At 37.2% G+C, this 69930-nt stretch overlaps 10 protein-coding genes across 16 annotated transcripts in view; 4 read left to right on the top strand and 6 right to left on the bottom strand.

Annotated features, from left to right (window-relative positions):
• LOC113505797 overlaps positions 1-2649 on the bottom strand; it is a 3536-nt gene extending 887 nt beyond the window's left edge. Inside the window, exon 1 of the mRNA XM_026888623.1 lies at positions 1-2649. This exon is cut by the window's left edge and continues 887 nt beyond it. Within this exon, the coding sequence (XP_026744424.1) occupies positions 20-1417 (1398 nt within the window). The 5' untranslated portion in view covers positions 1418-2649 and the 3' untranslated portion in view covers positions 1-19.
• Positions 1-13692, top strand: part of LOC113505800 (calmodulin) — a 31080-nt gene extending 17388 nt beyond the window's left edge. For 3 of the 4 annotated variants that reach the window (XM_026888627.1, XM_026888628.1, XM_026888629.1), the window contains exons 3-4: positions 10554-10796; positions 12822-13037. In XM_026888627.1, coding sequence (XP_026744428.1) covers positions 10554-10796; positions 12822-12850 — 272 coding nt within the window. In that variant the 3' untranslated portion in view covers positions 12851-13037. Of the gene's footprint in view, positions 1-10553; positions 10797-12821 lie in introns of all 4 variants that reach the window. The other variant, XM_026888626.1, reaches the window with a different exon arrangement.
• A 2046-nt stretch (positions 13693-15738) lies between these two features.
• On the bottom strand, positions 15739-21322 carry LOC113505796 (cytosol aminopeptidase-like). Its single transcript, XM_026888622.1, has 12 exons — positions 21146-21322; positions 20815-20924; positions 20369-20504; positions 20023-20150; positions 19627-19801; positions 18916-19118; positions 18536-18641; positions 18219-18326; positions 17455-17560; positions 16769-16918; positions 16451-16524; positions 15739-16226 (listed from the first exon to the last, which is right to left on the bottom strand). The coding sequence occupies exons 1-12, from the start codon at positions 21287-21289 to the stop codon at positions 16035-16037; spliced, it is 1632 nt and encodes a 543-aa protein (XP_026744423.1). The 5' UTR covers positions 21290-21322; the 3' UTR covers positions 15739-16034.
• Positions 21323-21372: 50 nt separating this feature from the next.
• On the bottom strand, positions 21373-23023 carry LOC113505795 (alpha-ketoglutarate-dependent dioxygenase alkB homolog 6). Of its 2 annotated transcripts, XM_026888621.1 has the most exons (3): positions 22664-23023; positions 21753-22394; positions 21373-21385 (listed from the first exon to the last, which is right to left on the bottom strand). In XM_026888621.1, exons 1-2 carry the CDS (start codon positions 22706-22708, stop codon positions 21753-21755), a joined length of 687 nt encoding a protein of 228 aa, XP_026744422.1. In that variant the 5' UTR covers positions 22709-23023; the 3' UTR covers positions 21373-21385. The 2 variants fall into 2 exon arrangements, with proteins under 2 accessions (XP_026744422.1, XP_026744421.1); XM_026888620.1 differs by lacking the exon at positions 21373-21385 and having other exon boundaries at positions 21668-22394.
• Positions 23024-23111: 88 nt separating this feature from the next.
• Positions 23112-34815, top strand: LOC113505794 (ubiquitin domain-containing protein 2). Its single transcript, XM_026888618.1, has 4 exons — positions 23112-23485; positions 23553-23833; positions 25310-25507; positions 29277-34815. The coding sequence occupies exons 1-4, from the start codon at positions 23404-23406 to the stop codon at positions 29421-29423; spliced, it is 708 nt and encodes a 235-aa protein (XP_026744419.1). The 5' UTR covers positions 23112-23403; the 3' UTR covers positions 29424-34815.
• A 942-nt stretch (positions 34816-35757) lies between these two features.
• Positions 35758-42415, bottom strand: LOC113505791 (cytochrome c oxidase assembly protein COX15 homolog). 2 transcript variants are annotated; one of them, XM_026888615.1, is made up of 9 exons: positions 42217-42414; positions 41716-41879; positions 39124-39262; positions 37536-37668; positions 37026-37212; positions 36681-36942; positions 36418-36597; positions 36329-36371; positions 35846-35937 (listed from the first exon to the last, which is right to left on the bottom strand). In XM_026888615.1, exons 2-9 carry the CDS (start codon positions 41875-41877, stop codon positions 35934-35936), a joined length of 1110 nt encoding a protein of 369 aa, XP_026744416.1. In that variant the 5' UTR covers positions 41878-41879; positions 42217-42414; the 3' UTR covers positions 35846-35933. The 2 variants fall into 2 exon arrangements, with proteins under 2 accessions (XP_026744415.1, XP_026744416.1); XM_026888614.1 differs by having other exon boundaries at positions 35758-35937; positions 36329-36597; positions 42217-42415.
• A 166-nt stretch (positions 42416-42581) lies between these two features.
• On the bottom strand, positions 42582-44468 carry LOC113505790 (tubulin alpha chain-like). 2 transcript variants are annotated; one of them, XM_026888612.1, is made up of 5 exons: positions 44359-44468; positions 44030-44240; positions 43452-43924; positions 43026-43382; positions 42582-42933 (listed from the first exon to the last, which is right to left on the bottom strand). In XM_026888612.1, exons 1-5 carry the CDS (start codon positions 44365-44367, stop codon positions 42676-42678), a joined length of 1308 nt encoding a protein of 435 aa, XP_026744413.1. In that variant the 5' UTR covers positions 44368-44468; the 3' UTR covers positions 42582-42675. The 2 variants fall into 2 exon arrangements, with proteins under 2 accessions (XP_026744413.1, XP_026744414.1); XM_026888613.1 differs by having other exon boundaries at positions 44421-44458.
• Positions 44469-44681: 213 nt separating this feature from the next.
• Positions 44682-45896, top strand: LOC113505792 (3-oxoacyl-[acyl-carrier-protein] reductase FabG-like). The gene has a single exon (XM_026888616.1). The coding sequence runs from the start codon at positions 45018-45020 to the stop codon at positions 45780-45782; it is 765 nt and encodes a 254-aa protein (XP_026744417.1). The 5' UTR covers positions 44682-45017; the 3' UTR covers positions 45783-45896.
• A 368-nt stretch (positions 45897-46264) lies between these two features.
• Positions 46265-54696, bottom strand: LOC113505793 (protein takeout-like). Its single transcript, XM_026888617.1, has 7 exons — positions 54266-54696; positions 53198-53851; positions 49245-49473; positions 48873-49003; positions 48016-48153; positions 47459-47610; positions 46265-46912 (listed from the first exon to the last, which is right to left on the bottom strand). The coding sequence occupies exons 2-6, from the start codon at positions 53259-53261 to the stop codon at positions 47462-47464; spliced, it is 711 nt and encodes a 236-aa protein (XP_026744418.1). The 5' UTR covers positions 53262-53851; positions 54266-54696; the 3' UTR covers positions 46265-46912; positions 47459-47461.
• An 11359-nt stretch (positions 54697-66055) lies between these two features.
• The window catches only part of LOC113505930 (protein takeout-like), a 3990-nt gene continuing 115 nt past the window's right edge, over positions 66056-69930 (top strand). Inside the window, exons 1-5 of the mRNA XM_026888807.1 lie at positions 66056-66356; positions 67585-67804; positions 68843-68967; positions 69304-69456; positions 69861-69930. The exon at positions 69861-69930 is cut by the window's right edge and continues 115 nt beyond it. Coding sequence (XP_026744608.1) covers positions 66164-66356; positions 67585-67804; positions 68843-68967; positions 69304-69456; positions 69861-69930 — 761 coding nt within the window. The 5' untranslated portion in view covers positions 66056-66163. The remainder of the gene's footprint in view (positions 66357-67584; positions 67805-68842; positions 68968-69303; positions 69457-69860) is intronic.

Here is a 69930-nt window from a genome sequence, read left to right as displayed (position 1 = left end):
TGGTGCTTTTACGTTGCCCTCAGCAATACGCTATTGTGGAGCGAGCTAAGGCATCCCATTTTTTCCGAATCGGGCACGATGCGTCAAAGACGTTATGCTCTGCATTACTGAATTTCGCCCTCTCACAATTCTTACATTTTGGTGGCGTTCCAGCGAGGAAGTCGGCGCACTCGGTCCTGACGTGGGGTCCTCCGCAATGGCTACACAGATCCGCTGGATCAGTGCAAAATCGCTTGCCATGGCCATAACCAAGGCAGCGGGTGCACTGGACCAGCGGTGTCTGGTCTTCTACCTTCACGGGTTGCAGGTCGATCTGCACCAGCTTCCTCGCCAAGGCTTTTTGCCAAATGATGGGCGAGACACTGATGACGGCATGGCATGTATGTGGATTTCGGGTTCTCCTCCGGTAGCGAAACTCGACTCTATCCTCGCTTTTTTCAATCCCAGAGAAGAGGTCCCTATTTTGGTTCCTCAGGGCCTTCAATATATCCTCGTCTTTATGTATATTGAGCACTCCCCGAAGAACCAAGAGAGGGTCTCGATTTTTCACCTCTTCCACAGTTAGGTGTTCTTTTGCCGCCATCAGTTTGACCTTGAGCTTGTCTCTCTCCGCCTTTGAGCTCAATCCGATTATCACCTTCCTATCACGTGCTTTCCTGACGTTACGGACCTCGACCCAACCCTCTTTGGCGTCGACGGCGTCCCTTATTTTTTCAAGCACTCTCTCCCCGGAGTCTTGGTCATCTGTGGAGGAGACCACTACCGAATGGAGCGTTTCCCTGACGTACGGGACTTTATCAGTCTGGGCCGTAGTTTTCGCAGTTACGCTCGCATATGTTGTTGTGGTCACCTTCTCCAGGAGCTGCTTTTGGGCTTGCATTTCCTGCTTTAGCTCGGTTATCATCAGGTTGTTCTCCCGGAGCAGCCTCGCATGCTCCTCAATTTGGGCCGAATGCGGGGCTACCTCGGGGACCGTAGCCGATGAGTCCGAGATTGGAAGTACTGCGGTGTTTCCCTTCTCGCCGTTTTCTGCCGGCAGACCCTTGAGCTCGCTTTCAATCCCTTTTATAAGGGAGAAGAGCTTCGTGAGTGCTGACATTACCTCATCTTTAATTTCGGTCTTGAGGTTCCTAGCCTTGCCGAGATGGAGCTTTGCCCGAGCTATGCACTCTCTTGCCTCTATGGTCCTTGTCTTGGTCTGCCTCGGAGGTTCCACGCCGGTTGAAGCATGAGGCGGCGTTCTGGCGATCTGTGTACCAGGGTTCCTAGATGTGGGGCCTGCGTTTGCAACTGCTCTGGCGGCCTCCCAATCTTCAATCCGGTCCCCTATGCTTCGCCTTTCTGATGGCCCTACCTCGGGTTTTTTGGGTGAGGGTTTGGAAACCTTTTGGGGGGGGGTTCTGATTCCCGACATCATTGTGGGTTGGTGGTACGCGTTAGGTATGGGTAAAATAATATAATAAACTTAATCTAATGCAGCAACACTAAACAGTTGCTGCGTATATAGTCAAATATCTCTACTTTGTAGAGTATTGTCGTGTAGCACTGGGTCCACGTGATCACGCAGCAGTCTTATATATAAAAAACAAGCAATTTAAAACATAAAAATAAAATAAAACAACAATAAGAAAATAAAAAAAATTTAAAAAAATTTTTTGTTCGCGCGGGGCTTCACAGTAGTACCCTTTGATAGTCCTCGCCGAGACCTTTCCAAAGACCCCAAGCTCACCTCCGTACGCCTAGTGGTTCCAGAGATATTGATGTTAGAAAATCCAGACTTTTCGTGTGCGGTGTACCTAGAAAAGTTCTAGGTGTGATATCTCTGGGTCTATGGGACGGATTTTGGCGTGCTTGGGCTCGTTGTTCTGGTCGCGGACTGTGCTACAAGTTAGGCTAGGAAAAACGCCTGAAAATTTCAGGACTCTAAAAATCCAAAATTGCCAGTACAATAGGGGGAGACCAGTTAGTACTTATATCTAAAGAAAACCCCGTCTCTCTAGGACCTCCGGTTCAGGAGTTACGGGGTGTCGAAAATTAGTTTTGACAGTTCGGAAATGTCAAACGTCAACTTAAATCGTTCGTTTCTCCACTCCCAGAGGTCGTAGAAAGCCGAGCTTGGGCTTATTTTACTTGTATTGACCTATATTGCCTTATTCTATGTTTTCAGGAACCTGAAAATTTCTGACCCCGATTCGCCTGAAAAGATTTTCAGGCTAAAGAGGAAGCTTCCCCAAGGCCCCAGAAGGAAACCCCAACCCTCCACGACAACCGAGTCCGGAGATACAGACTGTTTAATTTCGCCAATATGGCCGCCGAGCTGTCAAAAGTCGGACAAAAACAGCTATAACTCCGCAACCGAGCACCGCAGAGAGACGCAGCTTCCACAGGAGCACTTGGCTCGACTTACTCTATGCTAATTGGCGGTTTTCAGGCCTAAAATTTTTCAGGCCCCGAAAAAGGCTGAAAATATGGAAATCTTAATTCTAATGGTCTCCTAACAATAATACAAAAAATCCTAAATCTCTAAGTCCAAGGGATGCTGAGATATTGAGCGTCAAAATTTCCAGACTGAAAATCTGGAAAAGTCTAGAAACCTATCTTCGCCGTTTCTCAAGCTATCTGAGCGCTCCTTAGGCTTGGTCCAGCTGAAAACCATATGACAAAACCTATCCAGGAGTAAAATTTTAATTATTTTAATTATTTAATGATTTATTTAGAAAAAATACAGAAAAATTAATAACTCAGTCAATTTTTTACCTAAAATTTTGAAAAAATATCTAAATTTAGAGAATTACAAGGCCTTTCAATCTAAATAAAAAACAATTAAAAAAATTTAATTTTGCTGAAGAAAATTTTCAGAAAACTGAAAATTTACTTATTTTAAAATAAAATCTAAAATTATAGTACTTAAAATTTATTTCTCCTTGCAGGTGTAGTCTTCACAGCAGCGCGCAGCAGGCAGCAGAAGAAAATTTGGGGGTCGCAGATCTTGTTTGGAAGATATAAGCTCCCAAAGTTACGGTTTTTAATATTTATTATTTAAGCCCCCCTTGGAGCTAAAAATCTGTTCTAAACAGATTTATGCTTCTTCTTAATGGGTCTTCTTAACTACAAAGTAACAGCGCCGTACCTTAAAAATTGAAGGACCTCGTGTGATTTTTGGAGGTTAGGAAAATCCCTATTTTCCTGATTTGTACTTCGGTGGGACATCCGATTTTCCTGTTCGAGGTGTCAAACGACGCGCCTTTTTGAGGCCCACAACACGGCGTAAAATTTTCAATTGGTCACCACTTAAAATAAAAAGTTATGACACAAAAACTGGTATGACACTTTGTTCAAAACACGTGTTTTTCACTTTTTTCTCAATAAAAATTTTTCCAAGCTTTTCCGGCTGATTTCAGAAAATGTTCTGGATGCGCGGCACTGAGACGCAACTTTTAAGGTATCACTTGTCGTTGTAGGATGAAATTTAACCACTTTTTTGAATTTTTTTAGTACGGAGCGACACTGTTTTTAGACTGTTCCGACCCGTGGTTGGGTTAGGTTAGGTTAGGTTAGGTTAGGTTAGGTTAGGTTAGGTTAGGTTAGGTTAGGTTAGGTTAGGTTAGGTTAGGTTAGGTTAGGTTAGGTTAGGTTAGGTTAGGTTAGGTTAGGTTAGGTTAGGTTAGGTTAGGTTAGGTTAGGTTAGGTTTTAGGTTAGGTTAGGTTAGGTTAGGTTAGGTTAGGTTTTTTTTTTTTTTATTGATCTTTGGTTTCAGTTACAGAAGTTTTGATTTCGCATTAGGATTTCAGTTGTGGCAGCTCGCGCGATTGGATACGCTCCCTGCCACCACCGATGAGATTTCGCATTCTTTAAGTCTTGAGTTTGTTCATGCGTAGATAGAAAATATATATATATAAATATTTTTTTTTTTTTTTTTTTTTTTTTTTTTTTTTTTTTTTTTTTTTTTTATTCTAGCGAATATGGTGTAAAATTTAGGATATAAAATGTAATCACGTGCCATTATAGGCTTTTAATTTTGAAAATATGCGGCTCACGAGGTCCGTGTAACTTGTCAGCGCTTCCATTCTCCTGAGCAGCTCCATTACGTTGTATGGATCGATGTCACAGTGTATGCAGAGTGACTCGTGCCGCATTCGATCAGCAGCGAACCTCGGACAGGCTGTCAACAGGTGTTCCACTGTCTGGGTTGTATTGCGATCGCAGGGACAGCGGTCGTCAGGTGTTATGTGAAATCGGTGTAAGTATGATTTGTGGAAGCCGTGGTTGGTAAGTACTTGTGTAGTGTAAAATTGTGTATCTGTATGCTTCCTGAAGTGTGTTATGTCGGTGAGTTTTGGAAAGATGCTCTTCGTGTGCTGTCCCTGTTCGCTTGACGTGTAGCGAGCCTGCCAAAGATCCAGACTGCGCATTCGGAGCTTGCGTTTCACATACGAGATAGGGAACGAACTGTAGTCAGGTGATTTGTGAAGTGCTGTCGCGAGTTTAGCCGCAGCATCGGCAGCCTCGTTTCCAACATCGCCTGCGTGTGCCTTGACCCATTTTAGTGTTATGTGCTTTGTTCCACGGTGTGTATGTATGATATTGTGTATCTGTGTGACGAGAGGATGTGTGTTGCTCCTGTCTGCTATCGCTAGTAGTGAGGCTTGTGAATCTGTGTAGATGATAGTGTTTGTATATTTGTAGGTCGCCCATTTGCAGGCCTCCAGAATGGCAAAAAGCTCAGCTTGAAAGACCGTGCAGGAATCGTGTAGCTTGAGTTTCTTGATCTTGGTCGGTTGCCCTGTGCCGCCTGGATCAAAGCACACAAAAGCAGCACCCACAGCGCCGCTTTCCTGTTTGCTGCCGTCAGTGTAAATTTTGTGTGTTCCGTTCTCTTCTTGGTGATGAAGGTCATTTTTAGTTATTCTCAGCGCAGGGTGAAGTAGTTCGCGGACAGGTGTGGGCTGTTCCAGCTCAACGTCCTCCGGCAGAAGGTGAGTGGTATTGGTGAGACGGGTCTGTTCCACGTGGTGTACCTCTAGAATTTTGAGGTCAAGCGGCATGAGCTGCGCAAGTGCCAGTGCTGCGTTGGTGGACACTGTCCTAAACGCTCGGATAGCCTTCAGCGCAAAGCCTCGCTGGAGGCTGGCCAGCTCTTTACGAGCGCTCTTTTTCTTAGCCACCTGACCCCATATTCCCGCGGCATAGGTAATGATGGGTTCTATTACGTGAAGGTAGATAGTGCGCGCATTTTCGGGGTGGGTGCCCCAGGTTGGCCTAGCGTAGACGCACAACTTGTTGAAGATGCGCGTGGCCTTACCTATCACGTACCTTAGGTGTCGTCGGAATAGCAGTTTTTCGTCTATGACGATCCCTAGTAATTTAATCGCGGGCACGAAATTCAAGACCGTGCCATCCATTCGGAGCTGCGCGGACCTGGCCCTCGGCGTGAAAGAAATGACCTGCGTTTTTTCCGGTCCGAAATTGAGTTTCACCTCAGATCCCCAATTGCTAATAGCCGCAAGGATGGAATTCGACACTGTTTGTAGTTCCTCTTGTTTATCAGCAGTGACTATGAGGAGAACGTCGTCCGCAAAGGCCTGCATGTGGCAACCCGCCGGCAGCTGCATGTCCAGGAGGTCGTCCAGGATCATGTTCCACAGGACGGGTCCACACGCAGACCCCTGTATGCATCCCTTTGTGAGGACTTTACACGCGCGCGCTCCGGCGTAATCCAGAGTCACCGATCGATTTCTAACGTAATCCCTGACAAGCCCATAGATGTTATTGGGTATGTCGAGATTGGTGAGACGCTGGAAGAGAGCAGGCCACCAGGCATTGTCAAACGCTGCCTTAATGTCCAGTGAGACTGCGATGGCTAACTTCTTGTTTACTTTGGCTTGACGAATGTGGTTCAATGCGGTGTTTACAGCGAGTGTTGTGTTTCTTTGTTGGCGGAACCCAAACTGGTTTGTATTTAATTTATTCTCTGATTCTGCTTTATGGACTATTCTTCTAAGGCTTCTCAACCGTCGCTCACATCAGTTACGGCTAATTTTTTCGTTCGTTCCGGCTCGTTGGATTTATTGGTCTTCCTAATTGTTATTTGTTTGACCGCGAACCACCAGCCTTTTCTTCAAAAATGACAATCAAAACCCACGGAAAAATCTCTTGTATTATCTTCGTCGTCATCAGATCAGATTGAACAGATAATATACATCTGTTGTCTATATAATCAAATAAAGCAGAATTACTCACAGGCTTATTCATTGGTATTAATTGGAGCCTGCAAATTGTCACATTAATGTGGGGACCATAAAGCAGTATTTATGTTGTTAGTAGAGACCAGTTGAAATAATACAATAGGCCGGTTGAGTTCATCAGCAGATATAGACGCAATAATGTAGTATTGGTGGGGGTGCGTGGGCAACGGGCGCGATGTGTTTATGGACTATGCGCCCAATCTCAAACGGCTTAATCGTACTTTCTCCGATTCAAGCGATGTTTACGCTCGGTTTTAGCTCGTCAGGCCCATGGCATAACCGCACTTGTTTCTTGGCGACCAATCCAAGTAAGCGATGACAACTTCACAACAAATTTGTTTGATGTTTACCGGAATGATTATGATCTCGCGGACAGTGACTGCTACGTTGATTAATGCGTGCAGATGGGACAGGCAGATATAATAAACACTTCATTAATACCATTCAGCTCAGATTTATTTATCCCTGCTTTGGGTGCAGTTTATGTAACTTTCGTCACCCAATCCACACTACAAACACACTAGAATTCCAGATAACTTCAGCTGTTATCATCATTTATGTACAAACACTCTTTTTAAGCATGAAGACAAAATATCTACTGAATGCTAAACAAATAATTTATGTATGTTGCTCATATATACTCATAGTTCCCATAAAATCGCATTACACATGTTTGGTCATGTCTAAATATTAGTACTATGGGAGGATATTACCATAATAAACATGGAACACGGCTGCTATGTAAATTGTGTCGTGCATGTTATTTTCATTCGTAACATTTCTGGTTTTGGTCGAATGCAAATGTCTGGGAAAGCATGCCAACTGTGCGCGTTCCGGGGGTGGATATTGATCGTGTTTGGTCGGCCGGTCGGCCAGGCACGACGGCAGCCCCGGCCCGCCGAACTCGCAGCGTGGATTTTTATTACAACTTGAACAACTCTTGTAGACAGGCTGACTTTACTCCTCTGGAAGTACGTTTAACTGTAAAAATGAAACATTACATTGCAAGTGCTTAACAAGCTAGAGAACAAAATTTTCCGGTCACAGCAAAAATAACCTAAATCAGCAACAGTGGAAAATTCTTCTATTCTCATCACATAAAATCAGCTCATGAATAAATCATTCCGCTACATAGTAAAGGATGATGTGATATCTGCCATCGGTGGACGTGAGGAGACAAGGTTTTTTGTCGAGATGATAAATACTGTATTTGGTTGTAAATAGGTAGGCTCGCTAGCTGACTCACGTGTGACTCGCTTCTCTTAATTGCTATGCGTGGAACAGAACACGGAACTACGCAGTTGGGCAAGCTCGGATTCTGCTGGTATGACATTTTTCGTCACTTATGCATCAGTAGCCAAGCTAAAACTGACCTCACAGGTCCCAGGTTGATCTGAAAACATCTATTCTAGTAAATTGAAGATATTAGAATTATCTTTTACTAATGAATTTTAAGCAGTAACTAACGTTCATTATCCGACAGCTGATTCCAATACTAAAGCGTACACAGACTGCAGATTTACAGCTGAAAAATAACAGGTGTGCGGCCACTTCGATGTACGAACATCACGTAAACTCTTCATAAAACCCATTGTAGCTCTACAACAATAAAAAAAATTCTCTAGCAGACAGAGGCAAAGATAAGAAACAGAAGTTGATCGTTTTTTTGAAGATTTATATTGTCACCATGGGAAAAAAAATTGAGCGAGTACATTATGTGGATTATGTCTCAAGAAGGCTTGCCGCGCTTTCTTTTGTTATCCGAGACTTCGCATTCTCGAAAGCTCGCCGTTTCTCTCGCACACTTATTTATAGTCCGCGAACCACCTCGGAAAGGTTAAACCCAGAATTAGATCGGCCAAACTTAACTCGAACTTATTTTTGCATCACCTCAGTCCGAGAGAGTACCTACGGCCGCGGAAGGAACTGATTAATAAGTGATTAACTAGCACAAGTATGGAGTTCGGATCGATGTTTTACATTCCATCAGATTAGGTTACTTATCTCGAACTGTAAAGAAATCTTTTAAAAACTGCTATGGCCCATTTTAAAATCAGTTGCTTACTATTACTAATATCATGTACATTTATTTTTAAGTTGAATTTGTGTTCCTATCTACGTTTTAATTCAAAAGTATTTGTTCGAGAAGACCTTGCGGCTACCACCTGTGCTCTCAAACAAGATCAATGAAGTGACTGTTTTATAAAACTAACACAAAATAAATACACAAATGTCTACGCAACAGCGTTACGTAGTATTTTAATGATCGTGCAGAAAATCCTTGGTGCGGCTATAAATTATTCAACTTTACGTATTCCCGTCCGTTTGTCGATCAAATCCCGGTGTTTGTTTCGTCTCTCATTTATAAAGCACCACGTGTGCATTCAAAATACAGTTTTTGGTATACATATAACATAGTATTTTTATTAGGTTTACTTACCATAGTAATAACACTGTGTTTTATAAATATAATTTGATTCACACGTTCATGAGATACTGACGAAATACTTGCTAAACATCATTTGATGTGCAAACAATGTAGCGTTTATTGAATCCACAAAAATGTTCTCAGAAAAATGAAAAAATATTTTATACTCCCTTCATTAGCAACACTTTGTAACACAAAGCCACGTACATACAAAATTATCTTTTATAAGAGTAAGATGTTAACCGTTACAATGTCTGAAAGAACGTTTTGATTTGTTTATCGTAAAAAAATGTTTCAAATAATTTCCGTAATAATTGTGTACACGTGTCGCTCGCGTGATAACTCACAATATTTTTATGAATCCGGTTCACTCTAGAGCGTGCAAGGTATTCAATAATTGACATCTTTTTGTAATACGACACTGGAGAAATCGTTATTCTTTAGAAAAAGTATGTAAAATTGTGCACCTAATTAATAACAACTTCGCCTATCTATTCTCACAATATTTTAGGAAAATTTTTAATAGGTAAAATATATCGTGATAGCCATAAGGGTAATGTTAGCACGAAAAGCGTTCGGCGCGCGTGCCCGATTCTATTGATTCATGCGCATTCATAACGAACTATAGTTGAATACAGCATGCAGGCGGCGATCAAATTGACGAACCGAAATTGTACGAATAACGTTACTACAGGATTGCAAGACGACGGTAGTTTGAATGATAACTATTATTTTTCACTAGACAAACCTAATACATTAATTGTTCAAAATAAATATTTATGTAGGTCAACTATTGACAGTCCCATGTTCAATAGATATGTCGGTCAGTAGTAAGCCTGATTTATACAAGATCTACTCTTATCGAACCCGGTTAAGTGACAAACCGGTTCGGACATACAATATATAAATCTGCATGTACTTAATATATTTGGAGTACTTCGATGTAGTTTCATGAGAAATGTTGAACATTAAGAACAGTTATATATTAGTTCATATCGCCGTGTTTGCATTAGATAAGGTAAAAGTAATACCCATGATGTTAATTTGGCGATCAAAATCACGTCCACCACGCTACACTGGGCTTTTGCGTTGTATACAATATCACGGGCGACCTCGCTGAATGCCAATGTTCATCAAATATATTTATATGTTACATTGTTATTTCTCTAACATAATGGCAATCGAAAAAGATATCCAGTTTGCCTGTTGACGTATCTTAAGTTTAAAAATAAGATAAAGGTGGTGATAAGATGAACACGCTTACCAAGTAATAACATACACTTTATCATCTTCGGGGCCGAAAATATTTTGCGAGTTGTAACGGTGTTTACGTTAAGAATTAATAACCAACAACTGTTGTTAATTTACGAACTCATTGGTTTTCGTCTACAACCAATAAACTTGGAAAACTAGTCAATACTATAAGAATTATATCAGTCATTATGTAATTTACGCTAGTATCGTAAATCTCTCATAGGCCCCTTGATCTTGATACGCAGTGAAAATTAACAATTAATTTTATTTTATTTATCCATAGGGCGCACCTGCGCGGTTTAAGAATGATTCTCTGTTTATACTGAATACAAATTGTTTACATTCTACGTTTTTTTTTATATCTGGGTTAGTTATCTATTCGCTTAATAGTTTTATTGTTTTAACGGTTTTATCCAGAACAAACTAAAATACCTCGCCTACTATTAGCCGTTGTTTCCGTGGAGATTGAGCTATTAGACAACAGCCGCATCTTAACCTGGTTAATGTTTGTAACAGATCAAAAACTTAGAGATTAATTATGAGGATATTATTATTTTATTTAATGTAATCTACATGCGGTTTTCTCGAAACAAAGATTAACGTGGACTTTTTTATTTAATTTCAGGCAACGGCACGATAGATTTCCCTGAATTCCTGACGATGATGGCCCGTAAAATGAAGGACACCGACAGTGAGGAGGAGATCCGCGAGGCGTTCCGCGTGTTCGACAAGGACGGCAACGGTTTCATATCGGCCGCCGAGCTGCGCCACGTCATGACCAACCTCGGCGAGAAGCTCACCGACGAGGAGGTCGACGAGATGATCCGTGAAGCCGATATCGACGGCGACGGACAAGTCAATTACGAGGGTCAGTACACCACGCCGATCAACCACACCACTCCTTACCATAACGTGCTTCTAACTCACCTACACACACCGGCCGACCGTTATTCATGTTTTATGCTATTCAGAACTTGTTCTCTAAATGTCAGTTGAATTAGAATTTAACCAAATTGGCGTCCAAAATATTAAGTAACACTAAATACTATGAATCTGAAGATTTCAGACGCATGACACTTATTTTATGTATCGTGAACAGACTGAATATGATTATTACCACCCTCTCGAGAGACAGACTCGGTATATTACGACTAACTCGCACACGAGACTCCAGCATGTAGTCTATTAGTACGTGTTCACACTAACTATTGGGTTATGGTTGCTACAAAAGCGTCGGTTTATTAATAAACTGACTCAATGAAAGCATTTCCCCTATGACATAAAAAATACTTTGTTGTTATCCATTTGTTTACGTTCGTCTTGATTTGCGTACATCAGGTTTTTATGTTATATGTTACACGTTGACTAATTTATTGAATCTCTGCCATGCACTGTAGTCGAGTAGAGAGCGATCTAGACAGTGAGCAGTCTCTAGACTGTACATCCCTAACGCTCTGATCTAGATTAGTTACGATTTGAACCGGTCAGACACCTCTTCGATGACAATAGTTCGCTTGTTACGTTGACCGCTTGCCCCCTGGGGCCCTCCCCCGTATGCATGGTTAGGTCCAGTGCCAGGCGCCGGGACCGCCGACAGCGGGCGCGGACCTGCCCGCCGTCGGCGCGTTCCGCTCCTTTTAAGTAGGCGCAGTCTGTGATCCATCTTCCGACCGAGCGTTCTCTCTCTTGCAGACTTCCATGCACTCGCCCAAATCATTTTCGCTCGCGGCGACGGCAGCCGTTAGTGTTCGGCCTGCCGCCACACTTGTGATATTAGTACAGTAACTAACCATAAGAAAAGACTCTACGATAACGCTGTGATCTCGAAACGATTTCCCCTAATAGTGTGTACGCCTACGTCGAGTGCGGTACGACAATAGGTATACCCCAGTGTTAATCTGAATGGTTTGCTGCTCGTTTATTAACTGTTCCTTACCTTGGAGATGTTAGCTGATCCAGCCACTCCCTGCCTTTCCCACCCTGCCCGCCCCCTCTAGCCCCTCTCACACTCTTGTTGGGTTCTCACCACTTGACTATCGATTGTGACTATTTACTCACTATTGGCGTGGCGGATCGTCTGCAATTTTGTAACCATATTTTTAACGGGGTCTACAAAATTACACACGTCCGCTTCACAGGGATATGTTGAATATTGTTTTCCTGTTGATTGGTGCATGTGTCTAATATCTGTATAGAACTTTTCTTATAGAAATACCACCTGGTGATCCGCCCATCCGTAGTCCGAGTGGCCATAGCTAGTCCCGCCGCTTGTGTCCGTGCCGCGCCGCCGGCCGCACTCACCCACACCCACTCACACCGCACTGCCTAACAAACGAGCAGCAAACATTGACGCGATCCGCGATCGATACAATACCGACTCCCTCGTACACTTGTATAGGCTTCGCTCTACACATTCGGATCATGTTCGCAGCGCTGGTATCTAATCGAGTGCTTCCGCCCGACATATGTGATTACTTTATCATTAATATATTTTGTGGATATATCCTGAGGGTGGTATTTCACATAATCCCTTGTAGTGGCATGATGAGGTACAATATGTATCTTACGGTTTATTTATGTTGTCGGTCGAACCATCAAGTACATGCCTCGCTTTGTATATTATCGTTGATGATCCGCGCAGGCATGTGTTTGGTGAGGACTAGATTTATTTGTTTTGGTAATACATCTAGTGGTTATCTGTCTAATAGCGGTTACATCTAATTAGTGCATCTCTATCTCTGTCGGTTACTTTCGTTGTGTTAATAATAATGTCTGTGTTAACATTGTGTCTTAGACAAGTTATGCAAGGGTTTATGTGAAATGTTTCTTGTAAACTCTGTGCCTGTTTTCCGCTGACGACCCTTACTAATGCCGTCTTTGTTTTGTTTTCCAGAATTCGTCACCATGATGACGTCGAAGTGAGCCGCCGGCTAGTGTGTGTGTAAAAAGCAGAGAATTTAAATATACATTTTGTTTCATGACACACAATATTACCATCGTATTGGACCTGCATTTCTCTAGTGTTTGCGATAAATTAAATATTGTCATCGTTTCAGTTTAATGATGTACTACTTGTAACGTATGGGCGCGGGCGGCGCGCGGCGGCTGACTATCGCCCGCCGCGCGCCGCCTCCGCCTTCTCTTTTTATTTAGATTTAAAGTATTCCGTTAATTTTACTATGTAAGAAAAATTTTAACTAGCGGTACAAAGGGAAAACGAATAGGTGTGCGTCGCAATGTGATGGTATAAGTCTCGGGTTCGTGTCGGCTCATAATTTATATTTGTGTATATTTCGGGCGCCCGCCGTCCTGTATGTGTGCGTGCGTGCCTCTGTTTGCGTCGCGCCCTAGTGTATGCGGTGCTAGCGTCCCGCACCTTTCCGATACATTTTAATGTAAATTTTTTTCAAGTATGAGATATTTATAAAGTACGTGAGGAATAAAAATTTAAAAAATCCCAAAAAAATATAGTGTACCCGGCGGACGGCCCGTCCGTCCGCTCCACTCCGTGTACATTATGATCGTAATAAATGTTTAAATTTAACTAACTCAGTAAACGAATAAATTAGATTTATTGGTACTGCATTAACTGTATCTGTAAATGACTTGATAAATATTATATTTCTATTGTTGGTGAAACTAATTCTATCGAAATGGAAAGTAATCCGCTCTGTTATTCTCTTACCACATTTGATTCATTCTGTTATTAAATTTTACAAAAGACATACTGAAAATAAATGTTTCTTCATTTTTAGGTCAATAAGCATCGGTGTTTCATTTAGCCCCCGTTGTGTTGATTACGTATTTCTGTTTGTTCACCCGAGTACCTCACCTCCAATCCCTAGTTTTATTCTCACTTTCAACAAAATACGTGCTATGTTAAAGTATGCTATAATACACTAAAGAGTGATTTAATTACTCGAATATGTTTTATTATATTAACAAATGTATCGGATAAGCATACTATGTAAAGCTTTTTCACTTGATAACTGGTCAAATATCATAGGGGTGTCCTAATCTGATGTGTTTGCATTAGCATTAGGCAACTCGCCCGTCCGTGACTGTCAGGTTGGCTCGATTTCACAAAAAACAATGCGTTTTTGTGAAACTACTACTACTAGAGAACGCTGCACACAGACTAATTGCATAGATATTTTGTCGTCTCGTGGATCAGCCAATCTGACTGTTAGCCCTCTTGCATCTTCCGCTCACTTGAGTTGCGTGTCACCTGGCGTTGTATGCAAGCAGCGCATTCCACAGATCAGTACACTCCCATTAGCTTTCTGCACTGTAAATGTGGATACAGTTCCAGTTCTATTTTGAGTCTGCATGTTGTGAATGTGTCTGTGACACTCGTGATATAGGAGAAATCCTAAAGAAACTTAAGTAAACTATAAAATAAATATGTCGTAAAAATGTTTTATTACTATCAAATTTTACGTAATTGTCTTGGTTTATTTATAGGGGCGGTTGAGCCTTGTTACATCCATAAAAAATCACGCCTACCTACTGATTATGAGCCGAAGTAGAGAGATGTTCAGAACTCATTACCCATTCAATAACTTGGGTTAGTTCAGTTGATCCCTAACCTCAATTCTCATAATTTTGAAGTGTTGCATACAGGAGTATTCTAACAAACATTTCACCCTATGTCTTAGAAAATATGGATTATATAGACACTGATATGGTATTTATGGTTGATCTCCTGCCAAATTGAGTTGCTATAGGAGCACTAAAGACTACCGTGTTTCGTTATCAATCATTTATTACAAGTGCTAAATTAAGGCTGGTTATAGGAACATCTCCCGATAGCTAACGAAGATGAAAACCTCAAATGGACTAAACTGAAAATTCAAATTCACGTCACTAGGAAACAGAAGTCTTCACAAACTTGGTTAAGTATTTCAAATTTCATTAAATAAAATATTCACTAAGTAGGTACATTTTTATATAGGCCAACCCCTAAAGATTATTTTTTTGCTTGCCCAAATAGGTATATTGCGTTTCAATGCATAGAACGGGAACATGGCCATAAGAGAATCGATTTTACGACTAACGAAAGGTTCTGATTGTCGCGCCATTAGAAATAAACCATTATATACTTGTTTGTAAAAATATAAAATATCCGCACATCAAATGAAACATAAACTCAGAAAAATATTGTGTCGATTATGTTTTGTTCGGCCAGAATTATAGATTAGAATGGACAACTTTAAATGTATGACGTGGCTTTGCCTTTACTTATCAATAGGTTAGAGCGCTTGTGGGATGACCTTGACCAGCCGTAATGAGCAACTTGGAGGAAAAATACCAGATCTGACAGCATTGTATTTACAAAATTTTCATTAGGCCAAGTATGTGTGGTGGGCATTGGCATACGATATAAGTCAGAAAGAATAGGTGAATACGAAGAGACAGGAGACTAGCAAAAATTTAGTGAGGCAACTACCCTTGTGCCTAGCAGTGAGTTCAAGATGATGATGGAAATACCTACTTCAAATTATAAAACGACATTCAGCTGCGGTGATGAAATATTAGAAATGTGACAAGTGAAAGGTAGGACAGGACAGTAGGTAGGTAGGAAAACAACTTTTATTTTTATTTTTACTAAATTTTCACATAAAAACGTACAACAAAATTTATAAAATATTCAAACACGTCTAATAACTATTGAGGCGGATTCGTAATTATATAACGGCTATTTATCGGGATAGCCTGACTAGCTTCAGACCCTACTGGAGTCCTTAGTTCGAGTCGTATCAGGCGATGATTAACTACTCCGGTTGGAACGGAACGGAAACTTGCCTGGCTATCCTATGTGAGTAAATCTTTAGTTAATAAATAGTAACGTTAATTTTGATCAGATATGGTCATAACTTAATGTTTGGATTATCGAGGTATTTTTTATTTGAATTGAACAACACTAAGTAGGCGTTCTAGAAGTTCACTGCCATCCTAGTTGTACTCTTCATTAGTTGCTTTTAAAAGGTATGTTGCATTTATGAACAAACAGTATTGCACAGCAGTGATAATTGTAATTATGCATTTCTGTTACACTTTGTGACTTGTATCTACCGGTTGGGATAAACAGACTAGAGGCCAGGTGTTAGGCAGTAGAGCCCGTAGGGCAGGGCGCGTCGTGCGCGGTGTCGTGCGCGGCGAGCGCGCGCAGCAGCGCGGCCAGCGTGCGCGCGGGGCGGCCCGCCATGCGGCGCGGCTGCAGGTAGGGCGGCCCGCGGTGCGCCACCTTGCCCACGCCCGTGATGTCCATGTGCAACCACTCGCCGCACACGAAGTTCTGCAACACGCGCGCATTCTCACAGGACGTAAAATGTACAATGCAATGCAATGGAAAGAAACCGTCAATAGCCTTGTGATTGTAATGGGCGCGAATACAGGTTTGTCACCACACTACTAGTATAGATCCGAGGCTCATCTGTCTGTCCATACTTCCATCAAGCTGTCGGTGCTCCTTGGTGACCTCAACCTCGACTATGCATGCAATCATTGACAAGTGCTCACCTTCAAAAACGCAGCTCCAAGACAGGGCGTTGCTCGACCGGCACCTTTGTTTCTCAAATCAACCGACGGGTCATCTGTAAAAGGCATGATGTAGTAAATTTTCTATAAAAAAATTGGAACAAACTATTTTCTAAGATTTCAAACGAAGTCTTGTTGTGAATTTCCTATGTTTTGGATTTTTTGGACATCATTGTCATTTTCCATTTGACCGTCTAGAGCTGGAGTAGCTGTAGTGGGTGAATGCGGGCTGGCCAAGACAGGGACGGCTGTTGCATCTCGCGGAAGACCTTCGTTTATTAAATGATGATGTGTACTGACTGGTGATCTGGTGCTGGAAGTACTGCCAGAGCGGGAAGCGCCAGGCGCGGTCCCCGGTGAGCGCGCCGGCGCCGCGGCAGGCCCTCCACGCGCGCTCCGAGTTGCTGAACACGCCGAACGCGCCGCCGCCCGTCGCCATCAGCACGCCCTCTGCGGGACAACCCTCACACTAAGCACCAGCTCGCACCGCGGGCCGCTGACAACGGTACTTGGCAGTACTGACTGTGGTAGGGTAATGCCACAAGCACGTTGCTGCGCAAATACTCTGCCGCTTCGTCGTTTTAACCCAGCTCTATTCCCCATCTAATCTCCGTCCTTCTTTATCAGTTGCAACACTATAATGTATCATTTTACGGAACGTAAGGTACGGAATTTACATATGTATAATATGTAGATCGACAGAGCATCACAACTCAAATTTCCAGTGCCAACGCAACACTCAGAAAACCCGCGAGTTGAGACTCTTGTAGACTCGTAGGCATATAATAGATTTTTTTTTATACCATTAGTTCTACATGTATCATCACTTTTTGAGCTTTTGATGTCCTGGGCGCCAATTCCGCTATTATTATTAATGTAGGCAATCGTAAAAAGCGGAACCGGAGCCCTGGATTTTAGTGAGATCCTACTACGCCAATGCTTAACACCAAGGAGAGGAACTGGGTCTTATACTAAAAACAACATACGTGTGAAGGTAGCGACGTCGATAACAAGCGCGGGTTTGTACAGCGCCTGGCCGTACACGAGCGCGTCCGCCATCATCAGTCTGCCCTCCATGTCAGTGTGTTCTATCTGGAAGTTACAACTATTAAGCATATTGTCTTATCAATACAATAATCTCTCTTCCCACATATATAGGGAGATACTTGTCAGAATAGTAATGTTTGTCACACCTTCATGTACTGACCTGTTGGTCTAGCTAGTGGTTAGTGACCCTGACTGCTATACAGGAGGTGGGTTCGATTCCTACCCAGGACACATTTGTTCTGTGTCTGGGTGTAATCTATATCTATACAAATATATAAAGCTGAAGAGTTTGTATGTTTGTTTGAACGCGCTAATCTCAGGAACTACTGGTCCAAATTGAAAAATTATCTTTGTGTTGAATAGACCATTCGTCGAGGAAGGTTTTAGGCTATATACCATCACGCTGTCACTAATAGGAGCGAAGATACAATGGAAAATGTGGAAAAAAACAGGGAATATTATTTATCTTCAAGTGCTTCCGTTCAAAAATTCCTAACTTATATCTTCTAACCACGGGGACGAAGTCGCGGGCAACAGCTATTTTATCTATATTATGCATGTATTAAGAAATATACTTAGGTATATAAGTTTATTAGTTGTCAGTATATCATAATACAAGCTTTTCTTAGATTGAGACTGGATGGCGGTAACAAATATAGTTGGTAATAGTTTAATTAAAACGGCCGTGCCCCCAGATACTCACTTGAATAGAGAGTCCGTTGAGCGCCTTCACGACGTCCCCGACCTTCATGCACTGCCCGCTGATCATGTTCTCACAGATAGGGACCACTGCCTGCACGTTTATTGGCACCTATGGACAAGGTGTTTTACTCCGAATCCTGCTTCAATAAGTTTTATCTTTGTGTCGCAGGGGATTTTACAAACACTCAAGTCATATGATCACACAAATTCTTGTCCCCTTTGGGAACGGAACGCGAAAAGTAAGTTAGAGAGTACTTTGAAGGTTAACATCGTTATGAATCCGTTAAATCGTTTTTTCAACGTAATTGTCATACCTACCTTGAGCTTGGCGAGGATCTTGAGTGCGGCGAAGACGACGGCGGCGCCGGCCATGCTGCCGCGGTTTTCCGTCATTGTGTGGCACTCCTTCAGGCACAGGCCGCCACTACAATAGTGAAAATGTTTTCTGAAAACTACTTTTTGAAAGTTTAATAGGCATATGGCAATGGTGAAAGGGTTTGTCTCTAGTCATAGCTGACCAAAATTTATATGGTAGGACTTTTCAATGCGGAAGTTAGGTTTACTTGGTTATTGTGACGAGGATCTGGTTAAAGGAGTTCACCTCAAGGTGGAGTCGTCTACGTAACGTATGAGATTTTGCACTCCACCAGCGCGGGCTCGTGCCCAGCAGGGGGGCATGTATAGTGTGGTGTAGTGACCTGTCGAAGGTGACCCCCTTGGCGGCCAGCAGCACGGGCGGGCGCTGCGCGGGCGCGCCGCGGTAGCTGCACTCCACCAGCGCGGGCTCCGCGCACGAGCCGCGCGCCACCGCCAGGAACGCGCGCATGCGCTGCGCCGCCACCCACTCGCGCCCGTGCGCGGACACCGACACGCCCAGCGGACACAGCGTGTCCAGCGCCGCCTGCGCAACACGGAACAACACCAATTGTATCCTTGGGGTCCCGCGCCAACACACAATAATATCTATAAGGGCCACATATGTGTGGGCAATCCAGTCAAAATATTTGAAAAAGGAAAGCGCAGTGGCAATATGTGCAGGTATGTGTGCGTGGTAACAGTAGCTTAAGTTTTTAAAACTCCCATCACGTGAGATGTCACAGCAGCTTAGAGCAGCTTAAAATTAAAAGCATCTGAAAGCATCATCAAATATAACGACCTTTATTCTATTAAAATTTAAAAATATAAAATTATTCACTCGTAATAATTTTGCAATGGACTGGCACAGACGCGACTACACTATCGTGGACGAACTTATTTTCACAGTACGGATTACTGTGGTGATCAGCTTGTACAGCTAATCTAAATCCTACCTATATCCTAAAATCCAAGGATTAGAAATGAAGTAACAATTCATCAATAAATAGTATCAAAGACAGTCATCAAAAAACGTCCGGATGTGAACCACCTACCTGAGCTAGGTCGACGGGCGTCATCTTATTAGCTGGCATGTCGGACAGGTAGCGCGCCCAGTTCTGCGCGCGCCCGAAGATGGACCCCTCCTGCCACAGCTCGATGCCCTCCTTGCCATACATGGTGACGCGGACCTCTGACTTACGCTCAGTCACCGATTTAAATCTTTGGAATCTGTTAATATATGTAGAAAAAACTTGGCGTAACGTAAGGCGTTACGGCTCTCGCGAATAACACAGCAGTAGGCAGGCTCCTCCTCTCTCAGTTGAAATGAGAATGGACGGAGCCTCTTTTTGGGTCAATCCTTATGGACATGTACGCCCACCTTTTTAGGATAGGAAGCGAGTGGGTAATTACATACCCGTCACTCTACTACTGTGTAAGTGTGGATATACCTCCAGGCGGCCAGCTCGGCGGCCTCAGCGGCGGCGTCGGGCGCGTTCCCGGGGTCCACCTCGATGACACTGCAACCGCGCTTCTTCAGCAGCTGCACGCCCGCGCCTATACCCCAGCGGAGGTTCTCCTGCAACATATTATCACATGCCCTTCTACTGCTGTCTGCAGTACTTGGGTTAACTAGCAGTAGGTTTCACAAACATACATATCAAAGACACCCAGACTCAAAACAAGCATTTGTGGAACACACATTAAGATATCATTACATGTAATTAAGAAAATATCTCTATAGAATATATCAATTTATGTGGATTAATTAACAAAGGATTTAGAAAATGCATGTACCCTAGCTTCATCGAGTGACTCGAGCGCATTGTAGGAGGCGTCCTTAGGGCCAATGGAAGCGATCACGACCGCGGCATACTCAGGCGCAATGTCCGTGAACGCAAACGCCTTCCCCAACTCCATCTCACAAATTAAACTACAAAACATACAAACATGCATCTCTTAGGTTTATGATTATTGATGATTACTTAAGTATGTTCCTTCTTTACATCAGTTTTCAGGGTCGCGAGTTTGACTCCGGACTCCGTCGAAACAGCTGATGATTAAGGACCGGTTGGGTCGTGTGCGATTCCGAAAAAAAATTAATTAAACCCTTGTATCATTTAAGTATTAATCAAACTCACACAGCTAAGTTATTACAAAAATACTGTGGGATTCTGAAAAAGATATTTAATATTATATCATGTGCTGCCGAGTCTTTTTACATAAGGAATAATAAAGCTTACGTGTTTAAATGTTGCATCAACTTGCCATTGCACTTCTGGTTGAATTCTTCTGCGGTGCGCGTCAATTCGAACTTCTTGTTCGTCTGATATACGCACAGGACCAGGCCCTTCTGAAATACCATTTCTGATCTGATTTCATAGCAAATACATGCAACCTATTCAAGTCTAAAGTATGTATGTAAGTGCTATAGTTACTAAATAAATACGTTACAACTAAAAAAAAAGTCTACCTATTATGGGATATAAAAATATGTTTTATATTTCTCTTGTCTATTCATAGCATACACTATAAGTGGTATTCAGTACTTAATAAGTAAATATTATTTGTTACCACAGTGTTGCTACATGCATCATTACTCCCGATATCCTCTTGTTTTGGTAAAGCAGGCATACAACATAGCCGTGTGTTCACTTTGCCATAATTCACCCAATTTCGTAACAGTCTAGCACTCGTAAATAATTTTGAAAATCTCATTGTTATAAAAATAAATTAAAAAACTGTTTAATAATTCATTCTTTAATTTCAATTAAAAATAAACCAACTAGATGTACTCAGTATTCATAATTAAATCTGGAACCATATTGTTTGTAAAAGTGAAAAAGTTTTCTTTAAAAAGTTTTTGTACCTTTGTTAATTAAATATGAATCATGCTGCATGAAGAAAGATAGGTATAAATAATAAAGCCCTGTGTTACCAGTGTTTACTTTGATACACTATTTGTTCACGTCATGCAGAAACATGATTTACCATAGCTTCCCTAGCTCATTCAAGTTGAAATCAAATCAATTCAAAGCCCACTCAAGTTCCATCGAGTAAGTTTTAAATAAATCACAATTAAATTTAAATAACAAATTAATATGAAACACATATATATTAAAAAAAAGATAACTATCAGTAAATAACAATCAAGTAAAACACAATCACATTAGATACCTACCTATTTTTTATTGCCAATATTTAATTTAAAAGTTGATGTTTTTGGCACATGCCTTATAGTCAAAGATACTCTCGTACCTCTTTTCACAGTTGTATCCTTGACATAATTATTTGAACACATTTTTAAATTAATAATTGTATCATTTAAGACATCTTCCTTAACTTCCTCAATACAATGTAAATAGTTGTGGAATAGTTTGTCTTGTAAGATTAACAAACTCCTTGGTTCAAGTAACAGAGAGAATGCAGGAGTGGTGTTGATTACATTGTCCTCTTTTGTCTCCAAGAAGGTTATAACACAGTGAGACCCTACTGAAAGTGTAGTGATGGTGGGATAGAACAGAGACCCGTCTAAGTGCGGCATTATACCCTGTCCAGGTAAATACTCATTGACCAGAACATGGTTGGGATGTTTCCCACCCATCAGGTCCAGCCTGTCTATTTTATCAAGGTAGGTTTCAAGCCATGGTGGCATGGCCTCTGCTATCATTCCATTCCTGTGGGGAATCCCACCCCAGTTCTGCAGTCTTCTATTTGTAAGTTGTGTCCATTTTGGTTTTGGTGCTGCATAAATATGGTTTAATATGGATTTCTCTTCAGATGTTGATAAAAACTCTGACACATAGAAGGCAGTGTCGGGGGCCTGTGAAATGGGTAAAGTGTAAATTAGTATGCTATAAATGTTAATGCAATATTAAAGCTCGACTCATTGAATGTAATTGTTGAAGTAGTTATTTGTAGTGAAACCAAATTTATAATTTATTTAAATAAAAATGAAACATTTCACAATTTGCTTGTTTACTTTTACACGGACAAATGGTTTCGTATTATGGTTATAGCTACAATAAGAAACGGCTGATAATGTAAGGACCAATCTGAATTGATATCAACATTTATTTTGTCAATACTTACAGATTCTACCCTAAAATCTTTAATAGAGTGGCCATTACTATCCATATTCAATTAATTGTATTAGTTATATATTTGGCTATAATTCCAGTTAACTTGTGTTTTGTTTTGAATTGCAACTTGTTTATAAATGACGTTTTCAGCAAAAGTAAACAGATGAATGTCGGGTGGTCACTTGAGCATGTTCTGACTGAAATTACGTGTTGTTGTAACTCAACACAGGGACACAAAAATGATGAAAACTAGGAAACTGTTTAAGCAAACTCTTTTGATACATATTGCATATATAAGCAATAATGTGATTGTATGGTAATTTATTTTACTAATTTGTTGGATAAATTAAAAAACATTTATCAAACATTTAATTAACAACTAAACGTACACTAATCTGTAATGTTACCACATTTATAACTGCGTAATTGACACTTCATTCGAAATGCGTTTCGTTAGTAACAAAGCTCAAAGTCAACTTACAATTTGAAATATCATATCAATGTAAATGAGCTTCTTTTCGATTATTTTGGGATTGCCTATAGAAAGAATAAAATTTATTTCATAAATTATATAATATTTACCAAGAATGAAATTTAGACGTGTACAAATAACACGCGACCTTTCCTAGCACTAACAAAACATATACAGCTAATATTTTTTGACAGAAGCGTACAGAAGATAAAAATGTTATTTGTTAATAATTTTTTTGTAAATATTTGTTAAATGAGCAATTGTAGAATGTGATCACAATGGGCGGCTGCATAGGAATAACTAGAAGTGGTAGCGGGCCTATAGAGGAGTCCTCGGCTACCGTGTCTCGGCCTAATTCAGGTAGAGTAAACGATCATCTGTCTCTGCACAGACGTCGAGTGCGTGTTCTTATAACTCTTTGTTTTAGGTGGCCTGAGGAAGAATCAGTCGCTATGCCACGAGACGATAAGATGGAAATCAGACGTGCCATTGACAGAAGGACAGCTACGTAGCAAAAGGGATGAGTTTTGGGACACAGCGCCGGCGTTCGAAGGACGCAAGGAGATCTGGGACGCACTGCGGGCAGCTGCCGTCGCCGCAGAGGCGATGGACTTCCAGCTCGCGCAGGCGATCCTCGACGGAGCCAGTGTATCCGTACCTAATGGCTACCTCACAGAGTGCTATGATGAATGGGGCACAAGATATCAGGTATGTTACGTTTACCTTCGTATTTAGGCTGCAAGTGCGGTTTCCACAGCCTCATTATAATTCTGTTATAGTTTCGTTTGACCTTCAGTGGCATCCTTATTTTGGATACTCAATTATAAATTTATCAACCATAGCTCACTTATTGTTGACTGTTGTCATAATAGCAATGGACACTCAAAATATTATGGTTTGTTGATAATACCACTGTGGGAAATTAATAATCTTTACCTTTTCTAAGCCATTGTTGTTGAAACTTTAAATACTTAGTATTCTATAAGTGCTAACATTTGTTTTTATTTTCTTGATGATTCCAAGGTTATGCATAACATACATATGTATGCATCCAAATATTTATTAAAAGGAATTAAAATATATTATTATTTAGATCAATGTTTTGCATGTAATGAGCAGATAAGACTATTAGGGTTAATACTATAGCTCACCATAATTACTTTTGTTTCATAATCCACATTTATGATTACTACTTCATATTCCTGGATTGAAATAATAATCCTTTGGGCTCTTTAGTGAATATTATCTCGCCATAAATACATATTATGTCACCATTTAACTATCCTACTGCAATGTAGCAAAATAAGTTTAAATAGGGTAAAAGAAAAAGCAAAATAATCTGGTAACAGTAGATATTTTTCTGATTTTCTAAAGATCTTTAGTACAATAAATTCAAAACAAACCATTGACTTTATAGATTTAAGACTGGAATCTAGGGCTTATGGTATCTTTTAGAGTGCCTCTACACTTTTCACCCCGGATCCCTTAGTCGAGACCTGGAATCATCCTTTATTATTGATTTAGGTACATAATACCTCATGTTTTCTTTACCTATAATGATATGGAGCATTACATCAAATTGATAATAATGTAATTGAATATTAATGGTTATATTAATCAATTGTGGCCTGATATTCTTGATTTCTGATAGTGTAGCATAAATATTGTTGTACAAATATTGCAAGTCACGATTATTAGGTAATGTGATTATTGGGGTATTCATCAATATGGTTTACCTCTGGCAATTATAATTAACATTGAAGAGTTAGTAGTAATTAGTAGCTTACTGTATTATCTAGTAAACAGTATCTGTTATAATGTAGCAGAGTAATACATTATTATATTTGATGTTTCAATATTTTTTTATTTAAAATCGCAGTTTGCACTCCTCACTGAATGTTTTATTGAAACACTGTTCCATACTTTGCTTTAAGAACTTATTTCTCTAATTTCATAGTAACTATTGAGCCAATTTTTCATTCTAAAATGATGCACGCGTATTTATCGTGATTTATCCAACCAGAGTACGTAATCATAAAACTCTTCATGCAATCAATATAAATATGAGTGACTAAACAGTTGCATCAATCATTAACTTATTTCTCATAAAAATAATGCAACAAAATATATTAATATTAATTACAGAATTATAATTTCACACTTTTACGTTCCACATATCTTTAGGTCCCGATATACTGCCTATCGCCACCAATAAACATGGTGAAGGAGGCCAGCGGGCGGGACTCGCCGGCGGAGTGGTCGGAGCCGGTGGAGGGCGGCACGGAGGTGTCGCTGCGGCTGCGGCTCTCCAACACCTGCAAGGACGTCGACCTGGCTGTGTACTCCCGCCACACGGTCGCACAGTGCAAGAATAAGTTACATGTGAGTACCACTCATACAAATAGGACTGGATAAAAATGTGTATGATATTTTGTAGATTTTTTTATCTAGAAGATATCTTGTGAGATGACGGCCGATAGAAAGGTATGGAAGAAGAGGAATTGTTGCGCCGGCCCCAAATAAAAATAAATTGGGACATGGGCAGAGGAATGATGATTATGATGATGATCTAGAACCCCTATACTAGCCGGAAAAACGTAGTTGAGTATTTTTAAAAAAAGAGCAAAAAACCCATGACAGTTTGTAAGGTGTCAAAAAATAATTTGAATGCCCAATGCCCACTCTGTTGGTTCCTAAATATCATTCGTCAGAATAAACTACAATTTTCCATTAAATGACTTCGCAACTAATCTAACCAAGCGTTTGAAGCCCATTTCATACAATGTTGCATTGAATAAATGTATAATTTACTTTGAGTGTGAAGACTAAGTAGTAATAATCACCTCAAAACATTGAGAAGCGTTAATTTTCTCCCATTAGCATGACATCAGAGATCACATTCAACCTTCTTTATAAAATCCTTGAAAAGTTGATGATGCATAGACTTCCTCGCAGATATATTGGTGTATGTATACGGATACGTTTGACATACAAATTAAAGAATTGGTAAAATGCCCATTTATGTGGGGCGGGCAGTTCACAATAACTGAGATATGAGAGATCTGGTCAGAAATTATGTAAATGAGGTGATTGATACTTCATTATTCTAAGAAAAGCTTAATCTTTATCAAATCGATGGTTAAAAGCTTTTAAGAACATATTTTGTTGTAAAAGAAATATATTGATCTATTCTAATACTATCCCGAAAAGAGCGATTTTAGATTACCTAATTCGTTTCTGGTCTGACTGGTCAAACTTTGCTTCTAGTTTTTGGTACCGTGTAAAGAGGTATTATATATGCTGAAGACGGATATCCATAACCTAACAAACAAATTAAAAGCTTGAGTAAGCGGAAAACACTTTAAACCCAACTTATTTATTATTAAAGAAGGTTACAAATGAGTGATAACTGCAGTAGACTAATGAAGTAAGACAGACATGCACCAGTTTATACTCGATTCATAATATTAATAGCGGTATTCGCATGCAAGCTTTATGCATTCGCAAGCTTATTTAATATTCAATAACAAATTATATAATACTTGAGTGACTTGTTTGCAAGGATCCGCGTTGTTATTGTAAATTAATTTAACGTCAGCTGGCTCGGTTTACTTAAGTCGCTACTATTTGTGATCAAATTAATAATGGACCCGTCCCGTTTGCGGTTTTTTTTCGGTCGAACTTTTTAACTGTGAATTTAAGGGTCAGTTGATGACTCTCGCTATAAAATATGTACTTATTAAATCGTGTCAGTGGTAGTCTATAAAGAATAAGGGAAATTGTGATGCTTTTTGTATAAAGCGCTACTAAATTATGCTAACAAAAAAGTATTTATTTTATGTAAATGTAGGCATGATCCCAATAGATTAACGAAAAGTTATAGGTATAAACACGAAAATTTCAAAACCATGGTATTCTCGATGAAATAAGTATATGTAACATAAGTAAAACACAGGCTATTAAGAACGACGTTAAAATTAGTAGCAGAATAACAAAGTTTGCTCGCGATAAACTTATGTATTGTGTTGTATGTGAAACACGGTCACTCATGGCTCATGACGTAAGCTGCCGATGCGAAATTTTGCAACACAACAGCACCGCCGCGCCTTGTACGGTGGATATTAGGCCATACATTACTTGTAAACGTTTAATTGCAAAAATCAACCTTATATCTTCGACTTAAAGGCGTTATCAAAGTTATAGTAACTATTAGCGCGGTCGACTGTATCGCTACCATTTTTATTTGACACAGGGATTTCATTTGTCATGCTATTGTTTGTATGGGAATCACTCCCATACATTAGTATTTTAAGATTCATTTTTTTTATAGATGTTTAGCCAATGTACAGTTCACGCGCTTACGATTACGATTTTGCATTGACTCATTACCTCACCGGTCAAATTTGTTAGCACAAGATTAAAAATTCAAGGTTCAAAAACAAGTTAATTGTTGCTTTAAGGATATAGTAAAATCCATTTTACGTCTACTGGTTGTATATCCATCATATAATCTAAAAATACATAGTAATTTCATTGTTTTTTTATTCTGGCCTGTACTACATACAGCGACATATATTTCAGCGATGGTCATGAATACACTTATTCTTTACCACAAGGCATTTTTATCGAAGTGCTCCACCGCCTCAAAGGTCATCCGCGCCTGCTTAATGACTCAGTTTTCGACAATTACAGTTGACCTACAGAATCATTTAAGTGTAGCTCGACCGTTTTTCAATAAAATCAAGGGCTAATACATAATTATATATTTTTTAAAGTTCATTGGCAATATTATCCGATCTGATCTTTATCGCCACAAGGCAGAATTAAGTTGCCAATGTAAATTGAGTTCCGACAGTGTACGAATTATGAACGCATGCAAATGAACGTATTGCGGACATGATAATGCAAGAAACCTACGTCTAATGCCGGCGCGAGAATTTGGTTGAAGTAACTTAGTATGGTGATAGTCAGAAAATCTTACAAAACATGGATCTAGGTAAAGTAAGTGCAGAGAAACTGAGTACATAAACCTGCATAAAATAGTACTACTGTCTATAAAAATAACCTTACAATTTTGCGTATCTCCTTTTATAGATAACTTGAGATCGTTCAGCGTAAAATTTGTAATTTTTAAATATAATGTGTTCTGCTTACCCCTTTTTACAATACATGCGTGATGCCATAACAAGGTGTCCGTTTAGCTCGTTTGCTAGTTAGTAATAACAGTCGGCATTCAATTTGGAAGCCACAATAATAATGACTGTGGCGTTGACCTAGTAACTGTAGCTATGCAAGGAGCATGTTCACTCGTAGGCTTTCTCTTTGTGAGGAGTACAATGCCAAATGTCATTGTTGTTAACTATGGTTCACAGTAGGATTTGTTGGTCGTCCATCACTATTGGACAGTTTTCTTTTTTTTACTTTATTTTATTAGCTCTGTCAAATGGATCATTTAATTTCTTTTCAAGTAAAGTTTAAAGACTAGTAGCATTTTTAAGATAGTAACTGTAGTTTAACAAATTGCTAATAATAAGCCCCCACATGTTTGTAAAATAAATGCAATTAGTGCGTATCTAACTTGTTACAGAAACTTTCTTCTATTATTATGACCTTATGTCGCGATCAAACAAAAGAATTAAAGTTAAAATAAGCTACTCGAACAAATTCACTTTTTGGGCAAAGATCTCTGCCCTGCTCTGGGACAGGGTCAGACAACTTTTATCATTTTCGAACTTCCTAACTGACGTCTTAAAATGTAGAGCATTTTTAAAAGAACGCACTTGCGTATTGAGGTCGGTCTGCCACAAGTGTCACGTGCGTAAACAAGATTATTTTGATAAAATTTAAGCTTGATTATCCGCCACACGTAACAATAAGCACGACTTTATATTGTGCCCATTAAATTATTAAGTAGACCATTTTATTTTGAATGGGTTTTTAAACTTGTTTTTGTGTTTACTTTAAAGTTAGTTCGATACTTAATCAGTAATTGCGTATATTTTGTGAATATATTATGTTCCATTATTTTCTTGGTCATTTTCAATTTTATTCCACATTGATGATTACATTTTTTGTTACCAGCCATATGAACAAAGAGATTATTCAATGGCAATCAAAACCGCCTCATAAACAAAATATCCTTGTTTTCCAGGCTCAAGAAAACATAGAGCCGTGGCGGCAACGCTGGTTCTACGGCGGCAAGCTGCTGGGCGACCGCCTCATGGTGGAGGAGGCCAAGATCACGCCCGGGTACGTCGTGCAGGTCATCGTGAGCACCGACCCGCAGCCGCCCAGCTAGTCGCGCAAACACTACTGCGTCTTTGTGGTACTTTGCATTTATTTTTCCATATTATTTGTATAAAGGCGACAGCTCAGCGCGAGTGCGGGTTTTCAACTGATGACGTCATTTGACAGGCACGGTTAGCGCCATCTGTTGATAGCCGGTAGAAGCTAAGTTGATGTTTGAATTAATCATTCTAAAACTCGCACTCGTGCGCGTTAGGGTCTTAGTATAAAGGACTCGTTTTACTTGTTTTAGATAGTACGGAGTAGGTTCAAACGTCACTTGGCTCATGTGTACGACTACGTATAAGCTCTCTCTCGCTGTCGTACTGTAGTTATATTTCTATATTTACTGATTATTTATGTTTTGTAGATTATAGTTTAGGTTTGGGCCATACATGCGCTTTGTGTGATCAATCGTAGGAAGCACAAGCGACCGTGGCGCCTTTTGTGCTCATTTTACTGTCAAAGAATGTACTATGGAGATTGAAATCTTTATAAATACAAGCATATACTCACAACTTTTTGAAGATTTTTTGTATAAAGTGCAATAAAATGACGGGATATCCCGTAGTAATGATAAATATTGAAATAAATAATTTCGTTCACATCATTGTTTACTTTCCGTATGCTTAGAGTAAAATCGCCCAGAGAAATAAATATGTTCATAATAACTGCAAAATATCACGAAGACGCTACAGCAAGGATTACGGAGCAACACGATCCACGTAATAAATATATTTATTCTAAAGTAACAAAGTGGACGGGAATACAATATGTGTAACTATGTGAAGATGGCCCTGGGATATACAATCATTATAATATTAAAAATATTCAGAACCCAAGATTGGCAAAACTGTTCTTGGTAATATCATGGAAAAAAATATGCAAGAAATCCTTCCATGATGTTTGCTAACTCCGGAAACTTAAACGAAGTGTATTATTTTTTCTGTAAAAAAATAACATTGTTATCTCAATTTCCTAACAAGTAATATACACAAATAGTTTTGGCTTAACACAACTATATTGTATGTTCCAAGGCCTATATCTTTAAACATATAACTCTGTGCTCGAAAATAAGGCTCGATGTCCCGGCGAACGCAACGCTTGTAACGTGTCGCCTTGTATATTACATTCTTATCTGTAACTCGTCCGTAGAATATGTGACGTTTGCTCTAACTATTCAATAATGTTTGATTAAAATCACAACTTTTAAATATAACAGATGGGGACCTTACAGCGCACTACACAATGTAGAGCGGCGATTATTATAACTTAATTAAGGCGGGTTTATTATTAAGGAATTCCATTTGGATCCAAATAGACCCACGATCTCGATGAAAACGCGTGAGCGAACGGTTTATAAACAATTGTGCAATATGATTATTGTAAAAGGTTGTGGTGAAAGGTGGTGTCTCTTGGTTGGGTCATTTAGATCCTTCTTTTGTTAATTATTCAGTTTTTGGCATAGTATGTTCAAAGTTATGATAAATGAAAATAAATTAAAGACAATCGTTGCATATCTTACGGACGACACATCACGCTAATAATTTGTATTAGAATCGTATAAATTGTCTATATTTATATATAAAATGCCCCAATTGTAGTGTTTAATATGGTATATGTATATTGCAGTGATAACTGGATAGTTTAAGGCTATAAGATGGGTACACGAATAGGAGCTGGAATACATTTTTATATGAAGCAAGGATTTTATCTCAAAAATGATAAGTTTCAGTTTTGTTGCTGGTAAAAATCATTCTGTTTCCAATGCGCCGTTAAATTTCACCGATACACCAGGGAAATGTTAATTTGTTTGAAAATTGATTTTACGAATATACATACTTAATAACACACAGACAATAACTTGGCTCTTATGTAGCTTTTCATTAAATTAGTTATAACGTACTAACACTAGAGACAATCTGTCCGTCCGACGCTCACGCTAAACGGATATCGTAATACAAATGGGAACTTACTTATTTCATATCATCTATAATAGGGAATATTCGCTATTTTAAATATTTTGCTCACTGTACATGCATACTCTAGTACGATAACACTCGTTATATTTATCAAATTGTACCTACATATATATTTACACGACTCGAAGGATTTTTATTTATTAAATAGGTTTCACTTTAAGGAGCTTGTATACTTGTTTTTTTTTTCTATCTATTGTTTTTATTTTATGGCCGTCCGTGTGCCATCAACAAAGAACCAATTGTTAGCTGGCCTCTTCATGAGGTATTTATTGCTGCTTTTCTGCGGCAAACTATTTAGCCTATTTTTTTAGGGGTCTTTCTACACTAAACTGTTGAAGCTAGTTTGCTTAGACAACGTTTATGTAGTTTGGATTGCTTGAAAAATTTAGGTACCGGTCATTACGCCTACATGTCATTGATCTTATATCCAACCTGTTGTACAATGCATGCCCATTTTGTTGTAGAATATCACCTTTTAATTTGAATAAAAGGGTCAGTACAGCTTACACAGCTGTATATACAGGTTTCTTATAAAACAATGACTTTTGTAGGCGAGAAATGTACACAAAACATAATTATGGTATCGTTTGAAGTATTAATCTGCCATAACGTACCGCGACTGCCATCTATTGTGATGTTGTGAGAATTTTCTTTATATACTTACTGAATTATTATAATAATATATTGTTTATTTTGAATATTTTAATCGAACGCTAGATGTTAATTTTGCATTCTGTAAAGTCGTCGAACATTGGTCGCGTCGCTGTTCTAACTTTTGATGTCATGCTCTGTCGTTTACATGTTGAGAACAGGAACGTTCTTCAACCCCAGCCAGTCTGATTCGTCGTTGCCATGGTTACATAAAATGCGCGCCAATGTTCACAAGAGCTGCTATTCGGACTAACTTGTCATTGATTAAATACAAGCGTACAAATATGTAACTTGTAATAATGTGTTTAGTGTTAAATTTTGCACACGAGTTAATTAACGCAAAACTATAAAGTTGTTAGTGATTTGTAAAATGTATTCTTATTGAAGAAATTATTAAGATAAGTTTCGGTTACAATTGTATTTTGTTATGATATATGATGGAAACATGTATAGGAATATCGATATTTATAACAAATCGATTTTATAACGATCACTCGCTTTTATTTGATCTATCTTTAATGTTTCCGTTGAATCATGTGGTATGTATTGCGATTATTATAACGCTCACAAATTACGTTCAAATATATATTTAGCCGTGATAAATAATCCCAATACATATCGAAACAAAATATTATTTAGATGTAAAAGCTATATTAACTCTTCTTGTAATGTTATGGCCTTATATGATACTCAGTGGGACTCCGACAAATATAAATAATGCGTACTTATAGATGTGGTCATTGTACAAAACTTTAGAATATTCAATCAGTTTGAGCACAAATTATCAATTCGTTTTTTTTGCCGACTTTTTTGTTGGCAAACCATTCCTTATGTTAAAATGATTTTAATTACAGCTGTGCACTGCACTGCCTTGTCATAAAAAGTTCAGGCTTTGTTATTTTTATTGGCTATATAACGTATGTATGAGGGACCTTCTGGCACCGTCATAAGTACCCACAAACTTCGCGTAAGCACCCCTTCATACCAATCTAAAAGGCCTAAAGCCTCTCCGACAATATTCACTTACATATCGACTCGATTCTTTCTTATTTACTCGATGATTCATAGTGGGTTTAATCGATATTTTCAGATTTATCGATATGTTGTTGATTCATAACGTTGTATAAATCCCACACCTAGTGATATGTATGTCTCAACAGCATTTATTTATAAATCGGATAATTTCAATGATGATAGTTTTATTTTTTTGAAAATATGCATATGAAGATATAGATTATAGAGATAATAAATTGTTAGCAGTTTTAACTTGCATTTAATATTGAATAGATGGATCCAGGAACAAAATAAATTATAATTATAGTTTGTTTTTTTGTCATCGTGGGAGTTTATTAATTTCTCGGTTTTAATAAATTACTTTGTATATTTTTTTCGGATGTGGGCGGGGCCAATTCATATTAAGAATTTTAATTTTTTGTTTTTGTTTCCTAGATCCAATGAAGTTTTGTGCATGTTATAACTGCTAACAGCCTACGTTATATTTCTAAATTGTAATAAGAGGATTATAACATTTTAGTACTAACTTATTAGGTTAGTTTTAGTATTTATACATAATTATTTAATAGTTAAATTGGGAAGAGGCTTGAGATATTATTTAGTTTGATGATGGTGACTCTGGAAACATTATGTAAATTCTACTCGGTCTGTAGTCCTACGTCTTACCTCTAAATATAATTAAGCTATTCATAAATCTTGACTCGAGGAATGTTTCGAAAAGATCTAACATACTAAGCTTTGTTTTAATTTGTTGTTCTACCTTTCCAGGTTTGTCGTGTAAAATTAAAAATACGTTATGAATTAAAATATGACCATATCACAAATAATGTTACAGAGTTATCATTTTCATCACCATTTTCATTACTACGTTTTCAAGTTAAACATTTTATTATAGAAAATTCTATCAATACGTACATGTACTCGTGCACGCTAAATTCATCTTTGTGTAATGAGAATAAGTTCTATGGTCGCGATCACGACTTGTGATTTTAGTGTGTCACCAAGGTTTGAACTGCATATACACAAAAAGTTTATTCTCGCCAAGATACTACTCCGCCTAAACAATGTCTATACCAAATGTAGTTCTCGCCTTAACACACAATAGACTGAAATTGCCAGTGTAAAAAATAGTATTTGTTATCTGTGAACAATTCCCCTGTGTTACCATCAACAATAAATTTTAATGTCTCACTTTACGCTAATCTTTTCAGTTATATTTAGGTTACATTGCAGTCGGCCATAGCTAGTTATACAATAGTATTTTACGGTCTAAAACATGTTTAATTTCGGACTAAGGAATTATGTATGGTGCTATCATTTGTTTTATCGCAACTGAACCTGTTTCATTCGATATTTGTTGCATTTTACTGTGGAGTGTGGACATGTCTACAAGATCTTACTACCATGCTTTACGTCATCAAGACTTGTCACAAATATAAGATATTGCTTCGGAACAATGTATTTGAAATGTAAGTTATCCTATATGAGTTCAATGTCCATTTCATAGTCAGATCACATGAAATGAACGAAAGGTTCGCCATTAATAATTTCTACCAATTAAATGTTACTGTAAACACATACGGGTAATGTCCAAAATTGTAAAACTTTATTCAAATGTCATACTCACATCTTTATATGTTCTCTGTTCCTTCTCTTACACTAAGCACTGTATAGTCGGCGCCGCAATTGTTATTTATGTTGCTGACTGTACCCACTTGGAATGTACCAAGAAATAAAATTTATTTACGTACTCAAGAACATTGATATAGCATTATTTCCTTTTTGTATTTCCTCTGGTTTGATGTATATGACACTGTTACGCTGAAAAATATATTATACATCTTTATTTTGTAGCATCTTTAATATTGTACAAATTTCTCTTTGCCCAGCATAAAAAAAATGTAACATCAAATTTCCTTGGTATTTTGATCAACTAGCTATCAAATTGTTCTAGTGACCTGTAACAAGCACTTCACGCAAAATTGATGTGGGTTTTGACGTGGCCGAGTTTGGATCATGCCTGTATTGTTACAAGTGTGTAGATAGATAGATTTATATATATATTAACAAATTCACTGCGTGTAAAGGCTACCTGGGGCTCAACCGTCAACTCTAGCTTGTTGCACTTGTGGAAGGGAGAGGTCGCTCTACACCGTTTATGACGCTGTCTCGCTCTCACAAGTACAAGACACCTTTCGCGGGGAGGCGGTGGGAGGCACCTTGTATATTATGGAGCGCCCAATGCCACATCACTATGTCTACACACAGTTTTGTAAATAAACAGATTTTCAGTGTGTAAGCAATATTAGCATTTTAAATTTTCAAATAAAACACTTTGTGAATAACATGCTTTGTGTATTTGGTTATTTGTTGTGCCGCGTAAAAAGATTAATTTATGAAGTCCCCTTTTTATATATGATTTAGTGATAATAGTAAAGCTAACTTCCGAATAACAATTACCTAGATGTTTATGTCTCTTGCCCCTTTTTCTCTTTCGATCTCTGTTCATTTTTTTTCAATGTAATGTTTGTATCTTTTGTATCCTAAGCTCTTCAAAAACCTATCAGTTATCAGAGTAATATATACGGACAGATAGTAGTGTTTTAATTTCAGTAAAAATAAGTATCATAAGAAGTATTTAAGAAGTCAAATAAGAAGTATTTAAGTCACAATAGCCTACAGTTAAATAAAAGGCGTAAGTAAAACTAAACGAGTTTATTTAACAATAAATGCAGTGGTCTACTTTGGTATGTACTTGAGGAGTTTGATCTCGTGCATGAGCCAGATGGAGAGCGACAGCAGCACGAGCGAGCCCGACTGGTGCGACGCGGCCAGCGGCGTCGGGACGTAGTGCAGCAGCGTCAGGACGCCCAGGCTCACCTGCGGGGGACGGACTTATATAATAATAATAATGTCGACCACATCACATACATTGTTCTCAACCCAAAGTAAGTTGCTAAAGCACTTGTTTTATGGAATTCAAATACAACCAAGGTACCATAAACACCCAGACCCGAGATAATGTAGAAATATGAATTTGTTATGATGTCAAGAGTTAAGAACATATTCTTTTCTTTGGAGGTGGCAAAGATGGCAAAAAAATCTGGTGATATCAAAGGTATTAAGGTTATTTAGGGGCCTGTTATGGTTCGTGCCTATTGTGGCAATGAATAGGTACTCTTCACACAAATCTGACTGGTTTTTCTACATTCGCCTCTGACACTGATCAGCCATCTCGTCCCACGCCTGTGCAGGGGTCCCTGTGGCCTACCTGTACCCAGGCCATGGCCCCGAGCGCGTGCGCGGCGGCGCGGGCGGCGCGCGACAGCGGCGCGCGGCGCGCCCGCAGCCACAGCGCGGAGGTGAGCAGCAGCGTGCTCGTGCCCAGCACGCGGTGGTCGAACTGCACCGTCGTCGGGTTCTCCGTCACGTTGCGGAGGGCCGGCTTGAACGACAGGATGTCGTCCGGGATCCAGTCGTCGCCCATTTTGGGGAACGAGTTGTACACCAGCCCCGCGTCCAGGCCGGCCACGAAGGCACCTGCAATTAATGTTCAAAGTTAGATCATCAAAAGTACAAAGTGGACATAATTTATTCACAAAAATATGTTTTGCTCTCCATACCTGACACAGCGGTAAGGAAAGCCATAGCTTTAACCGTATGGGTTAAAGCTGTGACTGTCTTCAGCTCCTTCAACGTCTGAAGGGCAGTAGCAGCTGGGAATGGGCGTAGAACCCTGAGTGCTCCCGAGAGGAGCGCCGTGTAAAGAATAAATGCCAAACTTAAATGCGCTGCCAATCTATACTGAGATACTCTGGGCACGTCTGAAGGTCCTTGGAAACGATCTTCCAAGCCAGATTTTACCATGTACCAGCCCATAAGACCCTGCAAAACAATAACGACGATATAAAAAATCCTTTTACTTTTTTGGTCCTTGACTCGTGATATATTATAATTTTGTTTTTTACCTGTGCTCCGACGAGCACACAATAGGCCGCCACTCTCATCTTCATAGCCTTGTCGAGATACCCGCGCGCCCAGAAGAAGGCGGCGGGCAGGAACATGGCGGCGCCGATAGCGCGGCCCCACGTGCGGTGCGCGAACTCCATGTACCAGATCCATTTGAATTCTGATAGTGTTATGGACTGGTTTTTGCTGGAAAGAGTATTTAACATACATTTATATACAGTTGGATAGTTGAGAATACTGCAATTAAAATTGGCTTTAATGTTTAAGTTATGTGGCACTGTTAGATGAGATTAGAATATTCTTTATTGTACACCATGGAATTGCAGCAGTGATTCTTAATACATACAATGTTAGGGTACTGTTCAACAAAACGCACGCGACTTGTTGTCGTAGCGTGTCGTACGCTGCCAAAACACGACAAAAGTTGCAGAACAACAAAATGTCTGACATCTACACTGCTATGTAAAAGATTGCATGATTTGAATACCACGAAACAAGTTACAACGTACTATATGAACTCGGGGTACTGCTTGTACTTCTCGAACTCTGTCTGCCACTCCTCCTCGGTGCGCGGCATTTTCTCGCCCGTCAGCTTCCACGTCACCATGGACAGCCCCGACTCTGTCAGTCTGGTGACCCCACCTGGATATCACAACTTGTTGAAAATGACGGTAGTGAAGAGTAGCATACTATTTAAGTTCATTATTTGATAGTGAGCAACGAAAAGTATAACATAGATACTTTAGCCTACCTACAGAGAAAAATTAAGTCAGCCGAAAGCAAAATAGAGTTTCAACTGCAATGTGAAGTTCACATTTAAATTATGCGTTGTGTTTTGTAAAAGTGTAGTAATGGTAAAGGTTCTATTTATTTCGTATTGCTTCGTTTTACTTATAAGAATCATCTATTTGGAAAAGTATTTATGTTTTCAGAATAGTTTTAAGTTTGCCTGATTTTTACTTTAGCTACCTATACCTACATCTTAATATTTTTAAGTGGTTTACTTAAATCTTAATATCGTTATTTTATAGTTATCTACAGCTTAAGAACTTTGTGTGCTTCATCAGTTAAGTCCTTCAAAACTCTCTATCACAGTAATTATTGGATTTGAACCTGAATGTCCACTTTCGTATTGATTCTAGAATATCAGAATGAAATATAATGTAACTTGTAAGAAACTTAAGTTTTAAGCAAATATAAAGAGAGGAAATAAAACAAAATGATATTCTTTACAACATATTTATTAGTTGTAAAACAGAACTATGATAACATCTTAAAGAATAACGAATACTAACTTTTAAATAAAAGATTGACCTTATACTGATAGGTACAATGGTAACGTCAATATTTCTAAGTACTTAATTCTATGTAATTTTATACCTTTGTCTACAATCCCGTATTTCTCATAATACTAATTGTTCTAATACCCATTTGATTCGCGCGAAGACTCCCTCGAGAAAGCTACCAAAACCTATCGAGTTCACTAACCTATATTATTATGGAGGTATCCACATACCGATTAATAACGGCCCTTCAAATAACTTATCTAAAATATATAGGTATATTTATCTCTGTATCAAAACCGAAACAGCTACGACTAGTGGAATTATGATGAGTAATCAAAGCCTAATATTAGTTTGGTTTTAAAAAGTCATTTCAAATCACAAAAACATTGTTCATCAAAATACGTGACCGTTTTCGTGGGCCTGAACCTTTTAAAATTTACAAATGAGATAAAACAATTATCCTCAAATGCGAAATTAGAATCAAGTCTTCAACCAGTTCACATTGGGGTCTGGCTTCCTACCACTGCTGCACTGTAGTCCGGTATGAAGGGGCCTACCACAGTCTCTTAAAGTAAGACTGATGGAGTCTTTTGGCCACAAATGCAACTGTCTTACCTTAAGTTAAGACGTGGCGGATTACCCCCCGGAAAGAATACATTAGTAGAAAACGAGAGAGGTTAGGCCTGATGATCAGACAAGTGCAGTTTTTTGTTGGAATATTTGCCCTACTTTTTACCGTTCGTAGTTTTAAGCATGACATCGATGATATAGTATATTGTGTATAGCAGTACGAGATAGCCGGCGACCATACCTAGCACGACGGCGGTGAACACCATGCCGGAGCAGCCGAGCAGCCAGTAGCCGACGGCTTTCGTAGACTTGGGCTTGGGCTTCGGCGCATTGCTGCAGAAGCGGACGATGATGTTCTGCGGCTTAAGGAGGTCTGATAGCTGCAGGCAAAAAAATAGGTATATAGATTAAGATCAGGTTTATCCTTTACGGCGTAAATCTAGGGGAAAGCTGTCGGAATGGTAATGTTTGAGCAGTCAGGATAATTGAGAACCGTTTGGGACTTGGCTGAATGGTCCCGACGGGTAAGCCAGACCTAATAACACAATAAAAACTTTTTGCATTTAACTCTTTCTAAAAAGCCAATTTCTTTTTGATAACATTCTTATTACGTTACTGATAAGCTATTTAGTTACCACACAATTCAAATTGTGTTTCGTTATTCCAATGTTATTGATTTTTTTATCACTGAACCAGAAAAATATCACTTAATGATTTCTGAGTGCCTATTCATAATTTAGGAAATATACCGACTGACTTCTCAGGTCAAAAATACGATAAGTGATAATTTAAATAATACACGTAAGTATCACTTACATGTTAGAATATATTTATCAGGATTTATATAATAATTCAAAAGATGAACTGAAATGATGTTTTTGGACTAGGCCGATATTTTGTCCTCTATTAATATTAGCTTCATTCAGAACAAATCTTTGTTTTTTATGGGCATAAGCTCGTGTGACTTTGTACCTAATCACTTAGAGCTCAGTCTGCGGTATGTATACATGTATGTATGTGCCATACTAATAACGACTTCAGTATTTACATTGATAGAGCCTAAAGTTAATGATCTAAGATAGATCTTTAACTTCAGGCTCTTTAGCTTGCCCGGAGCTAAAGAAGAGTAAAAGAAAGTGTACGGTTTTTGAAAGTATGTAATTTTATTTATATAATTTTTATTACTACTTTAATTTTTTTCAGTTATAGGTAATTTAAGCCATATCTGTAAAATTATGTCTATCAACCGATGTTATTTAAAATATTGCGCAACTTATTACGGAATTTGTTTTCCGAACTAAATTTTAGATAACAGCAATCAAAAAATATAAGAGCCCGGTGACAGGTCATCTGAATTTGAAAGAAATTAAATGAGATGTATATTATTAACTAACCTTGGTCTGAACGGCCTACTGCCTACTAAATGTTTATATTATATTACTTAATATTCGATATTACCTTCATTAATTTCAATTTCAATTCTTTATTTCATACTATGCTACATAGGTAAGGTGGTTTATTAAATTTACTGCTCAATTATGGACCATGTCGGTAACTAATTAAGAAAGTCGTATAGTCTGTAGGTGTATTAATTATCACCCCTTTTTTTATTAACAGGACAAAACCAAGGTCTTGGATGAAGAGAAAGCATTTTTGCTTAGATTCAAAACTTTTTGTTCTTTTCCTCTTTCCCGCTTTCGCATAGTTTCCTCGTTTCATGAGTGATAGTTTTTACACCTGACGAGATATCAGATATAATGCATGACGAGATAAAGGGCTAATGGTAACCAGCTTCGGCAATTCGAGTATCAACAATCAGTGTGTCATTTATAGACACTTAGAGTTAACTAATGTTATCAGATATTGGCCATAGCCATTAGGTATGTACACAAAACAATGTACATTTGTTGAAGTGTCTGATAGAGAACTGTATTGCAATTGTTGATAAACAGTTCACTGATACAAATACTATAGAAGTGCAATGATCTGTAACAAGCTAATATGAAAAATAGCTTTTTAAAAAACAAGGTTTACAAATTGCTTTTCTACTTTGGACTCTAAGTACTCAAAAATACAATTCAATTGAATTGCACTGGATTGTTATTAGCCTCCTATGGCCAACTTTTAGCATCAGGTCAGCTCGAGTTCATAATATTGCATTGTCACGCAATGTATATTATATGCTATTAAAATTTCAGATCAGTCAGAAGCTATGAAGATGCTCAAATTCAACTACAGACAGACAACCCAAACGGCGAAACTAAATAAAAGCTTGTGAAATAGGAATAACAACATGATCCCTATTTTATTGAGGACTATAAATTTTTTCGAGTTCTGTATCTAATTCACTAAACTTACTAAGTAGCTGTTAAGTGATCTACGTATCTTATGAACCATGCTAGTTAGAGAATTAAAATTTAATCAAAAATTGGTGTGGCCCTGTCTTTATTGTGTATCTATTTTGATGTGTTATTATTTGTCATTTCGCTAATTTCTTCGCTATTTTTTTTTATCTGTTTAAATATTTGTTTAAAAGAATTTCATTTTCCATTTTAGTTTTGAGGTTTACCCTACAAAGGAAAGGAAGATACATACTAACAACAATTGGCCCATATGATCAAATAACTCAAAAAGAATTTGTTGCCCAGCCTAATAATAATGCTCATAAAACAAAAACTGCTGGGCCAAATTCTCAAAAATTTATTTCCAAATTGCAGCTAATCTGCATTGGGCAAAAAAATATTGCTTTAATTAAATCAGAAATCACTGAACATACATTGACCATTTTTGTTTAATAATCTGTGTAAAATGAACAGAATGTTATTTAACTTACTCTTAATCCTTTACTAGTGTTCCCTTTAGAGCTGTGTGTGATGAGCTGTCTGCTGATGACATTTGTTGTTCTGAAGGTGTTCCTTGTTCCGGAGACCAGCAGGTTGCTCTGAGCAAACCTCAGAGACTGACTGCAGCGGCATAGTTGTGACACACTTAACATTTCTGAAAAGTTATATATGCATTCATACCTTCAATTATTCATAGAGTAAATTCCATTTTGTGTTATGTCAGTAACAACAGAAAATAATTATTTTAGATCTCCATCAACAAACTTAAATCGAGCAGGTTCTGAGATTTACATGTAGAGAATTATAAATAAAAATAACACATAAGTTTACATAATATTTTGCAAGAATTTCCAAAACGCTTAAATAAGGTATTTTTAATACAAGAAGAAGAGAAACACTGAAATATATTTAAAAAAATATTCGGCTATTAGGTTGTAGATAATAAATGAGAACATTTTAGATAAAAAATATTAAAGGTAAGAAGCACTCACTTGTATTAACATAAATTGTACTCTTCTCTTCAAAGAGATCTCTTAACTTTATCGGCACTTCACTTCAATTAACACTATAATTAATTAATTGTGGAAATACTGTTAGTAAATTAAATTAATTATGCGGTATCTACAAAACTAAGAACATCAAACATGCGATTGACTTCACGGACTGACATATTGGTATTTCCGTATTTGACAAATTGACACATGCACGACACTGACAGGCCGGCTGACAAAACCGGCAGTTAATTTATGTAGCTGGCTACACCGGTTGACAAAAAACCGACATTAGAGATACTGAGCTAAATATGACTTTACCGCATGAAAGTAAATAAACTGCGAACTTATTAAAACAAAACAACCTTAAGTCAACATGTATATTACAACGACAGAACAATAGTGCATAAAAAGTTATCAATATCAAAATAAAATGACAATAGTTTTACTAACAAAATGTTAATCTTCCATTTCTTTGTAATCTTTGGCCAGTGCTTTGATATTTGCAAGAGCATTCTTAAATTCACCTTCTTCCAACCCCTCACCAACGTAATGATGTACAAAAGCACGTTTAGAAAACATCAACGAAAATTTTTTACCAAGGCGCTCCCAGGCAGTTCGTATAGCGGAACTATTGGAGACCATAACAACTGCTCTCAATAAAGCAGATAAATCACCCCCAGGAACTGTAGTAGGTGGCTGATAGTTCACGCCTATCTGTTAAAGGTTAAAGTAAAAGCAATTATACATTTAATAACTATAATATATATTTATGATTTTAGAATGGGTTTACGTAATTTTATTTTTACCTTAAATCCAGTCGGGGACCAGGACACAAATTTTATAGATCGCATGCTTTTAATTTGATTAATTGCTGTATTTATATCATTCGTGTTTACGTCTCCTCTAAATAATAAACAGCAAGACATGTAACTCCCATGTCTTGGATCACATTTAACCATCTGATTAGACGGTTCGAAGCATTGCATCATCAACTGTTGCGTGGTATTCGCCTCGTGTAACGCTCTAGTCGCCGGTACAAATGGAGCAAACGTAACCAATGGGAAGTGTATTCTTGGATATGGTATCAGATTTGTTCTAAACTCTACCAATTCCACATTTAAGGATCCTTCAAATCTCATTGACGCGGTCATGCATGACACGACCTGGGGAAATTAAAACATCACCTTATTTACTACTCATTTGGTTTAGATTAGTTGAAATCATGTACTTACTTGAGCAATAAGTCGATTTAAATTAGTGTACGTTGGCCGGGGCACATCTAGCAAACGCGCTAAAATATCATACAACGCTTCATTATCAAAAATGAAGCAGACATCTTCTGTATCCATTGTTGCATGTGTTGTCAGCACAGCATTGTATGGCTCCACAATAATTGGAGACATCCTCGGCGATGGATAAATGGCAAATTCAATTTTAGATAGCTTTCCATAGTCCCGTATTAGTCCTTCAAGTAACAAAGCTGTAAATCCAGAACCGGTGCCTCCACCAAAAGAACGAAATATAATAAATCCCTGCAAGGAATTACAGTCTTCAGCAACTACTCTTATACGATTGAGGGCTAAATCTATCATCTCACGACCAACTCCAAAATATCCTCGAGCAAAGTTGCTGGCCGCATCTTCTTTGCCGGTAAGTAAAGAAGTGGGGTGAAACAGCTCTCGATATGTTCCCGATCGTATTTCATCTAAAATGATAATATTTTTTTAGTTTTGGTATTGATGATTTTTACACACACTAGGAAAATTATGTTTCTACAGTTTGCATCTTAAGTATTGTAGGAAATACTCACCTATTGGTGTAGGCTCCAAATCAACCATGACAACTCTAGGCACAACTTTGCCAGCCCCTGTCTGGCTGAAAAATGCTCCACAGGCACTTGCAGGATCTGCGTATGCCATGATACCGTCTGGTCTAATGCCATGTTCAAGGCAATAAAGTTCCCAGCAGGCGTTTGCTATTTGTACTCCAGCCTGACCGATATGTATATGGATAACTTCTTTCTATAATAGTGAAAGTTTATTAACTTGGTAGCACACATTAAATAACGGATAAGCAAACAATTTACTAGAGTAGAGCTATAATGTCTTCTTCTAATATTAAGTAAAAGCGAGAACTCACTTTAGACATTTATTGAAAATTACACTTTTAATTTAGATTTCAAAAATAAAGAAAATGCTTACAAAATATTCTCTACATGTTGATTATGAAATGTACTTACATATAAAATGTCAAGTTCAAGTCGCTTGACATTATTTTTTGTAAAAATGCGAAGGTCTATTTGGCTGAGAGTTATTGCAGCCTCTTTTGAAAAATGTTTTAATTTGACACGAATCCTACTAAACCGTAATTTGAACAATAAATTGCAAAATACTAATAGCAGCAGTACAGCACTAGTTATCAAAGTTATCAAGTCAAGGTCGCCGACCTATGAATATTAGGTATATTATTATCGTGCTGTTGTTGTCTTTTTGAGTAGTTGCTATGGTCTTTCTGATTCGTTAATAAAGCGGTGACTGTTTTATCCACCAATCGTGGTCGGCTCATTAAAGTGCTATTTTAGTTCGTCATATATTCACATAATTTTAAGTAAATGTAGAGAACGCATATAAGCTGATTAGATTACATTACAGCAGTATCACTGTAAACAAGTGTGGCTTGCATTCTTTTGATAAAGTTTTATTATATAATTAAGAAAAGATAAGACATTTGGAATTGTCCATTTTAAACAATTTGCTCGACGTTCTGGAAGCATTACATTATTACATTCAGAAACCAAGATGAACTTTGCTGGGAAAGTAGTAATTGTCACAGGTGCCAGTTCCGGCATCGGCGCTGCGACGGCGGTATATTTATCTAAGCTGGGAGCTAAACTCTCGCTCACCGGCAGAAACATCGAGAACTTACAAAAGGTGACTAAAAGCTGTGAAACTTCAACTCCTACTTTCTGTGTTCCCGCGGATTTGACGAAAGAATCTGATATTGAAAAGATAGTGAAAAACACAATCGACCATTACGGACAGCTCGACGTTTTGGTAAACAATGCCGGCATTATTGAGACCGGCACTATCGAGACTACATCTCTAGCACAGTATGACCGCCTGATGAACACCAATGTACGCTCTATTTATCAATTAACAATGCTAGCAGTCCCGCATTTGCTCAAAACTAAAGGCAACATTGTAAATGTGTCTAGTGTGAATGGTATTCGGTCTTTCCCTGGGGTTCTTGCTTATAATGTGTCAAAAGCTGCAGTAGATCAGTTCACAAGGTGTGTGGCATTAGAGTTGGCCCCAAAGGGAGTGAGAGTGAACTGTGTGAATCCTGGAGTTACGCTTACAGAGCTACAGAAGAGGGGCGGTCTGACAGAAGAGCAATATGCAGCCTTCTTGCTGAGATGTAAAGAGACCCATGCACTGGGTCGCCCTGGCAAGCCTGAGGAGGTGGCCGCTACCATCGCTTTCTTAGCTAGTGACTTGGCAAGTAATATCACTGGAGCCAGCTTGCCAGTGGATGGTGGACGCCATGCAATGTGCCCACGATAAACATGTTTATGATCATAATTATACAAAGTGAATTCTAACTCTTTTGGATGTGCCTTTATTGTTTGAAGAACTTAGTCATTAAGGAGTATCTTATATTATATATCTTTTCATATATTTTTTGTTACTTATTTTTACATTTGCATTTATGGTGTTGAATTTAATATTTTCAATAAATTGAGTTTTATACACAAGTTTTATTTTCTGACTACACATTTACACACCAAGCACTGCTGGGTGTGGTATTGCAGCTTATCATGTTATCTTGTTTAAATATTGTACAAATGTTATTGTAATACATACATTATGGCAGAGATTTGATAACAAAAATATTAATGAGATTGACTGAATTTAAATAATAGTCAAATCAGAGGTTCTAAGCCTACTTTCATGAAAAAGTATACAAAATTTAATTACCAAAACCTCAACAGGTGGTGCTGTATAGCTTTTGCTAAGTTTAAAAAGAAAGTGATTAAAACCACAAATATGTTTGCACCAATTTACTTTTAATAAATTAAAACTAATACCAAATTAATTACCTTATACTAATTATCACAATTACTTTCAAACCAACTTATGCTACTACAAACGAACGATCAAACACATCCCAGTCTTTAGTTATTTTGTGTTGTCACATGAGGGACATGATGCTAAGTACAACACTGTAATTAAAAAATACTAATTTATTCTAACATTAATTGTAACACCCCAATATCTTAAGTGCCTAACTGGGTTTATAATAACGAAAATATGAAGGTATCTTCTAAGAAGTTTTTCTTCTATTTTATCAGAATAATTTAAAAGTTGTTGAGTCCATTTTTTTGCCAAGTACCTATCGGTTGAGCTACATTTTGTGGAATATAAAATCAGTAAACACGAGAATTCTTTGCGATTCTTTTTATCTTCGAGAACCTTCTTTAAAATTTGCAAAAATATTACTTTACAGTAAAGTTAGGTAAAAGAAATTTGTTCAATAAAGTTTCAGGGTAGCAGCAACTCGTTCAAGGGCACGGCCGCGAACAGTTTCTTGGCTTCGTTGACGCACGCTTGGATAATTTGTTGGAAGGCGACCGGCCCTATGTCCCTCATCACCGGATCCCAGTTTGTGTTTATTACTGTGTGGATTGTCTCACCTGGAAACGATAACAGGTTTAGATATGTAGCGTCATTCACCACTACAATTGCACCTTGTAAGGAATATCCCGTGGTTTACTCTTAGCATTGATACGGTCAAATAATTTGAATGAATAACGACATTTAATTTGACTCCAATTAAATGTCGTTACCATCCCTTCACGTATGGAGAATATTGCAGATTATACCTTGTAAGATCCGGTCCTCAAAATTTGGTTAGTAACTTAGTAATTAAAAATATTATTGTATTTATTAGATGTGTTAGTTTGATGGCATTGTTATATTATGATTTATAGCAAATCATAGAAAGTACTAGGTATGTTAGTAGAAAGTCTGTATAAAATTAGTTTTTAGATTTTTAACACAGCTAGTGAATAATGCATTAGTTAAGTATTGTTATGGTGAGAGCTTTGAGCGTTTGATATTGTTAAAGTTATGGGCTTCAAGACTTTCACAGAAAAGGAAAGATTAGTAAAAAATGCCGCATTCCAAACATGTCTTTTAGTTTGTCAGTAAGAATCAATGGTTATTTCAATTGGTCCAACCGTTCAGGGCAATAATTCTAAGGCCGGTACAGCGTCGAAGAACAGCTTGACTTGGTCGACGCATTTACTGATGATCTGCTTGAAAATAGGCCCAGCAATCTCGTTCATTATGATCTCCCAGTTTTCGTTCGCGAACCTTTCGGTTGTTTGAGCTGTAAGAAGTTGTATGTTAGGTGGTGTAGGTGTTTGCTATGTGTCAGGAGGGTAGGCACCTCATAAATTGTTGGATCAATATTTGTAACTGTCGTTGCAGAATTTATGTTCTTGCATAGGTATTTTGGGTTGTATAGGTATGTTACTTAATTCGGGATCAGTATGTCTAGTTTTAGTATATCAAGCTAATTTACTGAATAAATCTAAATGCTTAATACACACACGTGTTAGAGGTTGCATCACGGCTCACGACTTTACGTAACATCAGAAATTTCGAGAAATCGTCAGATATTTATGACATGAGATCACCTGCTTACATAAATTAATTAACCGTCGTTTGTCACATGTTTAGACAAGGTCAAGGTCAACACGTGGTTTCCTAGGAATTAAAAAACCGGTCTCACCGAGTTCCTTGTTGCCACCAAACAGGTTGGTAAATTTAAACTGTGCTCGGTCCATCTTGTAGTGGTCCTTGTAGCTGGGGACAGTCCAGTGCCCGTCCTTCTCGTCGAAGTCGTATTTGATAACGATGTTCAGGTTCGCTGGAAACGAGATGACTTGTGAAAATGGGAGCATATTTAATTGAAAAATACATCTTCTGCATTAAGACAACAAGCATTCGTGGATGCAGACTTTCGCAGACAAAAATGCTTGTCCTAAGCGTGTCACGGGGATCGAACCCATTATACGTCGCACACAGTGGTTTAAGCGGTGTGACCTTAATCACTCGGCTATCCGTGCAGTCAAATTGAAAATGCTTTCTCATAGAATTTTCCAAATGTAAGTTACTGGTAATGTTATTTCTAATAAACGAATATGGCCTATATTTTTAAATATTGAATATTTACGAAGGACAATGGATAGTAAATCCTGTAGTAAACTTGAGCAACCAAGGAGTCCATGCACCATCCGCTGGCAGTTGCCTCAAAACCTGCACCTACCAGGTTTCGCCATTAATTGTTTATTGCTGCTTCCTTTGCCAGTCAAGCAAGGAGTTGTGCAATCAGGTGCCGACGGTTGTGTCGGTCTCACACACCAGTTGAAGTTGTATTGTAAGTCAAATGATATGTCCAGTCCTCATACTGGTATTTGAATGTCGATCGATATTGTGTAATATTCAAGTCCTCTATATTTTAAATTCACTTTTATGAACAGGTATGCTGTTGTTCTCATTGCATTTAAACAAAAGTGGTTGTTGGAAAACCTGCTTAGTTGCTGGTAAAGTTATGAATTTTGAGGAGATTAATAGTCAGGTACTTACTGATTTTGATCTTAGACTGTCCATTACCCCGAATGGGCAGGATAAGGATCTGTCCGTCCATGACGTAGTGCGCCTTCAGGGTGACGTTTGCGGTGAAGTCCAAGGTAGCTTTACCTTTCTCCATGTTGATTCTGGAAACAAAAATATTTCAATTGAATTAAATTATCTGTTTGAGAAATAAGAGTGAGTGTGTAAAGTGGATTTTGGATAAGTATGTTAAATTCCTAATCCCTATCCAAAAATACAGAGTTCTTCATAAGTGAAGATGCACTTTATCTAATTTCAAAGTTTGGCAACACTAACAAGTGCACTCAAGGTAAGAAAACATTGCTTAATTTCTAAACAAACAGCTCACTGTTCAGTCCTACTTACTTGTAAGAATTAACCCTGAAACCTCTCAACCCTGTGACAACAGTATCGCTAAAAGTCAGCTTCAATGAAGGGTTGTCGACAAACACGGTGCCCAGTTGTACCGGGTCCAGGGGCGCGATGTTCAGCTCCGGGATGCCTTCGGTGAACTTGGCGCCGGCGGCTGATATCACCTTCTCAATGCAGGTGTTCAGCTGGGGGTCCGACCGCGAGCATGGCGTTATGAAGGATGCTGGAACAAGGATATGTTTTTAAGTCAAACTAATAACACCCCGTATCCCTCGGCCTGTTCCCCAAAGAAACTTTTGGAGAAGAAATTGCCCAAATATGAGGGGAAGTGCCAAAAAGAGAGCTCATATGGTAAAGCTTGTCATAGATTATTTCAGATGATTTCAAGCGATTTCTTAAATGAATGTGGCATTTGGAAGTTGTTATACCTACGAGTATATAGTAAATTTGATTGATATGATTAAAGGCATTCTGCATTATATTGTTGTGTCCAAGAACAGGTGTGTAGGTACCTAATTACCAGTGTTTACATCTTATTGTTTATGTTATGGTGAATGGCAAATTGTTTTAATATCACTGATAAGCCGCTAATTAAGTAGATGTAATCCAACCGTGGAATACTCGAGAATAGTAATCATAAACAATGAAGAGGAAATTGATAACGGATGGATTAAATGTGTTTCTTTTTTAATTATTTTGTGATATGAATAATAAGTAATAGATATAGTAATAATAAACGGAAAACTTTGGTAAATAACGAGTTATATTTTTCATAATTTCCTATTCGTTATAATGCTACCAAATCAAATCAAACTTAATTTTACAAGGTAGCAACCAAGTGGCACTTTTTTAACGTCGAAAGAAATAAAATCAGCTCCTCTTTTTGCCCACTTTTTATGCTCCCTAAGCTCTCTAGATGAGGAGAAGAAACGGCGCTACATAGTCTACAGCGCAGCACGCTGTCAAGGTCGATTAGCTCTAAGTCGCTGTTATGCAAGCCTGTATAAATAGCCTTCGATACTTCTACTCTTCAACGTTAAAGATTTTTTTACTTATGTTAAGTTCCTGATATTATTGCGAAGGTAAAACCTACTCTTTTCCTTTGTATATTCAAGAACTTTTACACAACACCATTTTGTCTCAAACAAAGCACAGCTTGTATTATGAAAATTACACTTATACATATATTAATTTCTAAATACGTACACAATATAGATAAATTACACCCAGACTCCGAACAAATGATTGTGCTCGTCACACAAACATTTATCTTGGGCGGGAATTGAACCTTCTACGTTCGGTATAACAGTCACCAAACACGAACATACATCATAACGCTGGGATATAATAGTTACTGTGTTATTCCATTAATGTTCTCGCATAAAATCTGATTAAGAGCCCTCAAGTTTGTCTATAAACACATAGCACGGAGTATTTATTTAAACAATCCTTGATGATTCTACATTTATTTGTAGGAATGACTTGACAAAATGAAATTAGAGTTTTGTGCAACTTTTTGCGCAAGGCGGCACGTGCATAAGTTAAAGACATTTTATCTTTATGTTATAACTAAGTGACAGTTATACTAGCTATAGAGAACATTGGGAGGTTGACGTGTACATAAATAGATTATGAGGGTTTCGAGTTATTTCGGGTCGAAATACAAGAAGACCAGAAGACCTTCCGAAAACATATTGAAAAGAGAGAGACACAGCTCTTAGCTGTGTACTGCGTTGTCATTTACACAACTGCAACATTTTTGAACTTAAAAAGAAACGACGAATTTACAGACATTGAAGCCACATCCACAAAGACACTCAGACTCAGAATAAGTGTTCGTGGATCACACAAATGCTTGTCCTACGCGGCGATCAAACCTTTGACACGTCGCGGTCGCACGCAGTGGGTTTGGCGTGGTGACTATCTACTTTCAACTCAATTTAATCAATTTCATAACTCAAACATCTGATTGAGTTAAAACATATCAACGAATAGATAAATTAGAAAACTATCCATGACCTTTCAGATTTCGTTATCTGCTCAAAATCATGTGCAAATACAATTTAATTCAATGTGTCCCGTGTTTGCTAAATACAGACTGAAGTGTATTAAAGTAATCGAAACTCTATTTGCACACAAAGTGGATAGCTAAACATTCTTCACGAATAGCCCTGAGCAATATGTCCACTTGTTTTGTTCGGGGTCGAGGGCACATCACTAACGCAACCAGTTCTGTTCTTGCACTCGTTTGTTGCACTAACAACGGTTTAATTGCTGTGAAGTAAATAGTCACACTCCCTTCGTAATATACGTTTGCGACATAAGGGCATTGCTTTAAAAAGTTACGGTCATTTCAATTTGGAAAAGTTTTGAGAACCCAAAGACAATAGTCACGCGACTGGATGATTTTAATTGTATGAATGGCAATTGGATGAAAATTTAAATTATTCCTATTCTCTTAAGCCAATTATTGTGTTGGAAAAATTCTTAAAAGAATACGAAAAGAGTCATTTTAAGACCATTTTTTATTTATTCACCGGTCATTGCAAATAGCAGAATCGGGGTCCTGATTTAAAATGTTGTGCGTTCTTTGTTGTTTTTTATTTGAAGGCTAGTTGTGTATTTTCAAGTCTAAGTAAGCTAAGAAACTTTGATATTTTTTTATTAAAAAAAGGTTTATTTATTTTGCGACTTCTTCTTTTGTGTCTTAAGTGCTTACTAATTAGAAGCATAAAACAATTAAATGATTTTTTATTAGAAAATTTTGTAATTTAAAAAATTATTAAAATAAAACAAAAGATTAATGTGGTTTTACAATAATTATCCTTAAGAGACAATAGGCAGGAAAAGCAGGAATTTTCCCACGCTGATAATTGTGCTTTATCCTGATTATGATAAGATTCATTATGTCATGTGACTAAGTTCAGTCTCACACGTGATGGGTTAATGAAATGTATGAAATAGTTTTTGTGAACTAGCTGTACCTACTACTACTAAAAATGCTTTTGTCATTATAAACATCACAAGCCATTCATTGAACTTGGTAAGTGTTTTAAGAAGGCAAAGAAGAAAAAGAAATTGTTTTCAGATGACATTTTGCTGAAATGCAAGCAAATTCACATGCCCCCTTATTTAAAAAGATATATTATAACATGGACAGTTAAAGAGTCTTTTAAATAAATTATACTAACTCTATAACTGAGGCGTGTCTATAAAACTACGATTGCGCGACCTGTTTCGAATTCGTTTAAGTTCAAACAAAAACTGTACATTTCATTAATTTTACTTATTTTAATTGTTTTCTCCTGGTTTTAAAAAGTCTATGTCTGACATTTGAAAATGTATGAGGAAGAAATTGTTTATTTTCATTTTTAATTCAGTTTATATAAAAATAGTAGATAGTAAAATAATTTCTTTACAAAAGACCATTGTAAAAATATCTCTGTTTTATTAAAAAGATGGTTTTAGGGAACGCCTACGAAATAAGTTAGTAACCGGTAGGTAGCCATATTGATTGACAGGTTTAACTAGTCTAGTCTGGGTCAAACTGTTACGTCAAATACTACAGTTTGTAATTAAACGGGACGGTTTTTTTTATGTTAAGTTAGGTGCGTCCTTGCAAACTAAGACTCTAACTTTAAAATATTTTTAAGATTTTATTTCAATTACAATAAAAAATACAACAGTCAATGTTTTTTGATAATAAAAAAGATTAAAAAAATAAATAATTTAAAACGAGAAACTAGAAATATAGTTATTAAACATGACTTTGTCTTTATTCACATGAGATAAAAAAGTTTTGAAAAAATTTAAAGCCTTGTTTAAAGTAGTACCAAATTAATTATGAGAATTAATTTAGAAAACAAAAAAATAAATTAGTACGTAAAACTGGCAATTAGGAACTAAGGTTATTAAAAATATAAATTAAAAAATATTGTAAAACTTACGCAGTTTCCCGGCAAACGCACAAGCGGCGGAACAAAGAACTAACAGACACAACTGCACTTTCATCTTTCTAAAATAATTAATTTAATTAAATAAAATAATTTAATTATTCTACTATGCGTTCGTGCGGAGGTCTCGTTTCCGACTGTGCGCGTATTTGGGCACTATACGCTTATATACGTTGCGCAAGCGACGCGCGTCCAGCGATCGACTCCGATACACTACCAACTAATTAACCATTTTTCTGTGACCTATTGCAACCGTATGCTTTTCCTGTCTTCAACTATATGTTGTAACGGAAAGAGGGGCGGGGTAGCTCAAGTTGAACTGGATAGATTTGGATAATTGTTGATGATTTTTATTAAAGATTATAAAAGTATTTCTATCAAATATGTTACAGGTAATATTAAATAATTAGTAAAAATAATAACTGCAATTAATATTATGCGTATAAGATAGAGTAATTCCATAAAATAATACTATTGAACAAGACAAACCTCTTTACCTGAACTATTTAATATAATTTGCAAACTTTTTCAAAACTCTGTAGAGCGGATAATACGTATGTGAAATGAAAAAAAAACTGCACCAAAACCATTCAAACAGACAATTCAAGTCCCTTCGGCCTTCTCCAACATTTAGCCGGGTGAGTTATCCTAGAAGGAGTAAGGAAAAGTCGCAAAAAACATAAGTCAATACTTACTAAGCATAAACATAAACGTTAATAACATATACCTAACAAAAACCAATATACATAACTTTTATAAGTTCACTTAAATGTGACATGATACATGTCAAATATATTTGTACTTCTTTTTTTATTTATGTTGTCTTAAAATAACAATATATTGGCTTAACTAAAATACATATTTTTTAACTTCAAGTATTGTTTGTAATTAACATCAAAAGTGTTAAAGTTATAGTTACATGCAAAATGCATAATTTGCGGACAGGCTATCTGCAAAAATCTACAAGCAAGAGTCTTCATTTAGAATTTTAAAACAATTTGATTTAATGTAAGATAAACGCACTTGGTTATATTTAAAAAGCATGTTTGCCTATTAAGATACCTAAATTGCTTAGTTCACCATAGGTAGGTCAAAGTTCTTGGAAAAACATGATACAACCACAAAAAGTGTGTTCTTTGACAAGTTGTTTGACGCCCGAATTGTTTGTCGCACAGACTATGTACCCCACATAGTACATCCGTTAAGTTTAGTTTTTGTGTATTTACGTAAGTAACACTATGATCTCTGAAATAGTTTTTATTAGGATTACGCATAAGTTAGTAAATAAATGCCGTCTAATAGCGAGCAGCTGTGTTAAGAAAAAGCTTAAATTTAAGTACTTAAATCAGATTGCATAGCTTCAAGTTAATGACGTAACAATACGCAGGTATGAGGTACTCCGCACTATTACTCAATACTTAGTCCTTATAAATTAGAATAAGCCTGCATCGGAAATAAGGTGAACCTCGATATTGAACTCATTATGATTTTTACACTCTAAAGAAAATTTTACTCGCAACTCGCAAATATCCGAGCGATCATATTTGCTATATTCTAATTAATTATTCGGTTTATTTTCAGACATTCCTATTATATATGTATAATCTTTAGTGTTTGTTGCAGTATTAAAGTGATGCTGGCTAGATATACTATGACGTATTTGTGCGGAAGACTGCACATCTACAATAATGTGTGTGCGTTTGCTATGTCAATGGATTCCAGGAATGTAAACTGTCAATATGAAGAAAAACTAAATGTGTACAAACGCCACGACTAGTCAATTTATCTAAGTACAAGTATGGTGCAAATCTGAGAATAAACTTAGGTGTAACAATGAACTTAGTTCGTCAGCTTAAACATTTTTTAAGTGATTATCAATCAAAGGAAATTTAAATTAAATGTATGGATAGAAATAAAATATTAAACGTTTACAAAAAATATCAAAATTACGAAATGAAAGTGGTATGATGTGAAATATTTTGTTCTACTCCCTTTACTTAGGTATTCCTATAACTTTGATTTCTGCAATAATAATTACCAAAACTCATATCGTACGCACTGAACAAGAATATTATTGAACGTCATTCTAATGACTCATAATGAACAAATACAAAAGTATACCAAGAAGGACTAGAGCCTTCGCGGCAGTACTTGCGAGTGTCCCTACTCAAGGGCGCGCCTCTCCTTACACATAGATTGCACATTGAGATTTCGGCAGATTTCATTTTCCTTATGACATTTTCCGTTACTAGCTAGCTGTGATGTTAGAATAACTAAGTAAGTGAATTTCATTACATACGTTTATAACTAGTATTGCCTTAAAAGACAGAACGTAAGAGGAACGCTGTTTTTTTGAACATCGTGTACATTGACGCTCGCAGTGAGCTAGTATGAGGTCAATGCTCAAACCTTCTTTACACGAGAAAAGGCCTACGCCAAGCAGTGGACCTTATATAGGCTGGTGTTTTAAATAAAATATATGTGTCTGACTATTTGTAAATTAATTGATTGTATGTAATTAAAAAAATCAATATACTTCAGTAGTCAAGCTAACTCGTATCTACTGAAGCATGTCATGCTGGTCTTCATCACAAAAGGACAGACAAAAATATATTATAACGTATATTACCTAAGCATTGTTCTTATATCCATGTATTAGTTAGTGGCAGTTAAAAGAGCAGTTTTTCTTAAATACATTTAATAATAAAACTAAGTATAACGCGGGATTGACAGTTACAACCGTTTTTATAAAAAGAAGTGGCAGACACAGTTCACCATAAGTTTTTTAAAAAAAAGCACAACTATAAAAACACGATAGTGATACTCATAAGAGCTGTCGGCATCACAAGTCTGATCATAATCGCCACTCATCACATACATGTAATCTGACCCATACACGCGTATGTTAATTTTGTTGATATCATCTATTAAACGTGGAAAACTTTTGTTTACATTTGAGTCACTGTTCGTTGACCTTGTGTGTTAAAACAAGCAAAATAAACAAACATACACCTTGAACTTTATCTTTTAGTAGATGTACCTAAAGAACACAAATTATCTAAAACCTCAATCTGGGAAGTGATCCTAAAGTTTTAGGTTAATTGTAAGGAGAATCTAGGTATTTCAATGCAATTATAATTGCAAGACGACCTCCGTGGTCGAGTGGCGTACGCACCGGTTTCAAGGTGTCGCTAGCTCTGAGGTCCCGGGTTCGATCCCCGGTAGGGTCAATGTAAAAATTCACATTTCTACATTGTCTCGGGTCTGGGTGTTTGTGGTACCTTCGTTGTATCTGAATTCCATAACACAAGTGCTTTAGCAACTTACTTTGGGTTCAGAACAATGTATGTGTTGTTGTCCGCATTTATTTATTTATTTAATTGTGGAAAAAAGAGACGGCGAATAATGGTGTCTCCCTTCTATAATGGTCACAGTCCTTTCTTTTAGGTGGTGGTTAGGTATATGCTAATAAAATACTTAACTTGCCAATACGGTAAGTTGATAAAATGTCTGTGAAATTCAGCCCGCAATGTATAAGCCGGTAATATCTGAATCGGACTCGCGATGGTAACGGTTCCCTGCAAATATTTGCTTCATCATACATCAAGTATGTAAATTTTAACCGTCGCGGTTCATGAGATACAGCTTCCAGAGGGATCGAAAGACAATGGCGCCTCAGTAATTAGGATCATTTATTACCCACTGGTTAAGGATCCCTATAAATAAAGCGGTAGCTAAAAAATGTCATGATGATTTCATGTTTCCCATAAGTACTTTCTTCCTTACACGTTCTGCAAGATTGATGCGTGCAAACAATGATTAAAATGCAATTGATTAAGGTTTTAATAACTGTTGTTGAGAAGATTAGTCTCTGATACAATTGTTCACGGCTAATTATTAAATAACTGTAATTTCTCAAGTAGGATGCGTTTTGCTTTTTATTTCGATTCATAATTGACTTTTATTGAAATGGACATTTCTGTGAAATTGTTTCAGATGCAAGAAAGAGAACTATTGTAATCCTACTAATAATTATAATCGCATTGTATGTATGTCCTTTTCACGCAAAAACCACTGAACGTGTCTACATGAAACTTGGTACTCAGCTAGTTTATAACCTGAATTAATATAAAGGATAGTTTTTATCCTATTATATTTTCATTTAATGCTCCCGTGGGATCGTTTTCGATTTTTAGTGGGCGGGCCCGTGGGCAACAGCTAGTAGGTTAATGATATAGTGGGCTATAATATAATAGGCAGATAACTTCATGATAAATTTATAATTTTATTTTAAGGTGTTCAATTTATTTATTTTTCACAATATGTGACTTCGTTCTGACTTTAGGCTTAATAATTTAAAATGGATATTGCTTTAAAATGTGAATATCTAATATAAATGATTGCAAGAGTTCTTCGTAAGATATAGCGTTAATTGCTACAATTAATAATTACTTATAATTAACTCGATGAACTGGCGTGAGGTCACCGAGGTCAGATTGCGATCAAATCCTCGTTTAGTTTTTATAAGAGCACGCATTTCATATAAACTGTTTATCTCCATGTAAAAATAGTAAAACAAATAAATGGTTCAATTTAGACTTTCCGTTGAACTTTTTGCAAGCTTTTTTATACAGCCTAGACTAACGTATTTTATTGCTAGAAATTACAGCATTATAAATTTGGTGAGGCAGTTAAAACCTGTGCTGAGGCTCAATTAGGTTTGATCTTCAAAACTTAAAAATAAGCTGGCTTAAACAGAAAAATAAACATTTCCTATCATTGATGACTAGTACAGTCATTTTCAATTAACATTCAACGTTTTATTGGACATTGTGCTAAAACCACCGAAATCTAAAAATGGAAGGCACAAAGAAGGTGTATATTTGAGGATAATAATAATAATGATTAGTATGCAGTATTGTTTCTGAGCTGACAGTCACTGTCAAGGGCGCGTCAAGAACATAAGCAAAGGTCACTGCGGAATGTCTTATTTACTTGGCTTGTTATAACGGTTTCACTAAAAGACCTTAATAGATAGTTACAATATTTTTGAAACTATAATTTAATTCGATATGTGCTACAAATTCAGTTAAATGTTCCAAATATTCCAAATAACAAAATTGTTGCAGTGTGCATCCTTATTAAAAACTATATAAATATGAAATAAATAATAATCATAGCAAAAATAGGCTATATTTGAAAAATCTATTTCGAACTCGTTGATGTCTTTTGATAGGACAATAAACTAAATTTGTTTTTGATAGTTTCTAAGTAATTCTAAGATCCGAGCCGAATATGTACATTGTTATTATAGTTTGCTCAAAAACAAAAAAAAACATTTTGATACAAAGTATAGGTCGGAAATGTTTACTCAAGTAATGTTTACTTCCTTATCGAGAAACAGGTTTGAATGGGAAATTATCAATTAAGTACACATGTGTTTCGTAGAATTACTGTTAAATATGTAAATATACTACAAATCACTGCCTGGTACTTAAGAACGTCAAATTCCTTTAGCCAGTGCGCTGTAGTTCCCATAACGAACCGGACAAAAGTTACTGGAGAAATGCTAGCCATGTTAAATGTTCAGGCACCAGAACTCCTACCAAAGCGCTCTACCTTTCAAGATACACAGGTTTTGTTTAAATATTCAGGATATTATCATATCATCGACAGTCAAGGACATTCATATTACCCAGAGTGCATCGACACCTCGACATTGTATTGAACAATGGATTTGACGTTACCATGGCAACGTAAAAAGCGACTGGTAAGCTGAGACATGTGACAAGTCTGTTTACAGTTGACCTAAAGTTAGTGCCTTAATTTTTTGTTTATATTTACGAAATACATACAATCCGGGATAGGAGAGGCTGTTAGTCTTATATTTTGGAGGTTGAATAAAAATCAATAAATGAAAGAAAGCGACATAGAATAATATAAAAGCAAAGGAAAGATGAACTTATTATATAATGACAACTGTTCTGCGAGTAATTCATTCAAGATTCATAACTTAAGTATTCTAGCTATGGCTATTTGTATATATTTATTCAAACAAAAAAACTATTATTACAACGATTAATTAAAAATGATGTTAGCTGAATCGGAACCGAGTCAAAATTTTTCCATACCCAAAAAAAGTGCAAAAAAACAAACGTTACGCACAATTATCCTTAAACAATTGAATACGTCATGAAAACTATATTTCCAAGTAGCATTATATTCCCACAAAACCCTGTCCAGACTACTGATTGTCACAAATTAGAGGATATACGTCATTCGAATGACGTCACAGAGCAGATATTTGAGCCTACGTGATATGCCCGTCGTCGGCGATACTACGGTGCCTTAAATACGCAGAAATTGTCTAGGTATAGGTAGTTCATGCATTTCCTTTTAGAGTTAATTTATGTCTACATATATTATAGGCAGCAATTCTATTCTATGGCAGTAAAATGTTGCACATTACATTTTACTCTTGTCATCTGGCTGTATTCTTCAGATGTTAGAAACTCTTTTTTGTTTAAGATTTACGAAGTTGGCTCGGGCGCATTCTTTGAGTGCTTCACTGCTTTACTGTAATTCTATGCGACGATACTTTTTTTCTGTCAAGAAGAATGGACCCTATCTATCGGCAATCTTGCTGCTAGGAAGCTCGTAACAAAAGACTCACTAAGTTCGAGAAAGAGAAATATGAGAGAATCTTAAACTTAAAATTTATACACTGTGACGTCACAATAGCCATAGTAAAGCAGAGGAAGCGTCCTCCTAGGTATTAACGACAAAAAATAACATTAAACGTATTCCCGCCCGGGGATAGTTAAGGTAATAAAAAATGAAACAAAAAGGGAATAAATAAATCGTTAATGTGCCCCCAGATACACAGACTGATTGTAATGAATGGGAGGAACATGGTAATGGCTTACGTGTGTGTGACGTCACCAGTGCGTTATTAAGGACAGGCCACACTGGCACCTACCGAGCGAGGAGGCGAACCGGGCGAGAATGGTCTTGCACCTCCTATTTCAGGGCCCCAATTCTTAAGCATTTTTTCAACACAAAAATCATTGTAAATTGCAGAATTCGGGATCAGTTCACCCTTAAAGAAATACTGTAGTTCGAAGCATGAAAATGGGAGATTTTTACCGATTCATGAAGTCAGCTGATTCTCTGTCTTTTTCACCGGAGTATTTGACGAGATTTTAGGCCTACAGCCAAAACAAAGACCAAACCTTACTTCTTAGAAACATTCACTAAAGGCACACTTTTAGATGCGGGCTTGGAGTGATGTGAACAGCATACATCGAGACTTATTAGGGCGAATTGGGCAAAAAAAGTGGGAAATACTCAAGTGTGTTGCTGATAATCTCTTTTAAGAGAAATCGCCGGCGGTGTAGTCTCCACTTGAGTACGTGATGAAGAGGTGCCGCGTTCCAAACTTAAGTGAAGAGGTTTTATTGTTATTTATAGCTGGATGACGAGAGAATTTCCTTTGTTCGGGATGATAATTACTGATTCCGTGTCGATAAGTAAAGTTATTAGGCTTGTAGCTTTACACAGGTATTTCTTTGTTTGAGAAAAGACTTTTGGAATTCAAAATCAGAAAAGGTGAATGCATGAACAGAATATTTAAACTGGTTATAATAAACACTTGCTACTTTTTAAATCAATCCATAAACAGAAAGGCTTGCCTATTCTTTTTGTTAATAAAGTCAAAATTGAAATAATTGTACATTGTTTCGTTCAGTACGATAAAAACTCTAACCTAAGTTGCTATCTGTATTTGCCTATACTTAATTAGTTTTAAAGCTCATTCATTCTCCTTCACAGCTTCGTCCTGCTGTCAAACAGTAAAGATTTTATTACCTGCCAATATTATTAGAATGCCTGAACAGAATGTTAACAACTAGCGCGTGAGAATATTGCCTACGTGAGGTTTGTGACGATGTCCTGCCCATAGTCAATGAAAATCATTATGATAATTAATTCGATATCAGTTACCAACTTAATAATAATATAATTATTTATGATTGACATGTTGTACGCATTTATGATTAAATTGTTGTTGATGACTTTGGTAAAATTTGCGGTGAATTTTTTAGAAGGGAAATAATGATTACATTTTATGTTAGACAAACAAGCGAAGGTTGTGCTATCTTTTTAATTATCTTTTAAAATACTGTATGTGATAAGAAGACAAAGAATTGAGCATAATTTATTTCACTAAATTCTAACGCTGCTTTTTCATAGAAAAAGTTTTATTTTCTAATATGTGTCAGGGGTTATCACGAGCCACCGAATAAAAGACATTAATAAATCAAAATAATTAACCAAAGTGTAAGGTTATTCCACATTCCCATCAGTTTTTACAAAAGTATTTCGGATTCCATGCAAAAATGAATTACTATGGAAATGTGATATTCAGGAATTTCCTGATTGAATAGTTTTAGAAAAATATCTCCATATTTTAACAATGTTATTTAACGATGAAATTATTAGGTAAAGGAATACCATTTATGGTTTGTGAAGCTTATTTTATCTTTTTTTCTTCGGATAGCGGAGGGGTGACCACGTTAAACCCACTCTGCACGACGTGTCGTGGGATCGATAACAACGATCGATCCACGAATGCTTATCCGGAATATGGGTACCTACATGTAACCAGAGAGAGAGAGTTCCAGATACATAGCCATTAATGATGGTTATACATAACCCTTAGCGTAGTGATCTAAAGCACTTGTGTGTTGTTGTGTTGTGTGTTGCCACCATCGCTATTTTATTAATTTATTAGAACATCATGAGTGTTTTCGTTAAACCTGTTTCACTTTAGAACTGGTTTATTTGTGTTTTTTGTTTACTTACACCATGATTTATAGCATTAAGCATGGCGTACGTGATGGAAGCCGGTGACCAGCTGACCATGACTCATGGGAATATAAAATGTTAATTAATACAATGTATCGTGATTTGTGTAGAGCTGTCGTCTAGTTTAAATACTTGATAGCGCGTTTACATTTGTTTATTGAAGTTTTCTTTTGATTTTAAAGATAGCTTTTGATAATTTAAGTTGAAGCGGAAAAGCTTGTTGCCATGAAAAGTAATTAAGTTATAATTATTTTCGTGTAAAACTAGATGTATCGCATATACATAACTTTTCGTACGGTAGATTTTCGGATTTCGTTCTCTCTGATACTGTTTCGCTAAAAAGCAATAATTAATTTGTGAAACTATACGTAATTGCTCTAGAAACGACTTTTGACTGCTTCGTGAGTCTTTTGGTTAAATTTCGGTCGGGGAAAAGTAGATATTGAACCTGCACGTCTCTCAGATGCTTTTTTGATACGTACTCGACCTTGTTAGAATTTGCGCTATTCGAATCTGTACACAAGTCCAGGTTTTCCGAGATAAAGATCTGCATTATAATATCAGTGTTATTACACTAACTGTCACATTCCTCACGATGATAGCATAAAGTAATAAGCATCACTTAGCTCGTTAGCTTAATAAGTCTGGATACAATTAGCTTAGAATTTTATAACCACCTTTTTAGGTACTAAGTATCCTCACAGCTATATGATATTAAGATGTCGACTCATCTCCCGTTGCGCATGTGTTTAATGGGTTTGTGAAGTGCAATTTACTGATTAATTGTTTTATTTCTAATTGCTATGATTACTGTGAACACGTGCTTGGAGCCGCTTGTATCTTGGAACGACGTAAGCTAGCTTAAAGATCAATGCTCAAACCTTCCCCATACGGGAATGGGGCCGGTGCTCAGCAGTAGGACGTATATGTGCCGGTATTATATTTTTAAAGGAATAGAAAACTTATCAAAACTGTAGCGTGATTACGTATTTCTTTGAATGTTGAATATTTTTAGTAACTTCGTTACTACAAAATAAAATAAATAAATCGAAAGGCCTTTGTTCAAGTTTAAAACATGACTGATAAAGACAACGCTCAATCATTTGTCAAGAGAAATTGTACAGGAAGCAAAACAAAAACGCGACGAGTGAACGACACAAAAGTGAATCAACGTCACAGTTTACTGTGTGATGATGCGACGTGAACCTGATTGACATTCCATTTACAGTAAACTGTAAAATACAAGGAATGTCAATCAGGTTTAAGTCGATGACCATTATCTCATTAAGCATGATCTTGACCTCTGAGCTGGCTGCTTTAAGAAATCAGGAAATGTCACTGAATGAAACCTGTTTACTTGTACACAAGTGACGTGTGCAATACCGAGAGTAAAGAGAGCAACTTATTGAAATCATCTGCTGCAAAATATGGGTAAACGATTATCAGACTGTAATCTTTTCCATCTCTATAAGCTAAGGGACAATTTAACGCAAGATGTAAGACTTTGTTTCTAAATGCAACATGAAACAGATTATTTTATGAAAGGGCAGAAATCGCAGTTATAGTAGTCCTACACCCAGCTATTGAAATCTAGAAATTGTTGTACTTTTTTCTTGGAGATAGGCCACAGACTTCAACCTTCGAGGAGGGAAAGAGAAAAGAAGAAAAAATCTACTTCTTGACTCTAACCGGATTCCTACACATTTCTAATACAAGCATGAATCTACAATACCTATTTAAACGCCCTCTATGTATGTATGAAGGTAACACTGAAATACTTATCAATCGATTATGCATGCTTAATGAATGCCTAGTTAATAGCGATTCATGAAAGAGGTCGCTCTACAAGCTGACAGAAAATGCAGACACTTTTTTAAATTATTTAGGTACCTCATGCCAATGATAGAGCAGCAGTATCAGGGTTTTCTTTGGCACTTACTGAACATTCCTCACCACCAATTCACCTCTTTCTTTCTTTCCCGATGGAATCGTCTACGGACTTCATTAAGACCTGAACTTCTGTGTTTGGCACTTTTGAGGGGAAGTGTAACAAATCATGTTCACTGAGACAGCTTTGCTCCTATTCTCAGTTGCAAGTCTTAAGATTATTAGAAACAGGAAGAGTTCTGACAGCCCACTGCCATATTGTAGATTAAGACAACAAAGTAAGACTGCTGAAGTCACCACTTTTTATAGTAATATCATTAAAGTTGCTAAAAAGAGATACCACTCTACACCGTATATGGGCGGCAACGCTTTGACAACCATAATAATATAACTCTAAGTATTGGTAGAGCCCCAGTTTTTTTAGCAAATATCAATTGTTCAGACTAAAACAAACTAACAACAACTTTTAGCAAACAACATGTAGGCATATTTCTCATAATCATAACCTCAGCATTATTTTCTTGGTTCTGTATATTGTTGACTCTCCATACCTCACGTACGCACGTCTCAAACGATCCCATTTAAAATCATTTAGTAAATGTCACCGCAAATGTAATAGGCATTAATCTAACTCATTAATTAGTCAAATGATGTATGTAGGCACAATACTCGCACTAAGCAATATTTGTTTTAAGCTGGTTTTATCCACAAATCTGATGATGAATAATCTAAAGTACGGTTTCCGAGTTTCATGTAATGTTTTAAGTCTGGATGATTGTCTCACATTTTCAGCGAAAGGTTTCTGTCAAGCTATAATTAAAGGGGAAATAAAAATGAATTCCTTTTCTTTTTAATCCCCCAAATGGAACCTGTACTCACTAGGTACTCATTACTCTACCCTTATCAGATATAAAGCCATTTCAATGTTTTTCTCCAAAAGTAATAAAATAAAATAAGAGAAACAAGAATAAGAAGCTCTTCAAAAAAAAAGACGAGTCGTAAAATGTACCTATGATATGTTTTGTTTTAGTTATCAAAAAGCGGTAGCTATAAGGCCTTGTTCTCGATATATATCAACAATATTGCAAGCGTATTAAAATTAAAAAGAAGCAAAAATATATCAAAAGTTATAAATCTGAACATTTCCTTACTCTCTCAGGAAATGTTGAACTTAATATCTTTAAAAACTTCTTGTAATTCGTTCGCGTCGATTCAAGGAATTATCACATTTTAAGCTGTGCCTTCCTGGTTCGACGAAAGGGTTATGACCTGATAACAATATTTATGTTGTGTGAAATTGTTTAATAATAAAACTTGTGTTGATTTGTTTTTGCTTGTAAATCGATTATTTATATCGTTGTTTCGAATGTATGTTATGAAAACTGTGAGTCTGTTTCTAAATATCGTACAAAATATAAAGTAAGTTTAGGCGCATGTTCGAAACACGCATGGAATGGAAGATTGGAAGACATGGAAGAAAAATGACGTCACTCCGTAAAATTCCTAATGGACAGTTAATTGTTTTTGCCTTAATGACGTCATATGTACTTATAACAAAAATGGTGTTTATAAAAACTGTGATTTTGCCGATAAAGCACGCTGAGTTTCCTATCTCATGGTGGCTAAAAACCAGGAACTGAGAATATACTTAAAACAACACTAGTCCTAAACTACTGAGCCGATTCTTCCCCTAAGTACCTGAGGTACGATTTATCCTTTTTCTTCAACGAATTTCCTTGTGGTGGTCTGCGGAAAAATCCGGTGGTATGGATCTGGATAATTTCATTTTCGGCAAATAAATAGATAAGTACGTCAAATTTACAAGCGTCCTTCATTCAGCTGAGAGGCAATAAAAGATTTCGAAGATTAGGTACTTTTATCTAAACGATACAAATCGATAGAAGTAAACAGTTGTGACGTAACTGTAGCTAGGATTGACATCATGCGTACCTAATTTTCTCTCACCGTCTCCCTCTGGTACCAGTACAAAAGCAATAATAAGAATAATACGTAATCCAATATTATGCGTTAATTTACATGACGGATATAAAACAAAATTGTCAACACTATTGTGTCTACTAAGACAATAGGGTAGTTGATAAAATTATTATACGTTTAAAGCGTAAAATGCAATGATCGAGATTATGCAAGAATTCGCAGAGACATGAGACGGAATGATCAATTAAATAGTGACGTCGGAGCAAATAAATGTCTTTCTCCAAACATTTCGTCGACATTCGTATTTTGAACATTAAGGGCAATTTGCAGCGGCGTCGGCGTCACCGGGTATATATTGTGAGTGCATCGTTGCGCACACGCATTGTCCACTTAATAGGCGTAACTATGAAGGGTGTAGTGATAGTTTGTGTCGCGGTCTTCGGCATCGCTGGATGTAGTCTCGGTGAGTGGTTGTGCGTACTAAGTGAGAAAATCTAATTAAGGAATTAAGAGTTTAGCATGTGTGATTTATTGTGTTTTACCCAAATCTCCTACAATATATTGATGTAGAGATAAGTATAGGGTGGCCCCGAATTTAAGGAAAGTAGTTCAATCCTTTTTGTTATTTTCTACCTATTTATACAGAAAACTAAAACTAAGAGGAATCAGCAAATTATACAGGGCTCGGCCTTCCTGCCTCAGCTGAGATCGATTAGATCATTCCTAAGCCTTGGCATTGACAGACATTAGACCAGTCGTCCATGTCCCACATACTGGGCCATAACCGATTCGAACTCGTTTTTAATAGCCGGAGTATGGCACCAGCTTTTAGATACTACCACTAAGAAATATATTATTTGTGTAGCTCTATCTTTATAAGTGTATATATATCTCACCATAGCTGGTTTCGATAATCAATGATACGAGTAGAACTTTTCAAAATCTTCTTTATTTTGGAGATGTAAACTATGACTCGCACTAGCATCTTGTATTTATTTTTGGATTATTTAATTTAAAATAAGTGTCATCGGCGAAGAATAAAATATTACGAATAAATAAATCACGACCTTGCATACTCAGCTATAGTTTGTGTCAGCGTTTATTTTTACTTCGCATGTTTATATTCCATTTCCGAAATGTGTAACGGTAAATGTGCAGGTCTATTGGTATAAAAAATAATCGTCTGTTGTAAAAATTGTGCGTCAACTTGTCAACTAACATAAATATTAAATCGTAATGAGTGTTCCATAGTAATAAAGCAAATTATTTATACAGCGATTCCAAAAAATTGTTCCAAAATAAACAATAACATTGGAACTATTCCGTTTTCTTTTTAAAAGGAAAATAACATTTGATCAAGAAGATTACTTACACTTTTTTTTTTTAATATTGGACAACATTCACACATCGCCATCTAGTCTCAAATAAAGCAGAGCTTGTGTTATGAGTACTAGACCACTGATAAACGTACTTATATAGTTCTGAATACATACATATTATAGATAAATTACACCCAGACACAGAACAAATGATCGTGCTCATCACACAAACATTTGTCCTGGGTGGGAATCGAACCCACGACCTCTGGCATAGCAGTCAGGGTTACTAACCACTAGACCAACAGGCCATTTTTTGGAACAATTGTTTGGAATTCAAGAAAACGTTCATAAACCTTTACCTTCACGTTTCAGCGCCCTTCATCACGCCATGCAGGGAACAGGACACGGCATGCTTACGGGCGTCAGCTCAGAAGGCGGTGCCGATCCTGGCTGCCGGCATCCCCGAGATGGGCATCGCCACGCTGGACCCCATGCACGTGGAGCAGGTCCGGACCTCACAGGCTGGCCTCGACATGGACTTCAGGAACACCAGTGTGACGGGGCTACGGAATTGTGAGGTCCTGCATTGCAAGTGAGTTGCGTTGAATTATTTAGATTGAATAATATCGTAGGATTAATTATTTATTTTATTAAGTTTTAAGTGTTTTTTAAGAGAGAGGAAATGTGCAGTAGCCGTTTATGTAGAGATCGAAATTATTTCCTTATCAAAGGGAAGTATTAACTCGACTCAAAACAAGAAGAGCTATAATTGATTTATTTGTAAGACTTCTTTTCGGAACTACCGGTGAAGTTAATATACTGACGTAAAGTATAGTTAGTTATGTTGGTCAATTAATTTTGTTACTTCATAGTTAACATACTTATTACATAATATTGTTTTACTAACTATAATATAAACATAAATAACCAACTTCAAATCATTAAGCTACTGAGTCAAATTTGATTAAATTTTCATGGGTCCAAATGACAGCTATTTCTCGTCAATTGAATAAAGAATCAACAAAATCAGTTCATCCATTCCGAAGTTCTTATTTACAAGGTTATTAGGTCCTTACAAAAAAAAAAACATATATATAGAGAATTGGAAACCTCCGCCTTTTCGAAGTCGGTTGAAAACAGTAATCACTTCACTTTCCTAATTCGTTACTAATCAATTAATATGTTTCTATAAATGTCGTTTTAATTGGAGCACATCAGATACTCATTAAGAGGTTATTTTGGTGACCATCTAGAACAAGGTAGGAAGTACCTAATGCTCACTGATAACTGTTACCAGTTGATATTAATTGTAGTAATACATAGATATCGTAGAAGTTGTCTTATACTGACGAAAACATCAGTATCATAACAGTATGGAATCACCCACTGCTGGCTTTTCGTACCGCCTCCCGTCTTTCCTATAAGTCCTGTTATAAAGTAGAATAAAAGAAGGACTTTGTGAAAAGTGGGATTGGTATAGTTCCAGCCCTAAATCCACCTCGTAGCTGAAATGTTCGTGGTGTTTTTATGCGTCTAATTTTAATGTATGTGGACTCCTCAAAAAAGTCAATTCCTAATAGCACAGGAGAAAATTAAAAAGGAGGTCCTTTAACATTATGTAATTTTCCAGGCGACACGCACATAGCACATTCGTAGACCTGAAGTGCTCGGTGATGCTGGTGGGGAACTACACGCTCGGCGGGAAGCTGCTCATCATGCCCATCGACGGCACTGGCAGATACGCCATTAAAATAAGTAAGTTCTTACAGCTTTTCTTTTAGACATTCGAGATTTTTAATGATAGTCCAAAATGACAACTTGAAGCAGGGCTCCACTTCCGCTATTTACAATGGCCAACGCATGAATGGAAATTGGATTAAAATGACATTATTCACAATCACTCAATAATTGGAAATTCAGTATGCCCTGGAAAACCTAAGACAACGATTAGTCTCAAATTAAATTAAATTTTCATTCATTCATTTGTAAATAGCGGAATCGTGACCCTGAACTGTTGTTTTTGATTCCCTTTTTCTACCAAAAATATCTAAGTTTCTATGAAAACTATATTCTATCCTATATTGATTCCAGATGACATCGTAGTAAAGATAATGTTTAAAGTGGGCGAGAGGATGATGAACGGTAACGCATACTGGGTGGTGGAGAGCTGGAAGCACACCTCGGAGGTCCAGACCGGGGCACATTTTCTGTTCCGGAATCTCTTCCACGGAAACAAAGCTCTCTGTAAGTTTAACTTATTATTTAAATTTTAGTTTTCTTAGTACTCAGACTGTGCTTAATGAACTTTGAATTTGCGATACTTTTCGAATGAAAAATTTTACATTTTCACAAAAAAGTGGCTTTAGTTCTTTTTTGGAAGAGAATATCTATTTGCACTTTTTTCAAAACTGACTTAGTTTGTCCCATCCTCTCCAAGTGATACTTATCTCCTTCAGAATAGTCCATGAAATATTCCTCATCTCAAAGGGAAAGTGAATTCTATGCTCAAATAGTGTCAAAAGTTACTGAGTCTGCATGCTATAAATTTACAAAATCTACTACCTACCTACCGCATTATTAACCGCATTGAAGTTCAAGTTTATATTTTTGACTTTACCATATTAACCTATTTATTCTCTACATTTCAGCGGATGCCGTACATGCGTTCGCCAACGAGAATTGGCGCGACATTTTCCAGGAGGTGGCGCCACCTATCGT

The sequence above is a fragment of the Trichoplusia ni genome, chromosome 27 (genome assembly GCF_003590095.1).
Source record: "Trichoplusia ni isolate ovarian cell line Hi5 chromosome 27, tn1, whole genome shotgun sequence".
NCBI classification, from domain to species: domain Eukaryota; kingdom Metazoa; phylum Arthropoda; class Insecta; order Lepidoptera; family Noctuidae; genus Trichoplusia; species Trichoplusia ni.
This window is presented reverse-complemented; position numbering and strand designations above follow the sequence as displayed.

Bases quoted from the DNA above. Each gene is read 5' to 3' on its own strand.
- LOC113505792 (XM_026888616.1), top strand. From the start codon at position 45,018: ATGAACTTTGCTGGGAAAGTAGTAATTGTCACAGGTGCCAGTTCCGGC.
- LOC113505794 (XM_026888618.1), top strand. From the start codon at position 23,404: ATGGGCGGCTGCATAGGAATAACTAGAAGTGGTAGCGGGCCTATAGAG. The intron at 23,486-23,552 runs GTAGAGTAAACG...TCTTTGTTTTAG, and splicing joins CGTGTCTCGGCCTAATTCAG to GTGGCCTGAGGAAGAATCAG. The intron at 25,508-29,276 runs GTGAGTACCACT...CTTGTTTTCCAG, and splicing joins AGTGCAAGAATAAGTTACAT to GCTCAAGAAAACATAGAGCC.
- LOC113505790 (XM_026888612.1), bottom strand. The intron at 43,383-43,451 runs GTAAGTACATGA...TAATTTCCCCAG, and splicing joins TAAATCGACTTATTGCTCAA to GTCGTGTCATGCATGACCGC. The intron at 42,934-43,025 runs GTAAAAATAAAA...AACCTTTAACAG, and splicing joins GGTCCCCGACTGGATTTAAG to ATAGGCGTGAACTATCAGCC.
- LOC113505796 (XM_026888622.1), bottom strand. From the start codon at position 21,289: ATGAGATTTTCAAAATTATTTACGAGTGCTAGACTGTTACGAAATTGG. The intron at 20,151-20,368 runs GTACATGCATTT...AATATGTTGCAG, and splicing joins AGTCACTCGATGAAGCTAGG to GAGAACCTCCGCTGGGGTAT. The intron at 19,119-19,626 runs GTAGGTGGTTCA...CGTGTTGCGCAG, and splicing joins CGCCCGTCGACCTAGCTCAG to GCGGCGCTGGACACGCTGTG.
- LOC113505793 (XM_026888617.1), bottom strand. From the start codon at position 53,261: ATGAAAGTGCAGTTGTGTCTGTTAGTTCTTTGTTCCGCCGCTTGTGCG. The intron at 48,154-48,872 runs GTAAGTACCTGA...TCTCGTTTCCAG, and splicing joins ACAGTCTAAGATCAAAATCA to CGAACCTGAACATCGTTATC. The intron at 47,611-48,015 runs GTGAGACCGGTT...AACTTCTTACAG, and splicing joins TGGTGGCAACAAGGAACTCG to CTCAAACAACCGAAAGGTTC.
- LOC113505795 (XM_026888621.1), bottom strand. From the start codon at position 22,708: ATGGATAGTAATGGCCACTCTATTAAAGATTTTAGGGTAGAATCT. The intron at 22,395-22,663 runs GTAAGTATTGAC...CCCATTTCACAG, and splicing joins AAGATTTTAGGGTAGAATCT to GCCCCCGACACTGCCTTCTA.
- LOC113505791 (XM_026888614.1), bottom strand. From the start codon at position 41,877: ATGTTAAGTGTGTCACAACTATGCCGCTGCAGTCAGTCTCTGAGGTTT. The intron at 39,263-41,715 runs GTAAGTTAAATA...TTTTGCCTGCAG, and splicing joins ACACTAGTAAAGGATTAAGA to CTATCAGACCTCCTTAAGCC. The intron at 37,213-37,535 runs GTACGTTGTAAC...TACTCTTTCCAG, and splicing joins CAGTACCCCGAGTTCATATA to CAAAAACCAGTCCATAACAC.